The sequence below is a fragment of the Ascaphus truei genome, chromosome 5, assembly GCF_040206685.1.
Source record: "Ascaphus truei isolate aAscTru1 chromosome 5, aAscTru1.hap1, whole genome shotgun sequence".
Taxonomy (NCBI): Eukaryota; Metazoa; Chordata; class Amphibia; order Anura; family Ascaphidae; genus Ascaphus; species Ascaphus truei.
The window spans coordinates 56,276,799-56,348,887 of record NC_134487.1 but is presented as its reverse complement, the minus strand read 5'-3'; the positions used below and the strand labels follow the sequence as shown (position 1 = coordinate 56,348,887).

At 43.3% G+C, this 72,089-nt stretch overlaps 3 protein-coding genes across 3 annotated transcripts in view; all 3 read right to left on the bottom strand.

Moving 5' to 3' along the window:
• LOC142495009 (angiopoietin-related protein 5-like) overlaps positions 1–6,902 on the bottom strand; it is a 10,189-nt gene extending 3,287 nt beyond the window's left edge. Inside the window, exons 1-6 of the mRNA XM_075599846.1 lie at positions 6,753–6,902; positions 6,072–6,156; positions 5,800–5,836; positions 4,333–4,424; positions 4,103–4,223; positions 780–965 (exon numbers count right to left, since the gene is read on the bottom strand). Coding sequence (XP_075455961.1) covers positions 780–965; positions 4,103–4,223; positions 4,333–4,424; positions 5,800–5,836; positions 6,072–6,152 — 517 coding nt within the window. The 5' untranslated portion in view covers positions 6,153–6,156; positions 6,753–6,902. The remainder of the gene's footprint in view (positions 1–779; positions 966–4,102; positions 4,224–4,332; positions 4,425–5,799; positions 5,837–6,071; positions 6,157–6,752) is intronic.
• Positions 6,903–32,770: 25,868 nt separating this feature from the next.
• Positions 32,771–58,363, bottom strand: LOC142494380 (angiopoietin-related protein 5-like). Its single transcript, XM_075598928.1, has 7 exons — positions 58,245–58,363; positions 54,891–54,966; positions 51,232–51,259; positions 50,872–50,963; positions 41,562–41,682; positions 36,461–36,646; positions 32,771–33,239 (listed from the first exon to the last, which is right to left on the bottom strand). The coding sequence occupies exons 2-7, from the start codon at positions 54,954–54,956 to the stop codon at positions 32,944–32,946; spliced, it is 789 nt and encodes a 262-aa protein (XP_075455043.1). The 5' UTR covers positions 54,957–54,966; positions 58,245–58,363; the 3' UTR covers positions 32,771–32,943.
• Positions 58,364–71,668: 13,305 nt separating this feature from the next.
• LOC142495007 (angiopoietin-related protein 5-like) overlaps positions 71,669–72,089 on the bottom strand; it is a 25,359-nt gene continuing 24,938 nt past the window's right edge. Inside the window, exon 7 of the mRNA XM_075599845.1 lies at positions 71,669–72,014. Within this exon, the coding sequence (XP_075455960.1) occupies positions 71,719–72,014 (296 nt within the window). The 3' untranslated portion in view covers positions 71,669–71,718. The remainder of the gene's footprint in view (positions 72,015–72,089) is intronic.

Below are 72,089 nucleotides of genomic sequence, written 5' to 3'. Positions count from 1 at the left end.
ACAGGTTAATAAGAGCTTCAATTAGACTTAGAACTATGCAACTAATTTTGACAGATTAATTATAAATCATTCTTCCTGGTATTGCACAGGTTATTAAGAATTTATATTAGTGTTAGGTATCCTTGAGATGTGGTCTGCCGTGTAGTGGCTCAGGGGCTTACAACACTTTGGCCAAAATGTTAAACTAAAAGACCATTTTATTTAATAGATATCTATACATATATATGTAGGCACTGTACCATGTATACGTTTCACTGGATGTGCACTGAGCTCTGTCTGTGTTTCATGTTCTGTCTCTGGTTTTAAGTCTTCAGGAATAGCAGGGTTAGTACACGTGGGACTGTAGAAATCTGTGGGACAATGCTTTTTAAGTCAATGTGATTTATTAGCTGGTGGATTGATTGCATTTTAAACGGCAATGGTGTTTCTTAATTTGAGCAGTACACTGTGTCTTCCTTCAATGCGCAGGCAAGTTTAACAATGGTTTCTAATTGGTTTGTTTTATTTAGGACTGCATTGCTAAAGAGCAAAATAGAACCCTTTTCTGTCCAAGATTGCGCAGTTTTTGAGTGTTGCATAGCACTGTAATCAATGTCCACAGCACCGTTGTGTGATAAAACAATAGCACAATGAATTTCATCCTCTGAAGCATTTGTCATGTACTGTGTTTGTCTTTCACATATGCCCCCCAGTTAAGACTAAACCACAGTAATTCTACCTATCAATTTCATATATTTTTCTTCTCTAAACCTGCATTAAGAAAAAGTCTTGCGACATACCTGCATTGCCAGAGTACTTTCCAAGTGTGAGTTTGTAAAGGTCGTTTTCATTGCCAATTATGAAAGAGCTGTAGCGTGCAAAGGCTTTTCTGTTATTGAAATCTTCCAGGACCACATGTAGCTGAGATTCTCTGTAATTCTGGTTGGTAAGTGCATGAATGTTGTCCAGACCCAACCAGTGCTCCCCTTGAAAGATATGCAAACAGTTTATTGGGACATAACATGGTCCGGATGCTCTTTTCTACCTACTTTAGTAAAGTCTATGCAGGCGTTACTAAGCTATTATATTTTTTCTTTCTATTGATGGTTGATTTCAGTCAAAGCTGTCTAATGTACATGTGCCGAGTTAAATGAATCGCTATGGAAGTCTAGCCTTGTTGTTGCAATATCTTCTTCAAGATCTCTTTACAGTATATCTCACTGATTGGATGAGACAAAAATCATAACCTATAATCAAGTATGCTATTAAAAAAGTTTAGTTCAAGGCTCTCTGAGGGTTGTAACACTGTAACCACAACATCCATTATAGAATTGTCCATCCTGACAAAGGATCTCATTTATTTCATTAATTCAGTGATTTCCAAACTTATTTTGGTTAAGGAACTTATAATTATATTGTGAAATTCTGAGGGACCCCAACCCTCTATAATAGTGTGTCTGAGATAAGATGCATTGTAAAGAACCCCAACCCTCTATAATAGTGTGTCTGAGATAAGATGCATTGTAAAGAACCCCAACCCTTTATAATAGCGCGTCTGAGATCAGATGCATTGTAAAGAACTCCAACCCTCTATAATAGCATGTCTGAGATCAGATGCATTGTAAGGAACCCCAACCCTATATAATAGCATGTCTGAGATCAGATGCATTGTAAGGAACCCCAACCCTCTCTAATAGCATGTCTGAGATCAGATGCATTGTAAGGAACCCCAACACTCTCTAATAGCGCGTCTGAGATCAGATGCATTGTAAGGTACCCCAACACTCTCTAATAGCGCGTCTGAGATCAGATGCATTGTAAATTCTTCTGTATTTGGTACAATTTTCAAATTACCTGAAAATTGCAGGGAACCCTTTAGGGATGGGTTTGAATAAGTCAGGGAGTGCAGGACACCGGTGTAAACATAAAAAACACAGAACACAAAGAGATAGTGCAACTCTGTGTGGATAATACTAAAACATGCACCTCTCTCAAATGATGATGGGGTGCCTACGTTGAAAAGTCACAGACCTCTCGACTGGTGAGTGGTGAAAGGGAAGCCCAGAAAATGAATGCAAACCTAGAACTGGTAGAGTGCTTGAAACCACAATGAAACATGCACTCAAGCACTCTACTAGTTCTAGGTTTGCATTTTTCTGTGCTTCCTTTTCACCACTCACAAGTCGAGAGGTCTGTGTCTATTCAACGTAGGCACCCCATCATCAGGGCTGCCAACAGAAATTGTGGGGCCCGGGACAAACATTTTAAGAAAGGCCCCCCCCCGTGTAGGCGATATTGCCCGCTGCCCCCCACCCATTTCACACCTCATGAGCCCACTCTCTTTCCCCCCCCTTCCCATGTATTTCTCTCCCTTCCGTCTCACCATCCCGCCTCGCATGTATTTCTCTCCCCTACTTCTCACTCTTACTCCCTCTTTTCCTCACTCACCCCCTCTCTCCTCTCCCTCCGTCAATTACCCCACGCTCACTCATTCCGTCTCCCCCCCCACACAATTCCCCCCACAAGATATATACCAAAAAACTTCCCACCCCCCAATGCACAAAACGTCCCACCCCCAAATAATTTTTTTTTAAATCTCCACCCCCCCAAGTATATACAACCCCCCCCCCCAAATGCATACAAAAAACCCACCTACCCAATACATATAAAAAAATAATACATATAACCCCCAACACACACACATATATATATATATATATATATATATACACAACCACACACATACACACACACACACACACACACACACACACACACACATACACACATTCCCAGTAAGATATATATGTGCAGCGGGGGGGGGGGGGGGGGGCGGGAGCGGCCCGGAGCAGCGGTGGCGGGACGAAGTGCTGCGGGGACGGGACAGCCTGGTACAGCGGGGGGGAGCGGGACGGCCCGGAGCAGCGGTGGCGGGACGAAGTGCTGCGGGGACGGGACAGCCTGGTACAGCGGGGGGGAGCAGCAGTGGCGGGACGAAGTGCTGTGGGGACGGGACAGCCCGGTACAGCGGGGGGGGGGGGGGAGTGGGGGGGCCGGAGCAGCGGTGGTGGGATGATGTGCTGCGGGGGCGGGACAGCCCGGTGCAGCACGGGGGGGGTGCATTACGGCCCAGAGCTGCGGTGGCGGGATGACCCTGCGGGGTGGCCCCGCTGCAAGCACCTGTGTGGCACCACGATGCTGCTCCCGCCCTGCCAAAAGGGAGACCGGTGCCAGGTGCCGCATTTTTTTTTTTAAATTAAATTAACAGCCACGGCCATGCAGGGGGCCCGGGACGCCAGTGCCCTTTGTCCCCCCCTGTTGGCGGCCCTGCCCATCATTATTTGAGAGAGGTGCAGGTTTTAGTATTATCCATACAGAGTTGCACTATCTCTTTGTGTTCTGTGTTTTTTAAGTTTACACCGGTGTCCTGCGCTCCCTGACTTCTTCAAACCAATTCGAATAGAGGATCATCAAGGAAGGTGCAGTGAGGGTTGAGCTGCAATCAATCACCGTCTGTATATTTCTGTATTATTTTTATTATATTAATTTCTGTTTTGTATTACACTTATTATTGTACGTCCCAGACACCAACAGGAGCGCCTGGTGAATCTCTTGTTTATATAACCCTTTAGGGATGCCCAGGGAACTCCTGCTGAAAAAACACTGCCTTAGTTATATACAGCTTTTCAAAAGCAATCTGACTGCTTTAACCCTGCTATATATATTTCAATTTTCAAAATGTTTAGAAGTCTACTCAAAGTTTCATTGGTAAACAACACTACCAATACCAGCTGGTCAGATTCTGTGTAGATAACACTGAAACATGAAGGACAATGGGAAGGAGACAAGAGGATGAAATGATGAACCAGATACAGTACGGAAGTAATTAACTTCACTTCACACACACATGGATAATACATGTATAAATGAAAACATGAGGGACATGGAGGAAACATACCATTTATTAAAACCGTCCTTGGTCACATCCGATGTACCTCAGCTGAATATTGTTTGCTTTAATTGTCTACAATTGGCTTCCCACCATATCTCCATTCTTAATTTAGCACTTTTGTTTGTAGTAAATGAAATCACATTACACATATATTCTGCAGATGCTATTTACCTGTTGTATTTCCAAACCCATTTTGATATTCCTTCCAGGATCTAGCAAAGCTCAGTGAATCCTGACCATTGTGTCTCTGTATAACAGTCCATCCAGCACCCTTGTCCATAACGCAGAATACCTGGAGATGAAAATCATAAGAATACTGGTAATGCAACAGCTTGAACGCGTGTCTCGAAACTCATTGTTCTGCATGCTCATCTGTACATTGAAGCCTAACAATGACCTACCTGAAAAGGTATTTTGGATCCTGCAGGTTTTACCATGTAAGTGCCACTGGTAGATGTGGGATTTTTATCGTGGATGTCAGAACAGTCAGTCCCTTTAATAACAGCAATACAAAATGAGACAAAACAGCTCAAATGAATTCTAAAGTATTTCGTGAGCCTCAAATTTTCTTTTGTAAAAGTGTTTGTATAACACGTTATCCTGATGTGCCTTTTTCCCTCACTTGTTTGTGAGTAAATAGACTCCTACTTGTTTGTATTACTTGTCTGTTAATAAATACCCTAACCCCTCCTCCCCCCCAATGAGATTCCTCACTCTCTGCTTCTCTCATCTCTGAACCCTATTTTGAATCCACTACTTATCGAGGTCTACTGGAGAACCTATGGACAGAGGCAGCACAGAGGAGTGGATTTAAATATCTGGTCATAGAAGAGGACTCTATTTGTACTGTGTACTTTCTGGACTATTTTACCTACCATGTTTTCTACGATTACTATTGTTTTCTTCTTCCTTTCTTCCTTTATTTTTTTTTTTTTTAATGTATATGCACTTACAATGATTGCATTTAGAAGATAATTTATTAAATATTTCTTGATATTTTTTAATATTTGGTGATGCTAACAGGAGAATTGTCTAGATTGAGCGCTAGAGGTTTTTTTTTACACTATAATATTAAAATACCTATTTCTTTTCAAATCACAGTGTTTATGGTAATACAGAAAATGTTATCAATCCTCAAAAATGAAAGTGTTTTATTTAGTCTGTGTCATGTGGAGCTTGCAACTGCTTCCCTACTGTGCATTTCACCTGAATACCTTCATTTCCTCAATGTGACAGAGGCAGCATATGCTTCTGTCTATAAACTGTCTGTCTATAAACATTGATGTGTAATGAACTCTCCTTCATACAATTTTTGCCACTTATGGGATGTTGGCTCTCCCCAACAGCCACAGAAGCCCATGTGGCTATGCAATAACTCAGCCCATACAGGTCCTCCTCAGCATTGCATATATGGGCCTTTGCCCTCTCAAACTTCGAACGTCCCTATTTGTAGCTTTTTCTCTGGACCTCCACATAAATAGTTTGTCTTCCAATTCATTAAACAAAAAGTAAGGTTACAAAGTAATGCCTTCTTCTGGATAGGTAAAGCCACAATAATAAAATTATATGGGACAGATTTACTAAACAGTGCTAAGGCTTAAAGCACCTTAAGTCTTGTTCAACTGAATAGACCCATGGTACCTTAGGGCTTAGCAGGATCTTTACCAGTAAAGAAACACACTAGATGCTCTAAATAAAATATCTAATTGATAAATATAGTGCTGGTCTTAAACCACTGTTTGCTCTAGTTTTGCATCCATGGTGGATTGATAAGTAGCAGTTCCCAGTTTGTGTTATTTGGTAAATAATATATACCGTATTTCGTCATTAAATGATTTCAGTAAATACATTGAAAAACAATTGCCTACCTTTTATGGCTGGTTTAACTACTACCTGTAGAAAGGTCTGTTCATAAGACAAAAAAAAATAGAAATCCATTGTAATAAACAGAAACCTGTCGATGTAGAAAAATACACTTTTCCATTATAATTACTGATTTACATCATGACATTTTTTAAATGTATTAAATATAATATTTATATAATATTCAGGGTGCTCGCTAAACCCACGATCAATAAAACCATGGCAAATTCTTATGTTGGTATTCATTTCTTTGTTATTTAGTAGTTAAATTACATACCTCTTTATCACCTTGTACTGAATAAAAGCATAATATTATTGCAAACCCACCGAGGAGGGTCCTTGAAAAGGGTTGATTCATATTGCTGAGGAAATAAAAAGAGAAGCATTATTACCAAAACTGACATAAAAACAAATAAAATATCCAACAATATAATGCGGATGTTGATGCGTGGCACATTCCTCTCTCAGAGGAGTGTTCTTTTGCTCGTGTGTCTAAAATGACATTGAACACAAATTCATAACTTGCTCAAGAGTGAAACCTGTATGCACAGGTCATTTTACATTTGACACATATGCAGTCTGAATAGAGTATTGATTTAGAAATCTGCATTTACTGTATAATAATAATAATAATAATTTTACCTTTATTTAGTTCTCAGCGCTATACATAGTCGAACGTTAAAGGTACAACTGCATCATCAAGTGGGTCATACACTTCAAAGACCAGCACATTACTATTAGAATACTTCACCATATTAATTCACATTTTAAATATTTCACCACACCGTTATTACAGTATATGTAGAATTAAAAGTATTTTCCACTACACCTATTTGTGTTTGAACTAGGGTATATATTTTCTTGACAGTGAATGAACGACATGTCTGAGAATAAGTGTTTTTTTTTTTTCCCCTCACAAAAAGTCAAATGTATATTTGAATCAAATAAATATACTCACCGTATCTGATATCACCGATGTGGTCCTTCTACGAAGACTTGTCTGTGTCCTTTACAAGAGCTGAACAGAGGGATGGAATCCAGTCTGTAGTGTTTTATAGCCCTGCAGGGACAGGGGTTGAGACATTCTCTATCCAATTGTGTGATGGTACTGCCCAACTTAGTCATTACAGGCAGGATGGCATGAGTCAGGGAAGTCTAAACCAGATGAGAGAGACATGCTAGAAACAGGTGCAGTTACAGGTAATAAATATCACGTCAGCACAATGAGTGAGGGCTAAGCACTGAAAGCTACAAAAAAACTGTCCCCCAGAAATTATATTTTTGATGTCACTTTTCAGAGTTACGGGTTTGAGCATACGTTTGTAAAGCTTGTATTTGAAATGATAACATACATGTTTAGATTGTAGTTAAATGAGTTATATGGCTGAACTATTTCACTTGGCTGCCGGTTGTATATATAGTGCTACGTGGGGTTGCATGGGAAGTAGACAGCTTTAGACCCTCTAGAACCCAATTACTTACCTCAGTCACAATAACTTCCCAGTCTGCTGACATAATAATATATTGGCTATGAGGTATAAAAACGGTGCTCCTATGCAGTATAGGTTGAAGCTGTCACCTGCCTTCCCAAATGAATAGCTGAAACATCTTCTTAGTGAGGGGAATGTGGGATTCGTAAAGCTTCCGATGTCACTGGCACTATAAAAACACCAACTGAGAAGCAGGCAACCTACATAAAATAGCATATACTGTACTTCCCAAATAAGTAATGGGCTGCTAAACAACCCACTGGCATTGTGCTGCTTCTTCGAATCATCTGCTCGACACGTTGTCGGTTGCGCGCGTGCCCCCTGGCGGTTTAGTTTTTTTCCCCAAAGTTATCTGCAGCTGATTTCCTTGGCGGTTTTGCCGCAGGAATCCCTCCATCTTCTGGGGAAAAATTAATAAAAATGGGCATCAATCTGTATTTCCCCCCCAGATTATTATTAATCTAGGGAAGAAATGTCACATAAACGTCGGTGGTAAGAAGACTCTTCTTAAACTCTACTTCATCTTCTGACTGGGAGGATGACATCCGACACTGGGAAAAAAGAAAGGCAGTGGAAAAAAAACCCACATAAGAAAGAAAAAAAAATAAGATTTGGCTCCGTTTGGAGTCAGGATGGGGAAATTAGCAGAAGCAGAAACACATACCTGTCAAAAAAACACTTGTAAGAGCCACACACTGTGCCTTTTCCGGGTACGAAAAAGTTACTGGAAGGGTCCTCCTCAGACAAGGAGGCAGTAGCTGGTTGTTCATTCTCATCTTCAAAAATAGTGAACTGGGACTCAGAGGTAATCTCTAGATCATCAGTCTCAAGGAGAAAGTTAGCATTGCGGGAAAAAATACCTTCTTCAAGCGTTTATAGCTATAGATGGGCGGATGATTCAGATTCTAAAGAATATGATTTTATTACAGCTCTGGTATTCCTGACATACAAGCTACAATCACCCCCAGAAGTAGATCCGGCATGTGGGGAATGTTTCCTTCCGTATGGAAAGTTCTGACCAGCTGCTAAGAACTGAACAATTTAAAATGGCTGACGCAGCTGGCCCTCTTCAATTCATGCTGGATTAGCCAGAGAGAGAGAGGGTATTCAAGGATCCCAGTTTTCCAGGAAGGTCCTCCTAGTGTCAAAATTGTCCCTTCTTAAGGCAATTAGTAGAGCTGCCTAAGTTATAGTACAACATTTTAACTATGTGACCAGTGCTTGTAGATCCATCTGGTTAAATGCAATGGAATGAGCCAAATTAACACCAAAGGTACACAAATTCCCTAATTTGGAAAACTCTAATTTATTTGGTTGTCAATTTTTGGAGGAAGTCAGGGCTAGACATAAAGCAAGAAAGTAATTCTCGGAAACGAATAAGACACCCAGAGAATATAACAGAATGCCCTTTTGGAAGGAGGGTCGGTTCGGCAGGCCATACAGACCTATCCGTGATAACAAACAAGGTCAAACCAAATAGCCCTATTATAAGAATACACAAACAGGAGAAATGCCATCAAATCCTAGAGTCTCTCAATCAGTCCAACGGAGAGGTCAATTTGGTAGGTTCCCTGGCCAGATCACTGGGAGTGAGGTTATCCCAATGGAAAAGGATAACATCAGACAAATGGGTCTTGAGAATAGTAAACACAGGACTCTCACTTCCCCTGACAAGAGTTCCTTTTCAGGTTTCTCCTTCCTTAAGAAACTGCAGCTCAAGATTAGACTCAGCTCTTTTTCAAGCTCTTCAACAGGGCAGGATGGAGAGAGCGGACTCTACGGTTATAGGTTGGATCAGCCATTTATTTACGGTGCTGAAGCCAGATGGTTCAGTCTGTCCAGTGTTAAATGTAAAAAATGCAAACACATTTCTGATACATTCTCGTCTCCTAACGAAACATGTGTGACAGGGATTACCTTTGGCAACCCTAAAAGTTCTCTGCAGACACCTGCACAAGTGGGGGGCAGTCGCACACTCCTCCCGCTGGCCGCAGAGGACTTTCTTCGGATTTGCCACTGCCTGGTGTTCAACGCGTGTTTTATCTGGTCCTGTTGCCACGAATCTACTGATTGGAGCCTGATCTTAAATCACGATAGATTGGACTTTATCTTGGACTCTGTGGACATCTATTATCATTGTGGGCGCTGGTCTGTATTTGTTTTTATTGATTCAGATGGACAACAAGACAGTGGTGTCATACATAAACAGAATGGGAGGAAGTGGCTCCAGAGATCTCTATACCGGGGCTCTAGAAATGTGGTCTTGGACACTAGCCAAAGAAATTCTCTGGTCAGCAAGTATGTCCCAGGAGAAAGAGTTTAAGTGAGTGGCGTTACCGCGCTCAAACGTAAGTAGATCAATGTTATTGTGGGTGCAAACTAGGAAATGTCTTGGCAAACACATATGGTGTGTGTAGTGACGCACATAGACAGAGATCCTATAGATGGTGCACACCAGCAAGTAGTGAGCATGTTTGATGAATTGGTTGTATCAAATAAAACGTAACTTTTAATATAGCTCCGTACAACGAGTACTGTCAAATATGTAAATACTCACAATCGTAGTTAATAATCATTACTTTAATTAGGTCCATGTAAGTGTTTGGTGATGAACATTAAAAGGATAGACCCCGGTCGGATTATGCTGCTTTCTAAGGCAAAATCTTTGCGTTTTGTCACTGAGATTGTGTTTTGATTATTAATTTAAAAACATCACCATCACAAAGACAATTTATGTGACAAAAGACAAAGAAGTTTCACTTAAAATGCGCGTGCTTGGAACTAACACAATTTTTTTTTTAAACGATCATATAAGCTGGGTACTATGTCTGATTGCTTGCCAACGTGACAAGGAATGTATCCTTGCAGCTTTGATAGGTGGCTGGAGCAGAGTGCCAGAACAGTTTTTGATTCATTGTATGGTAGTGCAGTAACAGACTTGCGTGGGGGCAGAGTATTTGACATATAGTGCCGGCACTTAATGAATGGGCTTTGGCAGGCTCCTGTGAGTGGATTAATAAAAAAGGGTGTGTGTGCCGAGCCCGCACATTTAAAGTGAAACTTATTTGTCTTTTGTTACAAGACAAATTGTATTTGTGATGTGATGCTTTTAATTAAAAATCAAAACACAATTTCGTTGACAAAACACAAAGAAGTGTGACTTAGAATGCACATGCACCGTGAATTCCTCACGTGTGTGTGTATGACTGTGTGTGTCTCTGGGGGTGTGTGTGTGTGACTGGGTGTTTGTGTGTGTGTGTGACTGTGTGTGTGTATGACTGTGTGTGTCTCTGGGGGTGTGTGTGTGACTGGGTGTTTGTGTGTGTGTGTGACTCTGTGTGTGTGTGTGTGACTGTGTGTGTGCGTGTGTGTGACTGTGTGTGTGTGTGTGTGTGTCTGTGTGTGTGGGACTCTGTGTGCGTGTGTGTGTGTGTCTGTGTGTGTGGGACTCTGTGTGCGTGTGTGTGACTTTGTGTCTGTTTCAGCACCGGTATCTCGGGGGACATGGCTCTCTTACTCTCACTCTCTCCCTGCCCGGTGCTCCCGGCTCCTCTCCTCCCCGTTGGTCCATTAGCTCTTTGGTGATGCACATGCGCAGAGGCACGCGGCTATGCGAAGAGGCGCGCAGCCATGCGCAGTAGCTGATGGCCATTAGTGCGCATGCGTGCTGGAAGAGTGGGGAGCGCGAGGGTACTTGGAGGTGGACAAGGGCGGTACTGTGTATGCGTGGTGGTGCCTGCAAGCTCCTCTTCTGTGCATGCGCACTAATACCAAACAGAAATAACATACCTGCTTGGTAGTGGGAGGGCCTAATACTAGGTACCTTCCCACTAATTGGGACACGGCTGAATGAAGCAGTATCTGGCACCAGCTACATGAATTTATATCCTGGGCAGCTCAACTAGATCATCTCTGCTACCAGCAGTGAAATGATACATAGGTGCTAACCATTCTGCTTGGTATACATAGACCTCCACCAAGCTGTGCTTCCTGCGTTAAAGAGTATTATCAGTGTAATTATAAAGATTATACATACTGAGATATACAACACTCGTATCAACTTACTCACCAGGCAGCACCTGAACGCCTACACGCCGTTCTCCATTATTTTACTTTTTTCTGTTTTGCGTCGCTAGCCTCAATCCCCAGACATATCATTTTTTTTAACATTTGTTACTAATAAAATGTATTTGAAATAGTTTAGGGTGTTTCTTAGTGCAGCACAAAGGGATTCTTTCTCTCTTAGTCAATACACTTTTGAATTGATACATAGGGCCTCATGCAGTAAGCGGCGCAAAGTCACTTTTCGCCCGTTTTGCGCCAAAAATGCATACCCCGATTCAGTAAGGGCCGAAAACTTGGCGAAAAGCAAAAAAAAAGGCAAGTTTGTTGGCGTTTTTTTTTCCGCCATCGGCGCGGCGAAAAGGCACTTTGCGCCGCAATTAGCCATGTTTTGAAACCTGCTCAATTCTAGTAGTGGCGAGTAGCTTTGCGCCGCTATTCGCCACTCGAGAATATAGATTTTCACGCCAATCCGTCTCGTCCCAAAAAGTTGACAAGTTGCTGGGCTGCGGATGAGCGGTGGAACGGCACTTAGAAAAAATCAGGCCTTTTTCCTGCCTGGGATTGATGCCAGAGGTTTCCGGAGCTGATACCATTAATACCAGCCCCCCGGCATGCATCTGAGGCAGGAAAAATGCATTTAAAGGCAACTTCATTAACTTAGCGGCTAACCGCTAAGGCAATGAAGGGGTTAACCAGCCGTGCCAGGTTTATTACGGGTTGCGGGGGTGGGTGAAGGGGGTATTTGGCCCTTCGTGGTTAATACCGCTATGGTCATGAAGGGGTTAAGCCCTCCCGCTATCCACCCGCAAGCCCTAAACAACCACCGTTGGGGCTAATACCCACTTCGGCCACCCCCGCTACCCACAATAAAAAAAATACACACACAACAGCCCCACACGAAATAAATAAATAAATATATAAATAAATATATATATATTATACCAACAACCCCTATACCCCCCTAACATACACATATATGCACATCAATGAGACTATAGGCCGGCGGGGGCCCTCGAGTGTTACCCTCGGGCCTGCAGTACCAATTCTGTGCCCCCCCAAATGAATGTCAAAACACATACATACTTATAAATAAATAACCCCCCCCCCCCCCCTAACACATACAGTATAGTAATGGGCACAATTACTATTATCCACAAATGGATAATAGTGCATTTGCCATTTAAAATACATAAAGAACAATAAATACATTAAATACATATTGCACTCACCCTTGTCCGGCTGCCACGATGAAGGCCATCCTCATCTTCATCACCGTCCATGCCCCCTCCGATGCTGCAAAACATAAACAAGAATAAAAACAGCCAATGTAATGTAGCCATGTATAAACATGGTATACAGCTTTTTCTCATGCTGGCAATAAAGCCTGGTATGTATGCAGGATTGCCAGCAACAATCATGGAGGTTTGCCCTCACAACCTGGTGAGGTGTCATATGTACACAAGGGGAGTGGTAACATGCTCTGTGTCCACCGTTAGTGACACCAGAGGTGTGTCTGTTTTCTGAGTCTATATAAGACACAGCACTGCCTAAAGTTAGTGTGTTAATCAATGGATCAGTTATGATTCAGTTCTGGAGATCTGCAGCAGTTAAGGCTGTCAGATATAACTAATAGTTATCTACACTGTGATCAGGGACCTGACACAGGTGGTGATCTCCCTGAGGGGAGAGGTGATCCAACTCCATGGAGAGGGAAGGAACTTCTGAGAGGATGTACTTCACCAAAATGAGCGGCTAGACCGACCACTATGAGGGGCAGTCTGCCTGAAAGTGCAATAAAGATGCCCAGTTTCACAAGACCCTTGCTGTGTGTGATTGAAATTCTTACACAGAAGGAGGCACCCAGAAGGAGGTCCCCATCAGACACTTCTCCCTGCAGCCGCAGAGATCCTGATGGGGTGGAGGCGCTGCAACGGATGTGAGTAAGACTCAACGCACACTACCTCAGATGCCTGTTGTGCTGATATCCCCATACCAACTCAGTGGGAGACTCAGGAGACCTGTAAGCCAGCAGGTGCACCACATGACATACATGCATGTAATGGGGCCAGTAGACCACAGGGGCCAATGTGAGATTGGGAGGGGCCCATAGAACCGTTACAGTAATGTCCCCTAACCCCTTAATCACCATAGCGGTTATTAACCGCTACAGTCATTAAGGGGTTAACCCACCCTCACCCACCACTCGGGAGACCTACATATCCTCCCCCACTACCCCCCCACCCCGTGAGGCCTAACCACCCTCACTCACCCAATACTCAGCCGTGAGGCCTACCTACATAACCTTGGGGCCAATACCCCCTTCCCCCACCCACAGTACCCACAATAAAAACAATACACAGCCCCACAATAAAAATCATTATATTTATTAAATACATAACCCACCCCCTGTGCCCCCCCATAAATACATGATTTATTATTTTACATACAGGGTTAATACCCCAGGCCCACGGGAGTCCCTGGTGGGCCTGATGGGTCACCTCACAGACCTACAGTAGCCCAGCACCATGTTTCAAACAGGGTCTGGAGGCCTACGGGTGGTCCCCGCCAGGCGCCGTAGTAAACCAGGTGGTCTCCGCGGGTCACCGTGGGCTACAATGGGGTCCCCACGGGTAGGCCCACGTCTGTCTGGGGGGCCCCGGGTCAGACCCACAGGTGTCCGAGGGGCCTCGGGTGGTTCCCACCGGGGTCTGGGGGCCCACAGGTGGTCCGTACGGGTCCACGGTGCCCCCACAGATGTGGGGCCACCGGTTCTTCCCCGCAGGTGTCCCCCGTGGACCCGGCAGCCATTTACCTGTGAGAAGCCCGAGGAGACCGCAGGTGGTCTCCATAGGTCCCCCGCAGACCTGAGGAAACAACCCTGTATGTAAAAAAAGGTGACCCGCGGAGACCACCTGGTGGACCATGGCGCCTGGCGAGTGGTGGGTGAGGGTGGGTTAACCCCTTCATGACTGTAGCGGTTAATAACCGCTATGGTGATTAAGGGGTTAGGGGACATTCAATTGGCTGTTTTTATTCTTGTTCATGTTTTGCAGCATCGGAGGGGGCATGGACGGTGATGAAGATGAGGATGTCCTTCATCGTTGCAGCCGGACATGGGTGAGTGCTACATGTATTTATTGTATTTATTGTTCTTTATATATTTTAAATGGCACCTCATAACGGGCCCTTATCTCGGGAAGCAGGGAGTCCCCGGACCCGAAACCAATGCGGTTCAGCTCCGGAGACCCCCTGCACATGTACACTATGAATAAAATTGTACAGTATTTAAAAGATTTTTTAATGTGCCGATGTTTGCGCAGAGAGAGCGGCGGATCTCTCTCTCCTGCAGACACATCTCGGCAGGGGACGGCTTCTCGGCAGCTTCTCGCCAGGCAGACTGTCTCGCCACCGGTTACTTGCCATGTTTGGCAATGTTGCTCTCGCTGTGATTCGCCAGGGATTCGGCCCTTCCTACATACAGCGAGGGCAACACGCCAAAAACATGGCGAATTCAAACCCCTGGCGAATGCAATTTTCCGCTGCTTAGTGCATGACCCCCATAGACGGCTATTTAATCTAAAATACAAATATACGTATATATATGCACTATGAATTCTCTTGTTTCAAAATCAGCAAAAACAACACTGACAGGTTTATAATTTGAGTGAAACACAATTGTCTGTGAAAAACAATAAAACATTGTCCTGCCAACGAAACATGTAGATTCAACAATTAGGTGCCGGAAAATAAATAAGCATGTGATAACAGACATTAGCAATTCTGAGAAACACATGGGCCGTGCTGTTTTATCCTGATATTGCTGACGTGCAGAAAATATATTAAATTATGGCTGATAGTGTTAAAGAGAAGATTTACATTTTCTTATGCACAATTTTATATCAGAGGTTCTTATTTTATTGATGTAGTCTAGTGCCCCAGGCTATACCTTTCATTCGCATATAGCAGAGTGGGTGCTCCAATGAATTCGAAATATATACAGTCTTGTATTATTAATTGTAATAATTCAAACTCTGAAATATGACTATAGTATGGAGTGGGTAAAGTCCTGTATCTTGAGTGAATAACCAGTCAGATAATAATAAAGTATCTCCTGAAGCGCACAATCAAGGTGATGATAAATCAACCTGAAGTTAACTCATTGGAGAAAAACTGAATCAATACTGGAGTAAAGGCAAACTCTTTGGATAACCATATGTAGAATAAATCTTACCCACTCCTGAGCCACCACGAGTCTGTGATGGCGTCTCCAGCCGTGATGTAGAAATCCGGTAGCAAAAGAAGAAAAAAGCAGCGCACTGCCAGGGAGCCAGGTGGTTAAAAATGTATATAAATTAATTCAACAAATGAACATCAACCAAGGGAGAAGTGCAACCTCCTACGCGTTTCGGACGTAATGTCCTTTAACAAGGAGTATACCTTTCCTTGGCCCTAACATTATAAGTCCTGATAGAAACAGGCAGTGTTAGGGTTAAACTCCTGCACAGGGGCCTAGCTTGTGAGTTACAGACTGGATAGATACAGTGTTATTATATCCAGGTGCGGGCCTAACGGCATGATGGATTGTCATGCCTGGGAGGGTACTGACTGGGTCCAATGCAATATGGTGTGATGCCTGTTAGTACCTAGACCTGCCAGTTATGGGGCAGGGTTACAACCCCCTCCCTAGGCATAAAAGGGAACACTCTACTAAATTGTGTGGTTCTTTTCTTTTCCCTCTGTAGGAAGAGGGTTCTGATCGCCCTCTATGGAGTGGAAGTGATTCTACCTTGCCCCATCAGATTGTAAGGGGGTAAAGGCTACAGAGGTCTCAAACACTTGGGGTCTCAAACACCTGGGGCAACTAGCCAAGGGAATGGTGAAGGGAATGCTGTATCCTGTGTTCCAATAAACATCCAGTTATACAGTTGGTCTTAGACTAATTACTGGGAGAGAAGGTGCCTGGGGGGAGAACTACTGTCCCTGGCAGGAGCCCTGCAGAATGGAGGCGCTGCACCAAGAGACCTGATGCTGAAAAGCTGCCCTGTTGTTCTACTCCCTTTTACCCCTATTTGCAGAGACTCAGCCCTCCTGGAGCCTACAGGTATACACCACCACACCAATAACATGAGGCACTTATCCAAGAATAGCAGATCTCCCTTAGGGGGGTGGGAGTGGATAAGGGTGTTACATTGATATACTCAGAAAAACATTCTCTGATAGCCCCTGCTGCCTTATCAATCTCCTGTCCTTTTATTGCATCCAAAATAAGGTTTAGGCCTCAAACACCTTAATAATCCTTTAAAATCAGGGGCGTCAGCAACCCATTGTAACAGTGAAGGAATAAAGAAAAACCTTTTAATGGGTGAACAATCAGTGCAAAGGCATATTGCCTTGAAACATAAACCTCGCAATATTACACTTTGATCATGCATTTTATTTATATATTTATTATATTTTTGCAAGAAAACCTTGGGAACGCAATCTTTCAGAAAATTATAATTTCCTTTTTTCTGGTAAGTAGAGATTGGCAGAATCCCCCGGGTCTGTTGTGTGCACATTTGTGCAGCGCGCAGCATATTTTACAATCTCAATTCACAATATTTCTTGCTGGGAGAACCAGCGACTTGCTGGGAATTTTGGGGGGACTTGCAGTCATTTCCTGTGCACCAAGACTTAGGGTAGGTCACTAGTGGCCGCGGCTGCACACGCTACGGTGTTCACGCCATACACCAGAGCCCATCCCTCTATGGGACAGGCCCCAGTCGGTGTGTGCGTGCACGCAAAAGGCACGATGCGCGACCGCCTTAGCCAAAATACAAGATTTTTGACGCGGCAACTGAGCATTGGCCACGTCATGGCGGCGGTTAAGGGCGAACCAGCCACATGACGTAATGGTTGTGCACCCGCCATGTCCCCCCCCCCCTCCGTCGGATATCCTGCTCTCCACTGCAAGCGCAGCTGCAGACCACAGGTCGCGGCGCTGCGAGATGCTACGATGAGCATGCAGCCTTAGATCCATGAAAGGGGGATAAGCTTAACATGCAGCAACTCCCATTCATATGAATAGAGAAGGCATGCTAACGCTTAGCACCCTTTTGTGGATCTAGGCCTAAGAATCTGCGCTACCATCTCTATTTTATTGTGTACAACAAGAAACTGCACAGTTCAGTGTACATAGAACACTACAGGTAGTCCTTGTTATCTAACGTTTCACTTTACAATGAATGACATATCCAACGCTTTACAATGCCTCCCTAAGGCTGTTTTTCGACGCTGAAATCTGTTATTCAACGCCTGAATGTGTTATCCAACGCTCACCACCACTGATTAACAAGGGACTCACTTTACAACGGTTTCACTATCCAACGCTACTTCCAGATCGGATTCCGTTGCATAACCGAGGCCTACCAGTAATACATTGGCAAGAGCAAGTGAACAGCATGCCAGAGGCTTCTTCATCCTGAAACATTGCCCTAGTACAGGGGTCGTCAACCTGCGGCTCTTTCAGCACCTGCATACGGCTCTCCTCCACCCGTGAGGATCCCAGTGTTGGCGGGATGTCTCCTCACGGGAACATGTACAGTAATAACACAACCACACAGCAGTAATAAACACTATTCTTTACTGCCAGGTCCAATCCCGATGTAGATACAGCAATACACAATAACAGTAACAATAACCCCCTTTCCCTGAGGGTCCCAACCGTACCCGGTCCTTTGGGCACTCGCGAACTGAGAGTGTCCCGCAAAAGATTCCTTCCCTAATGTATGTGTGAGGACAGCGCTACCCTCCCCAGTGCATGTTGGTACCTTCCTGGTTACAGCAGTATAACCAGGGAATCCTGATAAGCACAACAGAAAACGCATACGTGATCCCACGTGGCTGGGCCTCCCAACAATTCCCTTCATGCCTTACTTCCGGCTGCAGCAGAGTAGTATCTCCAGTCCTGGAGAATCCTCCTCTGCAGGTCGTCCGTTTTGCTGATTCACGACGACTAACTACGGGGTTAGCCCAGATATAGGGCTGTCCCTACCACACACAATCTAAGGTGGATCAGGGCTTATCTCAGGTCTACGGGGGTTCCTGGCCTAGTCCCAGGAAGCCTTACTGGCTACCCGGACACAACCTTCTCCACCGAGGTCTCCAGCAGAACTGCCACGCCGTCCCCTGTGCCAGAGGATATCCTGTTCCGGGAGGGGATATCCTCTCCCCCCTGTGCTTAGGATCACCAATATGGCGCCCTGCCTCCGTATGTAAGTCGGAAGAGCTGCAACAGCTCCCCCTGGAGGTGCGGCAGACTACCCTGCTACATCAGCTTAACCTATAAACTTCCAAGCCTACTAAATATACTTTATAGCATTCGTCAAGTGGCATCATCAGGCCTGCCCTCATCATTCCTGGGGCCCACAATAGAAGTCTGCACCTGGAGCCCGGATTGTTCAGTGGGAGAGGGTAAGGTGGGTGCTCAGAGCGTGTTGAGCAGGCTGGATGTTGAGTGTGTTGAGCAGGGGATTGGGGGATCCCAGTTGAGGTTGGTCACCCCGCCGGGTAAGCTTGAGCTTGGCAGTCCCAGTAGAGGATGGGGCTTTGAGTTAAGCCGACCGGACCGTCCTTCACCAGCGGGCCTAGGACAGTTGGCCTGGTGCTCTCCCCCCCCCCCCAATGATAGTGACCCTGGACATCATGGAAGGTTATGGCGAAGTTAGAGGTGGAGCTGTACTGTGTAAAGTAATGGATAGCATTCAATCAAATACAGAGATACAAATCATAATGACAAGAAAACAGAAGTATCAAAGTTAATTATTTCTACCGTTACAATTTCTAACTTCAGTTACATTGTAAGCTCTCCGGGGCAGGGACTCCTTTCCCCCAATGTTTACTTTAATGTAATATGCCCTTTTTGTATTTGTCTTCCCTTTATCGTGTCCTGTATGTTATCTCTGTATACTGCAGCTTACTCTGTCTGGAACTATATAAATAAAATACAAAAGAGTACAAAAGGGGCTGCAGATTCAAATTTAGAGGGTTCTCCTTCCTCAGGGAGAGAGAGAGAGATATTCCTCCCGCAGGGGAGTGGGAACAACTACCCCATACTCCACCAGGGAGCATGGGAGTCAGGGATAGACCTTTGGGGTCTCAAGCCCTGTGGGTTGAGTCCAGGGACCAGAAGAAAAGGCATTGTTGATGTGTACGGCTGTACTCAAAAAAGACCAGTTGCTGCTTTTATACTCTTCCTGCCTGTGACAGCAGTTTATCAGGGGGAGTGCAAGATGTTTTTCCTGCAGGGACTGCACCCATCACTTATGGGGCCTGCTGGCAATGGAGGCGCTCGGGGTTGCCACCTCTCCGGGTTTCACCCGGAGACTTCGTGTTTGGCATCCCTTTCTCCGGGCTACGGGTTTGTCCCTGAAATCTCCGGGTGGGCGGGTGGTCTGGACGGCAGTGAGCAGTGGTGCGCTGACGTCAATGACAGGAGCCGGGCGGCAGAGGATTGGATGGCTGTGGTGGAGGGTGCTGCGTGCGCACACACACACGAGCGCTCCCAAGTACCCCCAATTCGGAAGTCAAGTCCTCCTTGACTTTCTTTGTCTCCACTGCAGCCAGCTATAGGTCACTCACCGGTTCCTGTCCTGCCCTGCATTGCGATGCCACGCTGCTCAGTGCTCACTGAATCACACTGTCACTCCGTCCTCTCTGGCTCCTCCTCCTCCTGCTCGGGCTGCTGCTTCAAGTGCCTGTTCCCCTGCTTCAAGTCTGTTTATTTATTACTAAGGTGCACTGGGATGTATATAAATATATATTTATATATATTTATATTGTGTGTGTGTGTGTATATATGTGTGTGTGTGTGTGTGTGTGTGTGTGTATATATATATATACATATATATATATGTGTGTGTATATATATGTGTGTGTGTGTGTGTGTGTGTGTGTGTGTGTGTGTGTGTGTGTGTGTGTGTGTGTGTGTGTGTGTGTGTGTGTGTGTGTGTATATATATATATGTGTGTGTGTGTGTGTGTGTGTGTATATATGTGTGTGTGTGTGTGTGTGTGTGTGTGTGTGTGTGTGTGTGTGTGTGTGTGTGTGTGTGTGTGTGTGTGTGTGTGTGTGTGTGTATACACACACACACACACACAATGTATATGTGTGTGTATGCAACTTGTGGCAATGTATTATTGCTGCTGCTGCTGCTGCTGCTACCGCCACCGCCACTAGTGATTCAAGATGCTTTCCACAAACTTGAAGTTTTGTGAGATTGTCATCAGCGTTGGTTATAAATAATAGAAATGACATAAGCTAATATACAATTCCATATACCATTAACGCAGCAACCGTACCTGCAACAGCAATGTCTTCGGCATCTCCCCCTACAACTACTGTCAATAAGGCTGCGCGGTGTAAAATGGCGCTGCCTTGCCATGCCAACGGGAACGTCACGTGACGTAACAGCATTACGTGATTCCCGTTGCCATGACAATGAGATGCCACATGTCATGACGTGATGCGGTGCCACGTTGTCATGGCAACTTGACGCCGCGTGACGTTGCGTGGCGTGCCGTTGTCATGGCAACAGTGTCATTTAAAAAAAAAAAAAAAATCTCCGGGTTGGCCGTCAGTCGAAGGTGGCAACCCTGGAGGCGCTGCACCCAGAACGAGATGAGAGCTCTATATCCAAAAGCCTGTCCTGTTTTCCCAGCTACCATCGGCGGACACTCAGCAATCCTGTAAGCCTCACAGGTACAGCACAACGAGAGTACAGGTAACAGTGAAATCTCCCAGAGGGTGGGGGAACCCCTGTTACACTTATATGAAGGATTCAGATTAAACTTCTCATTCATGATACATGATAGTACCCAGTCACCACCTAAAATGTGCGTCCTGACAATTATATGTTTGGAGACAGGCGCGGCTTTGTCTTCAACATAATGACACATAGAAATGATATTCTAATGTTTATTTTTTCATTTTTGCACCACAATGTCAATAAACATTTTAACAAACAAATTACATGCGGTTATATATCCTTTCATCAGATACATAACTTCCCTGCCTATAACAATATAATCTCGTTGTATTGCATGCAATCTTTGCACAGGTAATGTATGTGTATGTCTCTTTACACAATGTACAACATCTATTGATGTTCCTTGGGAGGCTAAATTGGTCTCCAAAATTCTTACTCCTACTATAGTGAATAACTGGGATTCATTAAAACGTAACAAAACAAATAAATGAATACTTTGTTGTCATGATAATGTCATGAGATATTGGGTATTTTTAAAGGGTTAATGAGCTACACTTTTAATAAGAATACCAAATGCTGAGTCTGAAACAGGTCAGAACTGTTTCTTTGAACTGCTCTGAATTTCAAAGGGATTTACTTGAGGAGGGGTGTCCATGTGGATGGCCCACTCAAGGTGTCAATTGAATTAATCAAGGTCTACAGACAGGGTTGGGGGAGAACAGCTTCAAGGTATGTTGTAGAAGGGGTGGGCTCATGAAGGTGTCCTAAGAGAGAATTGTACTTATGTCTGGACCAGGTTGTAAAACAGCAGATCTGACCAGGGGCATGCTTGGAAAGCAGGGCAGACATCTTCTGAACCAGTGCCTCTCTGGGAAAATCCATAGCATGTGGTAATGTACTGTATAGGATTTTCTGTTTTACCCCTTTGATTTTAAGAAGCTGTTCTGCCTTATATTGTAATTGTATGTCTATTTTGTAATAACTTTTCTGTAATTCAAGCACTGTATTTTTATATATATTAAAACATTTAATAAGTAATGCTTTGGGCTCTGAATGAACTTTGAACACACTGGAGAGAATAACTTGCTAAATTCGGGCACATGTTACTACAACTGATTTTGTGCTAGAGTGCATAGTTTTTCCTATAATAAACAGGGACCTGAGGCCCTGGCGGATATTTTAGTCTAAGATCTTTTATCATATCTACATAACCTCAGGTGGTGGCAGTGGACGGTTATGATGTGCAATTGAGTGGGGGTTAAGACTAACTCGCTGGTTCCTTGCAGAGGAGAAAGGGGGTTGCTAGAGAAGCCTTTGTGTATTAACCCTGGTTGCATATCTAAAGTCACGTGCTCACTGGTGTGCTGTTCGTGGCGGTGGTATATTGGGACGGCTTGAGGAGAGATACAACCCATTTGAGGGACCCCTGAGTTGGTGAAGAGTGGGTGCGCTTGCGAGCGTCGGTATTAACCCTTGTCCCGTATGCAGGTCGCGTGCTAGCCGGGGGGTCGTACGTGACATTTGTGTTAATTACCCCCTGCCTTGTTCCTGTCCGGTTCCTCCATCCTTTTTTGGTCCTGAGTCCTCCCCTTGCCTGTGCCTGCATCTTCCCTGGAACCGGACCTGTCTTCCCCTGCATCCCAGGCCTCAGATCCCAGGCCAAAGTCGGTGTACTACTCCCTACCTCTGCCCAGCGGGCCCGTATCCTGTTCTGCATTCAGCAGCGATACAATCACTTGCCAGATACCATTTGGTAAAAAAAAGCCTGATCGTTTGGTAAAAAAAACCGGTGCAGTGTTTTTTTTGTTTGTTTTTTTTACTTTGTTACCGTTCATGGAATGCTCTTGCAAAACAGCTCATTATACAAACTAGCAAGAGAGAAGATCCGACGCCACTGCCCGTGACAAACATCCAAGATCGTGGTGTAGCCTTGTGTGTGTTATGTGCCAATAAAGTTTTGTGAAACTACCCGGAAGTAGCTTGGATGTTTGTCACGCGTAGTGGCGCCGGATCTTCTCTCTTCTTGCTATTCATCTCTACAGAAGGCTGCACGCGGGATTTCAAAGAGCAGAGGAGAGCAGGACCCAGACCGGAGTATCTGTTTAGGTAAGGGTTTTCCCCTCCAACTCTGGTCACAGCAGAGGTCACCAATTGCACCCTCACTCCCTATCCCTTAGTGACTCCATTGACACCCACAAGTGCTGAGACCAATCACCGAAGCGCAAGACAGTTTTGTTTTGTTCATTATACACACAATATTACGCAGCCATTTTCAAAAGCGTATGTTGGCTCTTGGCTCAGAGGAGGAGGGTTTTGTTGGGGAAAAGTGGGTATTATAGGGGAAAGTGGGTATTATAGTGGCAAATGGGGGAGGGGGGAGAAGTTGAAGGGAAAGTTGTGGATCACTCACTAACACAAATAGACACTAGACAAACACATGGTACACTATCACATAACAATATTTTATTTATAAAATGTTTTACCAGGAAGTAATACATGGAGTTACCTCTCGTTTTCAAGTATGTCCTGGGCTCAGAGTTAGATAGGAGAAAGGAAGAGGCACACAAATTGTAGTGGAATCAAATGATTTCAAATGTATTAATGCATCAGAGCTAACAATGGTAACGTTTCAGGACAAGCAGTCCCTTCCTCAGACCAAACACCTGTTTTGGTCTGAGGAAGGGACTGCTTGTCCTGAAACGTTACTATTGTTAGCTCTGATGCATTAATACATTTGAAATCATTTGATTCCACTACAACGTGTGTGCCTCTTCCTTCCTCCTATCTTGCTATTACTTTGGATCCAGCTTTGGGACGCCAGGATCAACGGAAGGTGAGCGCCAAATGTAAACTCCTTGAAAAACTTTTTCTTTAAAGCAGTGGTGTGCCACCTATAATCTCCTTTGTATTGCTGGGCTCAGAGTTATGATGACAAATACATGGTTACAAATACATAGTTACATTAAGTGAGCAGGGTTGTACATTATTTACAAGAGATTGCATGCACAGTAAGAGATAATATACTTTATAGACGTATGTAACAATTACAGACCAGATTAAAATGAATAATAATAAAAAATGATGCAGCAATACTTGGTATTTGTATTTGGAGGGTGGAAGGAGGTTGTTGTTTTTGTATGTATTTAGGGGTTGGGAAGGGTCTTTTTATATTTGGGGGGGGTGGGGATTTTTGGTATGCATTTTGTGGGGGATTGTGTTGGGGGGGCTGGGAGGAAAAGGAATGAGTATGAGGAGTGGGATTGAGTGAGATTGGTTTAATTGAGGGAGGAGAGTGAGAGGAGAGATGGGGTATAAGAGGGTATAAGAGGGGGGAGCGAGTGAGGAAGAGAGGGGGTACAAGTGAAATGGAGGGGACAGAAATACATGGGAAGAGGAGGGGGAATAGAAGAGGGGCTCGCGAGGTGTGAAATGGGTGGGCTTGAAGACCGCCAACATGGGGGTGGGTCCCAGTCGTAACTGTAGTTCTGGTGCCGGGAAACCAGTCTGTGGCCCTGGGAAGAAGACAGATGATGTCCCTATTGAAAAGATGGCCAGATGGCTTCTATTCGTGAACAAAGATTTTTGGATAATGAAAATGTGCATCACCAGCAACAGATTGATTTAAAAAAAAAAACAAATGGCATAGGACATGAGGAAGATGAAAATTCTAATGCAAACCCAGACAACTGCACAGCAATCCATAGCATTGAGTCTTTAAAAAAGAAATGATAGACTTCTAGCACAGGGACAAACAGGGAGGAGTAGAGCAGGTCTAAGTAGGGAACCAGACACTCAATATTTGTCATCCCGAACTGGGTCTGTCAAAATGAAATGACTAAAAGATATATAACCCGGTGCTTTTAACTTAAATGAAAAAATGTGCAGTGCTAACTCAATAAAAACCAACAACCTCTATGTTCTAGTGAATGATATAGAAAACGTAGGGGAGTGCTATTCACACTAAATAAGAACACAATTAAAGTGCTAGTGCAGTATTAGAATAAAGTGCAATAAACAAATGCAATATGTATCCACAATGTGATAGAATAAGTGCAATTAATGAGCAATGTGCAAATTCTTGCAATCTTGTATTGTATCACACAAACATAGTGACTAATCGCTCACCTAATAGTACAAATGGTTAAAAAAACTTGGTGCACAGGGAGAATAAATCAACTAACACTTGAACAAGTGACCACCAGGGGTCACTATAAGCCCTATAAATTGCACTCATAAATTACCGTATCCATATCAGACACTGTTATAAGTGGATAATACGTAATGAGTAGGACCAAAGGAAGGGTCCACTAACCCTATGACAACAGACTCAAAAGCATAATTAAAACCAAAAATAACAACATTTTATTAAAACTATTTGTGACAAAACAACATACATAATAGACATATAGACACAGGATATAAAATCCTCGATGGGAGAGACGGTTGAAATTGGGGATGAGCTGGTATATATCTATCCGTTGCTCATATAGGAACTAATGTCCTATTGGATATAAGGTATACAGGATATAATAACAGTGAGTTGTACAAGAACAAATACTGTTAGTGGGACTAGATACTAAGGAATAGTACTGGATGAGGTCATAGTATCTACCTAACACAGCGCAACAAAAGACAGATATATATATATATCCCCAAACGATGAAAATCAAAAATAAAGATATATCATACACTTGTACTAGCTATATGGATAATTACCACAAATGGTAAAGCAGTGTGAATTGACACAAGGTCGTGGAGGAGATTGTATTCCTCAATATACCGGCATTGTGTCATAAAAGTGTATACAGGAGATTGCAGATAAATAAATGTTATATTCTGCGCCTCATTCCATGTAATGGTATAGTCACGGAGGAGGAGGAGGGAATAATCAGCTGTGTCCGTCGCTGTGTTACCTTATCTTCGTATCCCCATTACCAAACCGTCTCTCCTGGTGTACGTCATGCGTCACAAAAACAAGATTGTGCAAATAAATAGCCAAAAAGTGCAATAAGTGATAATGAATATAAATGAATGCTGCTCAAAACCCTTAGAAGGATGGCCCACAGGAATCCCTCTTGCTGGAACTTGTGGAAAGGAAAGGGGAGCGCAACTTGCTCAATGATGAACATGTGGAATAAGAAAATGATACAATAGTGCAACACAGTCTCTGTAGGAAACACTTCAAACTTAGTCGATCTCTATAAATTCAGAACTCACATTCTTTCATAAGTATACGAGCATGTAACCCAAACTAATGTGAGTAGTGTGGAAATTCGCGCAGGTTCTCTTTCTCTTTATCTCTCAGGGCTCCTGGGGATACTTTGATTCTCTCAGATTGCCAAGGTATCAGCCATATATATTTACCCTGAGTTAGCAGTTTCTTCCTGCACAAGGAGTCATAGTGGAGTTAAAGGGACTGTGATCAAAATGGAGACTCCCTCACCCGGGAATACTAAAAGTGAGTCACACCTAAAATGGCGTCTCCCGCCAAGTCTGGATGGCGCACGTGCTGCCTGCAAACGGGTAGCACGAAAGTTGATAACCAAAATCTGTCTGGGTCTGGAGCGAAAACCAGAGCCCCGCCCCTGCGCTGTGAGTGGCTCAGCGCAGAGTCAGAATCACTCCTTGAAAGAAGGTGCTCCTCCTCTGGAGTCCACCAGGGGGAGCAAGCACAGTGAGTCTCAATCAGTAACTGCTGTCTCTACTGAGGAAAGTACAGGATGCAGCGAACCACATCCGCAGTTGTATGGTGTTTGGTCAGCAGAAGGACTGTATGCAACATTTCTTTTGTGCCCGTGCTTACAGAAAGACCTTAATCTCTCGGGTGGTATGGACTTTGATCCATATCAGCGACCAAGAGGGGTTCAGGTAGTGAAAGTGGAAGGAAAAAGGTACGTCAGATGCCTATGCCCCAAGTGTGATATTCCAGATGGCGAATTGAGCTGGGGACTCAAGTGTGCCTGCTGCGGAGCACAGTTTCTGAAGCCAGTGCTGCTGTGTGCTACGGAACCCACAGAGAAAGATGCGGCTAACCAACCTACCTCAACTACGGAGATTCCGGAGGGCTCGTGCGCCATAACCGCGGCTCCAGAGCCGGTTCCAGATTCGGTTCCAATGCCGGAACCACAGATGACGGAACCACAGATGACAGAACCAAAGAAGGGTGAGTTGACTGCCCCAGGGGTGTCGGGTGTGAGTTCCCAGGTGACCACGGAGCATGGTGGCTCCTTAAGCATGGTTACCAGGGCGATTGGCTCGCCTCGTCATCGCGTCCTGGTGGAGGTGTCCCCCCTAGAAGATCTCTGCAGACCAGAGAGCAGAGTTGACCCCATCAAGGTGTCCAGTGAAGTGGAAGCGGTACCTGACAGCGTTCCGGATGACATGACAACCGGCAGCAACCACCGGAGCAGTGAGGCACCAACCATTCACTCCCTGCAAGATGTGATGGAGATATCCGTTGAAGAGGCCCTGCTCGGCGCTTACTTCTACACAAAGGATCACCAAGCTCGTCTGTCTCAAGGCCCAGATCTCATAATGTATCCAGGAAATGTCACTTCAGAAGTGACTGATGGCGCAAACCAGGACTGTGCTGTGACAGCTAGGGTAATCATTGCCTCCTTCATGCGCAACATGGAGCGCTCTATTCATCATGTGGTGGACCCATGGAAAGGTCAAGACCTCCTGGCATACCGCATCCATGCCGCAGATGGCCGGGTAAAGGTCTGGCCAAGAGACCCGGTGCTGTTCCTTCCACCAGGGGGAAGAACTAATATAGAAACAGAGACTGTAGCACCCGACCATAAGATTGTAGAGACTACCTAGGCAGAGGCTCACAAAAGTCAAAGTGAGGTACCCCCACACAATAAGTTAGGGGCACCCCACAATGGGTCTCAGCAAACAGCTAACACTCAGCTGGCCTCAGGTATTACTGTGTGTGTGATATGCATTGTACCAGTGATGTTAAAGTCAACATGCTAAGTTGTACAATTTATGCACTACATTTTTATTGTGTAATTTTCTGCAATGTGACGCTGTCCTCCAAGCGGGGACGTTGGTATTTTCGCCAGGGGGAGAGGGTAGCCAGCCAGGGTCCCCTGGGTCCCCCTGACTCCCGGTGGCAGCTGCGGCATTATGCACCATGTTTAATGTGTCCATGCATGCACGGAGGGTTGCACGTGCGCAGAAGGTGTTCGGCGGCCATGTTGAGGTTGGCGCGGGAGTTCGCGCCTGTGCAGTGCAATGCGCAGAGGTTGGTAAGTGTAGAGGTAGCCATTACAAGTGTGCAGGAGCAGATAGTGCTAGCGACGGCCATTACAGCTGCGCACATGCGCAGTGAAGATCGCGCACGCGGCCCCCATAGCAAGGAGCTCTCCAAGGGACTACAACTCACAGCAGCCCCAGGGGCTGGAGCACCGGTGACTCATTACAGCCAATAGGGCTGAGATTGTTGAGGAGATTGCTGTGTGTGTGAGGAATTGAAGCTGGGAGTGAGACGGGGGAGGTTGTGTGTGCAGGGATCAGGGACCCAGTGCACTAGGCCCGTAATTCCCTAGGCCCAGCTAGGCCCCAGTCATTGAAAGGTTGGAGCTGTTACAGGAACATGCCCTAGATAGGGAACGGATCCCCTTAGCAGTCAGGTGTATTCTAATATAGTCAGGGACACAGCTGTGTGCACGTGGCCTGACAAGTTTGGTCTGGGAACAGACCTCTTCAGGAAAGAGACTATCTTCATGGTGGGAGCGTCCGGCGGGACACCATCCCACGCGGAGGCGGATTCATCGCGGGATCAGCGGATCCTTTGTGAAGTTTCATCATACCGGGTGTGGACACACCCGGCAGGTACAGTCACCAAGTGCACCACCATTACCGGTATCAAACAGGCACTGATCACGCCTAAGGGGTGGGTTGCAGAACACTTGGGACTCTGGGAATAAGGTGTGGGGTATAAAGCCCTGCGAGGTGTGTGGATAGTTGTATTTTTAGTGGGTAGAGTGATAAGATATTACCATAGTCATTACATTAGAGCGTTAAGAGATATATTATATTCAGTAAAGCCCTTTTCTATTTTACCAAGCTGAGTGATTCATTGTAAGAGTGTCCTGTGAGGGGCTGCTCCCACTCTGCTGGGATCTCTCACAGGTGGAGGCGCTGCACCATATAGTAATAAGAGTAATTCACCCCAGGTTCCCAGCGGCGGAGGCTTAGGCTCCTGCGAGCCAAACAGGTAAAAGGGCAGCACCGGTAGCTAAGTACAGTCACCACCCCCCTGATCTCACTTAGGGGTGGGGGAAACAGGGCTACATACACTTGGATTTATTTAATACTAAATGTAATGTAGCAAATTGAAATAAGAAACCCTAATGGAAAATATATATAACCTTGAATCCCAACAATATATTACATTGAAACAAGTATGGACCCAGAGAATAATAATAGGATATCATACTTCAATAATACTCTTATATCCTACTATAGAATCCTATATGTAGATCATAGATCCACCTGCCTAATATGTATAGGTATTGGAATATTATCCAATAAGCCTAAATAACCAAGTGTTATGTAAAGAAAACACATTCAATCACAAGAACTGCCAGGTGAATGTTAATGCAGAAATGGACCTAGGTCCCAGTCAAAATTTAAATTATTAGGCACTCTAGTATTTAATGTAAATATCCAATATAATTCTCGTTTATCTAATAGTTCCATCCTATTTCCTCCTCTAATAGGTTTGGGCACATGTTCAATTCCCATGTAGGTGAAGCTATCAACGCTTCCAAATTTGCCGTTCGTAAATTGTTTTGCAACTGGATGAGTAATGTCACCTACTCTGATGAGCCTAAGATGTTCCCTCATCCGAGCTTTGAGTGCTCATGTTGTACGACCTACATACTGCTTACCACGTCCACAGCACAAAAGGTAGACTGTGAATGTGGTATTACAGCTGATGAATGAAACAATGGGGAACCTCTGTCCTGTGCTGAACTAAGTAAACGTAGAACCAGAATCCATATGTGTGCATGAAACACATTTCAAGCATTTGAAACTACCTTTGGGTAAATTGCTGTCTTGCAAATAATTTGTAGATGAAAAAAGACTTCTAGAGACATGATTAGCTATAGTTTTAGCTTTTCTAAACACAAAGCGGGGACCTTCCGCATGAACCTGTCTTAGTAGTGGATCTGTTGACAAAATCCCCCAATGTTTTATTACAATATTTTTAATAGCATTTGCTTGCACTTTATGTTGAATAATGAACATGGGATTTTTTTTGCGTCCCATCTGTTATTAGGACTTTTTCTTTGTTTATCCAACAAATCCTCCCTACTCATATCAGTCACTTCATCAAGCGATCTCTTTAAATCTGATGCTAAATAGCCTCTTTCTTCAAACCTTGTAAGAAGTTCCTGCGATTGTTTTAGAAAATCCTCTTTATTGGAACAAATCAGCTTTAACCTGATAAGTTGTCCCTTTGGGATTCTTCTTAACAGGGACTTGGGGTGACAGCTGTCTGCCCTTAAAAAAGAGTTACGTGAGTTAATTTTCCTGTACACAACCAAACTAATCACCATATTCATATCAATAAATTAAAGTAAATCTAAATAATGTATATGGTGAAAATCATAAGTGTAAGGGAATTGTAAATTTAAGTCATTGTGATTCAAGTAATCTATAAATAATAAAAGTGAATCTATATCCCCTTCCCAAATAAAGATAAGGTAATCTATATAGCGCCTATAAAAAAAGTGATAAATTGTTGGTAGGGGTTTCCATCTCCAAACACGTGGACCGACTCCCACCAACCCAAAAATAAGTTGGCATAAGAGGGAGAAAAGCTGGTACCCACAGCGGTTCCACATGTTTGGGGATAGAAAGCCCCATCAAACAAAAAATAATTGTGAGTTAATAAAAAGTGAATATAATCTAAAATAAAAGTGCTTTGTGTTAGTGAAAGAGTGGAGTGTTCCAAATAAAACCTGACCGCTGCCATCCCATGATGATGTGCTATAATGGTATAAAGAGAGGTCACATCTAGTGTGACCCAGATGAGCCTCTTTGCCAGGTAACAGATGTCAATTGTTCCAAGAGATCACTACTGTCTCTAATATATGAAGGCATAGACCTGACAAAACATTGCAGGTAATGGTCCACATATCGAGAGACACCATCTCTCAAAGATCCAATACTAGAGACTATTGGCCTCCCAGGAAGGGAGACCAAAGTCTTATGGATCTTTGGGAGATGGTGAAAGACCGGTATGATAGGATGAGGTTCAAAAAGAAATTCCCACTCCTTCTGATCAAGGACCCCTAAGAGGGATCCTTCATCCAGGAGGGACCTTAGTTGTTTTAGAAATGGTAATGTTGGTAAGGTCTCTCTCACTGCCTCCCCACCCTCAGGTCTCTCTCACTGCCTCCCCACCCTCAGGTCTCTCTCACTGCCTCCCCACCCTCAGGTCTCTCTCACTGCCTCCCCACCCTCAGGTCTCTCACTTCCCAACCAGGGCTCTCACTGCCCCCCTAGGTCTCTCTCACTGTCCCCCTCAGGTCTCTCTCACTGCCACCCACCCTCATGTCTCTCACTGCCCCCCATACTCCCTCAGGTTTCTCTCACTGCCCCCCCCCCTCAGGTCTCTACTACCCACCCCTCAGGTCTCTCTCACTGCCCATCCCACTCAGGTCTCTCTCACTGCCCTCCCTCAGTTCTCTCTCACTACCCCCCCCCCCCACCCCCAGTCTGCTTCTTACTGCCCCCCCACCACTCAGGTCTTTCTTTCTGCCCCCCACCCTCAGGTCTTTCTCACTGCCCCCCAACCTCAGGTCTTGCACAGACCCCCACCCTCCCTCAGGTCTCTCTCACTGCCCCCCCTTAGGTCTCTCACTACCCGCCCTCAGGTCTCTCTCACTGCCGCCCACCCTCGTGTCTCTCACTGCCCCCCACACTCCTTCAGGTCTCTCTCACTGCCCCCCCCCCTCTGGTCTCTAACTGCCCCCACCCGCCCCTCAGGTCTCTCTCACTGCCCCCCCCCTCGTGTCTCTCACTGCCCCCCACACTCCTTCAGGTCTCTCTCAATGCCCCCCCTCTGGTCTCTAACTGCCCCCACCCGCCCCTCAGGTCTCTCTCACTGCCCCACCACCCTCAGGTCTCTCACTGCCCTCCCTCAGTTCTCTCTCACTGCCCCCCATCAGGTCTCTCGCACTGCCCCCCCCCCCTCAGGTCTCTGTGAGTGTCTGCACTTTTTATGTATTTTGACTATCCAATTCAGTTTCAGGGGCACCCAAGCTACCGGATTTTAAATGTGCGTGTCGCAGATATATATATTTTCATTTTGTAGGCTTTATAATTTTCATTTTGTAGGCTTTATAAGCCACAGGAGGAAACAAAAAGACCACAAGGAATTGACAGAGGAACTCTGACCCAGTATCAGGGTTAATATCCCCTCTTTCACTTTTTAATAGAAGCTCACTCTATAACCCTTTAATAATTTGGGGAAAAGAGCACTTGCCTTACTTAAAATGTAACGGTGTTCTACAACACCACAGTCAGTAGACTTTACATCAGGCAACATGCAATGGGTGACAATATATTGAGAATTGGAGCGGGTAAATGATATGGAATGACTGGCCTACATGATATAAAAAGTAAGGCTTGCACACAAAATCACATGCAGACCCATTTAATTAATACAGGGTTTTCAAGGAAATAACCGAATAAAGCACAGAAAACAATGTTATAAATGATTTAGCATTAAGTCACAAACTGTGTAAATAGAGAAATGTAAAATACTTTGACATTTCACTTGAACTTAAATCAATCTTCAGCTCTAGAAAATTTTTTAAACTTCCCTACTAATGGTGTCTCAAATACATCTTACTAAACTTCAGTGACTGGATACTTCTCCATGTTTCCCAAGAAATTGAAGAAGCCCACCACATATTTGCTCCCTGTGGGTGCCATTGACCATTCAGATTAGCTATCCCACAGCGGTTAAACCACCATCCAGCGCTAAATTCATCCTCGCTGCAGCTGTAGTATATGATGTCTCCCATCCGACATGGAGAACAGTTGTCATTGTCCTTGTCCTTTGTGCTGAAAAAGCTGCCATCCTCGTTGGTGTCGCTGTCTCTTCCTCTAAACGCATCTCCTGAAATAAATCAAGTAATGTGCAGGTTGTATCTGAAGAGTTTGAAACATCTTGGACCACTGCTGTGTTCATAGAATGTTAAAGCAGCAATTTCCTGTACAAGTCTATATACGAGTATTACCCTGGTCCCCTTACCAGTGCGGGTCCCCGGCTATGGGATGCTTCCCCGTGCTCTCCCTGGCGTAAGGGCAGGTGCCGCGCGATTAGTTAGGGCGGTGCTGCGAGATAGCCAGCAGAAGGAAACGCAGGGAGGCTCCGGCGGTTCTCCACTGGTTGGCGCCGCCATCTGGGCGGGTGCCGCCATGTTGGAGTTGACCGCGCGTGCGCGAACGCTTGCGCAAATGCGGACGGTTGCGGAGGCCATCTTAGAGGTGGCAGAGCAAGCGCAGGAGAAGGCAGAGAGGCAGGAAGGCCCTCTAGAGGTTGCGCATGCACAGGGAAGTGGCACGGCGGCCATTAGGATAGCGCAGGCTCAGACAGGAAAAGGTAGGCGGCCATTACAGAGGAGGCCATGCGATCTCCATAGGCAGGAGCCTTCTGGGGAACTACACTTCCCAGGAAGCATAGCAGCAGGCAGTCAGGTGCTTGAGCTTAGCCAATAGGGCTGAGGGATTCTCCTGTAAAGGGGAGGATCTAGTTAGGGATATTAGCAACCTGGCAGGAAGGAAGTCAGTCAGGATGGGGAAGCAGACAGGGGAGGAGGTAGGTGTGCAGGGTCAGGGACCCATGCACTAGGCCAGAGACCCTCCCCAGGCCCAAGATAGCCCTGAGTCACCAGTGAGCTGCTGCAGATAGGTACAAACCCAGATAGGGAGGATGTCACTTTAGCTGAGCAGGATAGCTAGTTGCAACAGTGTTGTGTGCAGTGCATCCAGAGTAGTGGGCTTTGACTTTGTCAGTGAAAGGCCCCTCATAGGAAGAAGGGGGGGGGTTGCTTTCTAAGTTATACAGTGTGTGTAATATCACCAGTGCCAGTTGCACATGGTGAGCTGCCAGAGTCTGGGATCAGACAGAATCTACAGCAAGAGATCTTCTGCATGCAGGGACTAGGCTAGAGGTATATCCCCAGGGCCCAGTTAGTCCCCTGAGACACTGTAGAGAAATAACTGTATGTTATAGGGACTGCTTTAAGACAGGGACTCCTTCACCATACTCAGAGAGAAAGAGAAATGCTGCATGACAGTGCCTGACTGTCAGTACAGCGTGTAGCAGGAAGAGTGCCTGACCTCATAGCAGAGACTGTGGTAAAGGATCATTCCGGCTGGAGATCCCTCCCTGGATGAGTCAGAGGGTGTAATCATTTCTGCAAGGAGCAGCGCACCGCGGCGTGGGACCAAGTTGCGGAGTTGCTGACTACCCCAGGCTCCCCGTGGCGGAAGCTCAGCCCTCCTGGTTGCCAAACAGGTACAGCACCACACTGATACTGTAAGTAGTCAAATACACCTGCCCACCCCAATCTCACTTAGGGTGGGGGTAAGAGGGCTACACGAGTTTAACTCCTACAATGTTAATAAATTGCCCCTTCAGCATGTACTGCTCACTACAAAAAAAAACCCCATTATTTTCTCAATTTATACAGTAGTTTCTGTAGTGGAATCTGGGGAGTTCTCCATTGTAACCTCCCGGGCTCTTCATATTTCCCATGCTTATACCCCTTGAACCGAGTAACAGATTTTCTAAAATAAAAAAAGCATTGGACAATTCAAGAAGAAATCTATAAAATTTGTAAAAAAAAATAAAAAAAAATAACAACATATAAAAAGACAGAAAGCCTCAATGCTACATCCAACATGACAAATCATGTCGTTAAATACTTATCTGCTTTTCCCACTAGCACTCCTTTTTGATATACAAATAAAGACATACATACATAAATATATAGCGTATGGGGTGGTGGATTCGGGATTTGAGTTTACGGGGAGGAGTATTGTGTGTGTTTGTAAAAGTAAATACAATGCAAACGAAATGGCGCTCGGTAGGGAGTGCTGCTTTAAGACATATTGATAATAACACTACATGGATCTGAGTACAGGCTTATTGACTGAGCTGAAATGACGTGTGCTTAGCCTAGGCTCATAATAAACAAGTGAATTATTGTAATCGGCTCAGTGTATTTTGGGACAACAAAACCCTATTAATACATTATTTTCAAAATCCATAGTAGTTGGAGGCTTCGGAATAGTGTTAGGGAAAGAGCATACTGTACCCTGGGTGAGGATACTGAGAGACTTTAAGCTCTTAGATCAGGGGAGCCCAAACGTCTTGCGCTGCGCCCTCCCTGCCAGCTCTCCTCCTGGGTTGCACCTCCCTGCCTGCTCTCCTCCTGGGTTGCACCTCCCTGCCTGCTCTCCTCCTGGGTTGCACCCCCCCCTGCCTGCTCTCCTGGGTTGCACCCCCCCCCCTGCCTGCTCTCCTGGGTTGCACCCCCCCCTGCCTGCTCTCCTGGGTTGCACCCCACCCTTATCTATAATGTGGCATCAAATTACGCTGTGGGTTCACGTGACCCACGGCATCATTTGACGTCACGTCCCCATGGCAACGGGCGTCATTTGACGCCGCGTTGCCATGGAGAGGCGTGACTGAAGCCGGGTAAGTACGTTTACAGGGGCTTTGCATACTCAGAGCGGGGTCTCTGTAACCGCCGTGACCCCCACCCCCAAAAGTCTTGCGCCCCCCACTTTGCGCACCCCTGTCTTGGACGAAAAACAGAGCCTTCTCTGTTTCTTTGAACAAACTGAATGTGGTATTTTTGGATAGGGGCATTCTTGAACACACATAGTAGTCTGGAGCATGTATGATGCCCCTTTTCATGGCATCTTAGGATCAGGGTGCAATTATATGTATGAACTCTGACTGACTGCCATTTATCTTATGCTCACATCAGTACTCTAAATTGACCATTCAATTCAAACATCTATATGTATCTTGTTAAAAACAACATTCTGCTCAGATGTAAACAAGACATGGATCATTGAGTTTAATTTGTATGCAGATTTATACTGGATGCTCATATGTTTTTTTTGTTTTTTTTTAATGATGAAAACATTATTTAAATGTTATCAATAGGCTTCAGTTTCAAAATGCACATTTCAATTTTTTTTTTAGTAGAACAAGGACAAAGTTAAAAGTTATTAAACTGAGTGCATCTCCATAGCTAAGGAGGTTAAAATAATTTACATACAAGGCTAAGTAAAGTACAAGTTCTGCTGCTCAGCACTTACCTGCGTTGCCAAAATAGTTTCCCAAAGAGAGCTGATAGAAATTTGTCTCATGATCAACTCTGAAGGAGCTGTAATGTGCAACGGCTTCAGCTCCATCAAAGTCCCCAAGGCTGATGCGCAGTTCAGGGATCCTGTAGATATGGTCAGTCAGCGCATTAATGTTATCGAGCCCCAGCCAGTGTTCACCTTCAACAGCAAGTATAAAGTCAATCTATTAGCCAGATTGAACCTCTGAAGCAGCAATAGGATGGACTCACAGAAATACATTCTGCTGCTGGACAACTGGCAGCAAATTATCTTGTAAAGTGTTGTAGGAAGCTCGAACAGTGTAAAGATATTGCACAATAAGAAAGGTTGCCATAGATATTTGCTATAATTAGTTAGTATTAGTTTGGTATAACTTGGCCCCCGATCACTCGGATAATTGCATTCAGGGCGGGTTTTTACTTTGTTGAGGTTAATGTAAAACCCTGGACTGACTGAAGTCTTCCTCAGAGCTATCCAAAAAGGTTATGTACACAAATTACCGGTAGTAAAACCGGGTTACTGGGTGCTCTCGGAAAAAGACTAGTGCGCCTTTTCATCAGCACAGGGTATAAGGCAAAGGATCTCCAGGCATTCAATTAAAAACGTATTTATAAAGACATGGTAGGTGACCAACGTTTGGGCCCATGTGTTATTCCTAGGGGTTAGTAAAAAAATGACTACACAAACATCTATATATACCCGCCCTATTAGTTAAACACTAAGAAATAGCGTTCTCTGCTGGGATAAACATAATGGATAATTCTGATATACGCAAGGGGAAATTGGAAGTGATGAAGCAAAACTACGGACGTTACATGGAAAGCATGATGCCATTCTTAATGCTCATGCGTCATGATTTATAAACCCAGACGTGTTTACCACTGTTGCCATAGAAACTGTGATGCAATTCTCTGTATTTGTTGTTAACATTTAAAATCATGTTTAAACAGCCAGAGGCGGTGCAAATAAAATAAAAGGTGCAGAATAACAAAGAAAAAAAAAGAATGACGCTATAGACACCACTACAGATGAGAAAAGGAAAAATAAAGTATGTAAGGTGCAAGGGAACAAAGGGAGGGACCCTGAGCCTTCCCAGTACTAATACAGGAAAAGGTAGGTGTTCCCAGCACTCAATAAAAGTAGTAAATGATATTTCAACACAGTGTTGTATCAAAGAAATGAATTGTATTGAAAATGAAACAATTTAAGAATATCTATACATAGACAGATACGGCATGAATACACATATCTAGGAAAAATTATATACCAATACATGTAAGCCTAACCGGCGCATGGGGGAGGGAGGTGAATGGGACAAAGGGGAAACAACATAAGGGAGGGGGGAAACAAAGGGTAAACAAAAGCCAAAAAAGGGGAATTCTAGGGAGTTAATGTCGTGGGAAAAAGGGGGGCAACGTTTCGGGGTTCAATGCCCCTTCCTCAGGCCCGTTCCCACGGCACCTCAAAGAGGGACACGTGGTACTTCCCTTTGACCCAAACCACAAAGGTCTCCCTCTGTAAAAATAGGGAAACTGCAATGGAATGATCTTAATAGATTCTATCAAACAAACATAGTAATCACTGTAACAGGGAACACCCCATTCAAACCAGATAGCATGAATAGCTGCCAGCTGCTGAAGAAAAACTGACAACTCTGCTCCTGTAACGAATGGCTTTTGTGTTTTTCCAGTATATGAGGCAAAGCTTACTTATGGTATTACACTGACTATACCCATTAACTGTTTACGTAACGATAACTATCTATGCAGAAGGTATAGTGCTAAGTAAATCAGGGGCGCTGTTTATTGTTGTTGGGGTACTGGGGTAAGGGAAGTACCTCTTTGTCCCTTTGTGGGCGAGAGGGAACGGGCCTGAAGAAGGGGTCTGTCCCCGAAACATTGCCCCCCTGTTTATCCCTATTTATTGCCCCTTGTCTTTTTTCGCCCCACTTGCTCTCCACTCCTTATCCCTGGGTTTTTGTCCTTTTGCTACCTATTTTTTCATTGTGTATTTTGTATTATTGTGTCTGTGTCACATTGCTACGTGTATTTAACGTGTGCAGATATTAAACACTTTTTTGATTTGGCATTTACCTACTCCAGAGATTTGTTCCATTAGTCAGTGAGTTCTGGATCTATTATTACTGTTTTGTATCCTGGAGTCTTCCGATTGAAGAAGATGAATTTATGAACTGAATAAATAGTTTAAAAAAAAACGTTTTTCATCTAATAAATACAGTTTAACAGAAAATGTTTTTAATTACGTACTTTATTGTAGTTATTTTTTAATTCTTGTTGCCATATTTGTTTTGTAGGTTTGGCGGGCTAATGAGCATCAGCACTGTGTTCGTGTAGGAAACACATCCAGCGATACTGTCAGGTAATGTACTGTACTGTAATTCATGCATCTACGGTATTTACTTCTCTAAATAACATTCTCACAATTATCTAACATTTGAACATATAAAAGAGACAGCAAGAAGAAGTCAGTTAAAGAAGATTGTATTATTTTAAAAGTCAGATTTTCGTTGTTGTATAATTCCTGTTTTGCAGGTTTAACGGGATGATGAGCATGTGTATGCGTTCAATAAAATTCTTACATACTGTACAGTTCAAATGCACAGAAATTCAATGACACGGATTTGCGTTTCAACTAGGTTCCATACTAACTCGCATGCGCAGAAATTCAATGACACGCTTTTGAGTTTCAACTAGATTCCATAGAAACACGGATGCACATACAAGTTTATCGGTAGTACACGTACCACACAATGTAATTCATGCCTCTATTTCTTCTCGATTATTAATATGACATTCTCATTTTACAGAAGAAAGTGTCCAAGAGCAAGCCTGAAGAAGATGCTATTTGAAGAAGATCATACATGTTGGAAAAGATTTAAGAAAAATGTTATTATTGTATTTTCACAAAGTCTATGTGCATTATCTCTGAACTGTCATTTACTGTAATCTAATTAAAAGATGTTCATATTTTGATGGCACGAGATGCGAGATCGCAGCGATGTGGAAGCAATCTGAAATACCAGTAATCCCCAAAATCAGGAACAGAATTTGGCATGTTTGCCAGATGGAACAGTTGACTAGTTGGTTCAACGACACTGGCTCAAATTTCCTAAAAGTCTGCGTGCCGTGGTTAGCCCAGACAGATATCCCGGGGGTAGAAGCTGCCACAATTTTGTGTTGATAGCAATAAATGCGTTCTCCTTCAACAAAGCAGGATTCATGACCACATAGCAATGGGACAGGTAGGCCATAAAATGAAGGTCGGCAGCTATCCAGAGAGACAGAACTGATCAATAGGAATTGGAGGCTTAAGAAGTTCCACATATGGCGACAAGGCCAAACTGCCTCCCCACCCCCCTCCCGTTTTTTCCCTATGTTTTGCTTCTGTCCTGTGGGTCCCGTCTGTCTTGTCAGGTATGTCGCTCTGATTGGCTGCTGAGTATGTTCTCACACTTCTGATAGGGTGTCAGGAATCGGCGTTCTCCACGCTCCCCACACAGAGCACTCTCTTCTCACAGGGAGCCCCTGGACACACAACTCAACCCTACCTTACCGGTCTCCGCGGCTCCCCGCCCCTGCCGCCATAGCGGGATTACTCCCCTTGGCGATTCCTCTGCTCAGCACCGGGCGCGCCCACGGCCTCCCACACGCACACCTGCACCCTCCTCTGGCATGGTCCACGAGCGTACACGCGTTACGGAGCGCGCTCATTCTGCACAACCTTCTTCCTTTCCCCCGGACCTCAGGCTCCGCCCCCGCAGGGGCATACTCAGGTTACCAACAAGACTCACCTGGCTTGTTATGCCTGCACCAATCTGCAGTGTCTCCCTGTAGCTCTTCCTGTCCCGCCTCTGTTCCTGATTGGATCCCCCTGCTTTATCTAGCTCCTCTCTGCTCTCAGTCTTTGCTCGACATAGTCTCTGTATGGAAGTACTCCTGGATTCTCTTAGTGTTTTCACAGGTTCTGACGCGGCTCGTACGACTACCACCCCTGGCTCTCGATCTCGGCACTCCTTGGACAACGCACACTCTGGTTACCCCTTGAACACAGCTTGGACTACAACCTACCTCCACTCTCCACTCCCTGACCTCGGCAAGGCATTCTTCACTCTATCTCTTCATCTGGTACCGGCAAGTATTGTCTACATTTCTACACCTGGCCTGGCAACACTTTATACCACACTCCGGACACGCTCCCTTTGCTGCGGGTGCGTGTATTACCACTTCCCCCTTCATCTCAGGGGACAGGTCTGGTCTGCGGGCAGCACCGGCGTAACATAGGGAAGGGGGCGGGTAGTAGTTTGTGAATGGCTCTCAAGAGGTTTTATAAACCCCTATGCAAATCAGATTTTTTAGTTCTCCAGTGAGTTCTCCAAGATTCTAAGCAAGTTTTGTCTAAATAAGTTACTCCATACCTCTGGAGAGAGGGGAGGAGTGGCGTCTGGAACTGCAGGCTGATTTCAGTTCTAAGACATGGCAGGCTAATTCTCAGTCAGGGGAAAATCCTTAGGTAGATTTCCCTGCACCTAGGAGAGGAGTTTGCACCCCAGTTCCCAAGTAAGTGTGTTTTTTGCCTGTATTTTGTGTAACATTGTGTGTCTGCCTTTTCCTGTGACTAAATTTACAATTTATTTCATTATCTTGTTTTGCTCATTGTATAATCTGGATAAAGACACATTGTGTGCTCATTTGCATGTAATTTCCTAGAATCCCTTGCTGCAGTGGGAGCACTGTATGCGAGGTGATAATGGTGAAAGGCAGGTTGCAGACCTGTCTAAGACATGTGAATGTGCTCACAAGTGATATTCTGTATTGGCTATATGCCAACGGTGAAGGTTTTCTGTTGCCTTTTTCACCCACCATAACTTAAAATATGTATATATGTTTGTTTTACATTTCTGCCTAATGAGATGTCATGTAGGTCAAGACATCAGAAATATGTTGTTATTATTCCTCCCCAGATGTGGCTGCTTATAAAGCTGTTTGAGATATAGTTGTAGCACCAGGTGTACTAAAGCTATATATGATGGAGTACTCAATATAAAGGTTCTTACTTGTGATATTTCCAAACCCCAGTTTGTATTCATTCCATGTTCTATCGAAGGACAGTCCATCTTGTCCATTATGTTTTTGTATGAGGGTCCAGCCACCATCATCGTCCATTTCACAGAATACCTGCTGGTAAAAAGGGCATATATCTCTCAACTTTATACAACAAAAGACAGGGGTGCCCAATGCTACACCCAATTGGCAAAACATATAAAGTAATAAGTATAAAGTTTAAATACTTCAATAATAATAATAATATTTACTTGGTTATTTAGTTAAATCTTTTGGCCAAAGTGTCATAAAGCTGCATACCAACGTCAAGGTATAACCAAAATTAATGCTGGTCCTACACTAAACTACATTTTAGGAGTGGTTAGTGGTTTAATTTCTTGATTTGTTTTGTTGTTTAGGTGTTTCTTTAATTGTATTCTAGTGTTTTGGTATAACATAATTTTTATTATTTTGCGGTTTTGGTGTTAAAATAATTGTATTGGTGTGTAGTTGAGGCTTTTTAGTTCTTTTATCCTTGGGGTGTTTAGGTGCTTGTGTATTTCTTTAATTGTTGTGTATTGTTGTGCTTGATTAATTTTTTTATAGGTTAGCCATTGACTACAATAGTGGCTTATCATGCCATATTATATGGGTATGATGTACCACTGTGCCAATCAATGGGTAGAGGGTGGGGTACTTGTGCTGGGGTGTGTAGTTAGGCCTCCCGGGTGGGTAACGGGAGAGGGTAGGTTAATCCCTTAATTAATATAGTGGTTATTAATTGCTATGGTGATTAAGGGGCTAGGGGCCATTAGATTGTATTTTTTTCTTTACTTTTGCTGCCAACAAAGGATATGGACCTGGAGTATGCTGATGAGGACACCCTTCATGATGGCAGGAGTAAGTAGAAGTTTTATTTACTTTATTTATGCTGGCTGGCTAATGTTTGAATTTAGAATGGGCAAATGAGCTATTATCCATATCAGGATAATAGTAATTTTGCCCGTTACTGTACTGTATGTGTTGGAGGGGGGGGAGGGGGCGGGTTGTTGGGGGTAGAGGTGGTGGGTAGTAGGGTTTTTTAGTTTTTGAATGTTTATTGTGGGTAGCGAGGAACAATGAAGTTGGCATTTGGCCCTTGGTGGGTGTTTATACCTACTGGGTGGGTAGCGGGAGGGGTTACCCCCTTCATTACCGTAGCGGTATTCATTAAGGGTTTAACTCCACCCGCAACCCCCGCAAGGCCTAAACACCCACCAAGGGCCAAATACCACCTTTACTCACACCCGCTACCCACAATAAACATGGCACTGGTAGTTAACCCCTTCATTGCCTTCACGGTTAGCTGCTAAGGTAATGAAGTTGCCTGTAAATGCATTTTTCATGCATCTGATTCATGCAAGGGGCATCCGGTGCTGGTATTCATGTGTATCAACTCCGGAGTCCCCCGGCATTAATCCGATGCAGGAAAATGCATTTTTTTTCTAAGTCCCTCTCTCGCCGCCTTCTCAGAAGCTTCTCACCAGCTTCACGCCAACTTTTTCTGGCGAGAGGAATATGGGAGGAAATTGCCATTCTAGGGCCTCTATAACCTAATTAAGGCTGCTAGAATTGCACGAGTTTCAAAACCTGCCGATAAGTGGCTTATCGCGGCTCACTTGGCAATATGTTTTGGACGAGAGCAAAAATGGCGAAAAAAATGCATTCACCGCCAACTTATCAAGGCTTTCTGAATTGCTGTAGGCATTTTTGCCCGATAACAGCTCAAAATGGTCGATAAGTGGGTTATGAAGGCTACTTGAATAGGCCCCTTGATCTTTTATATTAAAAAAATCTATGATGTCATAAATAATATAACCCTAATATTAATATTAGTCTCTAGTTCATATACTGGATATATAAAATATAACAGACATAAACAATTTATTCAATTAGTACAAATACATTTAAAATATATAAGGAATGTAAAAAAAACTATATAAAATCAAATATGTTAAGAAAATAATTACATGTGCAGTTAGGCAAAATACCACTAGATGATGATAGAGAGCACAGATACCATAAATCATATATTGAGCATTAGATAGTGCTATTCTAAATAAAATGAATGTATATATAGATATAAATATATTAAGAAATATTACCTACCATAATAGAAAATGTAAATATATTAATAAGTTAATAAGAAATAAAACATAAATTGGTTGATAAAGGAGTTGACATCTATATCAATATTTAGTCCTTTTGGTCGGAGAGTGTTTAAATTATAAATCCAAAGGGACTCTCTGCGGGAAAGGTCTATAATTCTATTACCCCCTCTCCAATTGGGGGATACTGACTAAACCGATATAGGACAGACCTGTAGGGTCGGATTTGTGGCATTTTTTATAATGTAACAATACATTATGGGTTTCAAGTCCCATAATGATGTTCCGAATGTATTCTAAAATCCGGACTCTTAAAGGTTGTGTAGTTCAACCTACATATTGCAATCTACAAGGACATATCAATAAATAGACCACATAATTCATTTTGCAATTTATGAATTGTTTGATTTTAAATTGTCCCTTAGTATTATTAAAAAGAATCTGAAATTATAAATCCAAAAGGACTCAGGAAAGGTGTATAATTCTATGATTAATGGCATCTGTGCTCTTTATCACCATCTTGTGGTAGTTTGCCTAACTACACATGGGATTTTATTCTCAACATATTTGCTTTTATATAGTTTTTTACATTCCTTTTATATTTTTAATAAATTGTTTATGTCTGTTATGTTTTATAGATCCAGTATATGAACTAGAGTTTAATATTAATATTAGAGCTATATTATTTATGACGTCATTGATTTTTTTAAATATAAAAGATCAAGAGTTTGCTACTATCCCATAATCCCTGAGGAAGCTCTTTGTAGAGTGAAACGCGTTTGATTGTTGCACATTGCGTTATTCCACGGCATAACCCAGTGCGTACAGCTACTCTCTGCCTCTGCTACTTAGACGCAGAAATCATCCGGGTGAAAAATCCTCATACGGTCTACATTGGAATGAACTATTACAGCCACAGCCATTTCAGCCAGAACTGATCTCGGGACTTACTTATGACAGCACCTGGAACTGGAAGGGGCATACTGTGAGATCCTTCTTAGGTTACCATAACTTAAGGCTCTTTTATACTGTTTATTTGTGAGTTTGAATTTTTTCACTATCAATATAAACATGAGTTTTTGACTATATTACGCTATTGTGTTTTTTCTTTTCTCCCCTTTTTTCATCTTGAAGTCATCAATTTATAGCCTCAGGGTGAATATACAACGGTGTGCTGCTGGTAAGTATATAGTTACTCATTCATAGTCAAACCAGATTAATCTTGCATTAGTCAGATCATTACATAGAACGGCTATAAATTGATGTGGTCCTTTGAACCACGCCTCGAGGAGTAAAAACACTATGGATAGCACCAGCTGATACTAACATTTACACTTACTGATGACGTATCAGTGTATATTTGCCTACCATTACAACCTATTTGGTTGTTCATCAACCGATACGCATGATGTTAGTTCCTACTATATGCTTAGTGGATTTACATTTCTCTCGACTTTAAGTATTCTACTTTTCTGAGGGTAACTACTATTATCTATTAGTCTCTTGTCAAAGTCTGAGCATCATTTGGTGCACTCAGTACATCGGGCTCATAATATTTATTATTCAAGCTTAATGTTTTAGAAAATATATGCATCGTCATAACTACCCAAGTGTGGGCATATACAGACTCAACAAGCTCCACTAGAGGACAGGGACCCCACATTGTATTAGGGGGTTTTCTAACAGGGACTTACTAGTTTCCTCTCCGCTATAGCATACTTACTTTGGAAGTTTTAATAGATAGTGATTTTCTTTCGGGACAGGTCTATATACCTGATTCCCCTAATTATATCATTTTTAATTATCCATTAAAAGGGATTTATTTGCACATTATCATTACACATCTTCACACAGTGAGTGCATTCAGTAGGGCACCTTTCTATACATTAATCGCCTTGCTATAAGCCCTACATTGCATCTGGAGTGTGCTCTAATCTACTCTTTTCTTGTAGGCTGATGCGGATATTTCTCCCTTTTTCTTCCCCATTCCCTTTATTTACGTATTCTAGACTATAAAAGCAACAAATCATTAATCAGGTCAGAGTTCTTTGATGTATTTGATATACAATGTAACACTTCTCCCTATACACTCAGAACATTAGCTGGATGGTTACATGGTAGGGACTGTAAATGGCAGAACTAAGATATTCCTCCCTACACTTATTGAAAGGACCCAGATGCTAGACATCAGGAGCAACATTTCTACACCAGATGCAAACCTTGAATGAGAAACAAAGTTCCGTTCTTATGTGCCTACTCTTGTTACCAGCGTTACACCTGAGAACCAGTTTGGTTCACATCGCTTCTACCACTTTTGAAAATGGACAATGCTTGTAAGAGCTGTAGCATGTCTTCTCCACATCATGTGCTGTTTCTATCAGACACCTGATGATGGATTGAAGAGTTGCAGCTGTTGACATCTCTGCCCAAATCTCTGAACTCTGTCAGACCAAAAACATAATAATCCTCGGCTGCATTCAGCATGCAACATATGCAGATGAGATAAGCTGCATCAACAAGAAGGAAAATATTTCTAAGGGTAGCCCCCTTGAGGAATTCGCCTAAACAAGCTGGACAAGTGTGAGCAAATTAATTTCATCATTCCTGATCAGTATCACATTGCTTCTCTGCTAGTGTGCCACTACCATGAACAGGTCAAACACCAGAGTCAACACTTCTAGAGGGAGCTACCAGAATGGCAGGGTTATGGATCACTGGTGCAAAGAGATGCCATACCGGTATAATCCACAGGTGCATTTCATACCGTAAACTATGAGGCAGAAACCAGAAACAAAAGATGGTAGATCTACCAGCTGATCGACTTAGGACAGCCCCCCCCCCCCCCATCATCTATGTGGAACTCAACATTTTCGAACTGTGGGTAGTCACTTCACGTCGGATAAGGGGAGGGTACACAAACAAAAAATGTTGGGTTGTGTTGTTCACCTGTATGAATATGTGTGCTATACACATTGAAGTAATTGAATCTATGGACACAAAGATTCATAAATGCCCTTCGAAGATTCTTCTCTATTAGAGGACCTGCTAAATAACTGTGCTTCAACTCTGTTGGAGCTAGTGTAGAGATAGGGATCAATGCATGCAATGTTGATAGCACCAGTGTTGAGAAGTACCTACAGTATTTGACCAAAGGTGTACATTGGTGTTCAACTCTGCTCATGTTTCTCATAAAGGAGGAGCCTGGGAATGTCTGATTACAGTTGTTCACTACATCCTGAACGCTATACTACTATATGTTGGCCCCGCTCATCTCTCCTATGAAGTCTGACAGCTCTCATGGCTGAAGTTTCCTAGTTACATAATTACATAGTGGATGAGGTTAAAAAAAGACATATGTCCATCAAGTACAAACTATGCTAAATATGGACAACAGATACATACAGTATATTGATTCAGCGGAAGACAAATTCAAAATCCCAGTGAAATATCATCCAATGATATCTAATAAGGGGAAAAATAAATTCCTTCCTGACTCCAAGAATTGGCAATCAGATTACGCCCTGGATCAACATCCTTCCCATGTTTACTTATTTGGTATATCCCTGTATACCTTTCCTTTCTAAAAAGATGTCCAACCTTTTTTTGAACATATCTATTGTATCTGCCATCACAGTCTCCATGGGTAATGAATTCCACATTGTAGCTGTCCTTACTGTAAAGAACCCTTTCCTTTGTTGCTGGTGAAATCTCCTTTCCTCCAACCTTAAGGGATGACCCTGTGTCCTCTGTACTGCCACTGGGATGAATAGTTCTTTTGAAAGCTCCTTGTACTTAGACGCCTCTTTTCTAATGTAAATAAATCTAATTTAGCCTCTCCTCGTCAGATTATCCGGTTGTAGTATCACCATGCAAACCACCCTACATGTTTCGAGGCGTGGCCTCTTCGTCTCGAAACATGTAGGGTGGTTTGCATGGTGATACTACGACCGGAGCTGTTGAGTTTCTGCAGAGCTGAAGACTGTGAGGGAGAAGGCAGGGAACGGGTTAACGTGGTTGGCCCGGGCTGGAGTGAGATCATCCCTGCAACCGCCAGGGTTGCTGCGACGCCGTACGGAGGAGGTTACATGGTGACGCACTAGGGAGGTGTCACGAGAGACAGCAGGAACCTCCCATTACCGGAAAGGCGGAAGCAAGCAGCGGACACGCTGCAGCAACAGGCGGAGTATCCCCCCGTGAGGACAACTCTGCATATCTCCAGCGCGGATCTGTGAACTACGGCTAATTGCTTATTTTATTCGGATGTTTGTGAGTGTATTACCACTATTTGTTTGTTTGTCTCATTAATCTAGTAAAAACGTTATTGCACCAAGAAGTGTGCGCTTTCTGTTCTTCTCATCCTATCTAGTTCCATAATGTATTTTCTAAGGAGTGGTGCCAAAATTGTACTCCATATTCAAAGTGTGGTCATACTAATGCTTTATAAAGGGGCATAATTATGTTTACTTCTCTTTCATCCATTGCCCATTTAATGCAAGATAAGATCTTGTTTGCTTTTGCAGCTACTGCATGACTTTGGGTACTATAGCTAAACCTGCTGTCTACAAGCACACCTAAATCCTTCTCCATCAAGGATTCCTAATTTATCCCCATTTAATTTGTAAGTTGCCTGTTTATTCTTGTTTCCCAAATGCATAACCTTACATTTATCTGTCTTAAACCTCATCTGCCATTTACCTGCCCAAGTTTCCAGTATATCCAAGTCCTTCTGGAGAGAAATTACATCCTGCTGTGATTCTACTACCTTAAACAATTTTGTGTCATCAGCAAAGATGGAGACTTTGCTCTCTATGCCAAACTCAAGGTCATTAATAAACAAGTTAAAAAGCAAGGGTCCCAGTACTGATCCCTGAGGTACTCCACTCACAACCTCAGCCCAACCTGAAAAAGTTCCATTTATGACAACTCTCTGTTGTCTATCCTTCAACCAGTTTTCAATCCAGGTGCATATATGTTATTGAGTCCAATTTGCTTTATTTTGTACACCAACCTCATGTGGAACCGTATCAAAAGTCTTTTCAAAATCTAAGTAGACCACATCAACTGCATTACCCTGGTCTAAAATCCTACTTACTTCCTCAAAGAAACTAATAAGGATAGTTTTGCATGACCTATCCTTCATAAATCCATGCTGACTATTACTAATGATTTGGTTTTCCTTTAGGTATTCCTAAATATTATTCTGTATTAAACCTTCAAGTAGCTTGTCCACTATTGATGTCAGGCTTACAGGTCTGTAAATCCCCAGTTGTGATCTTGCTCCCTTTTAAATATAGGCACCACATCTGCTTTACGCCAATCTTGTGGTACTGTGCCTGTGGAAATGGAGTCCTTGAATATTAAATGTAATGGATTAGCTATTATGGAACTTAACTCCGTAAGAACTATTGGATGTATGCCATCGGGGCCAGGTGCATTATTTACTTTCATTTTATCAAGCTGAACTTCTTCCTCAATTAACCAATTGTTCATTAATATAGTGGTTGTGGCTTCCTCCTGCGGCACTTGTATTGCAATTGATTCTTCACTGCTAAACACAGAGGCAAATAATTTGTTTAATACTTCTGATTTTTCCTTATCTCCAATAATCTGTTATAAATTCAGTTATTGTTAATGCAAGACATTTGGTTCCTGTGTCTACCGACCCAAAGTCTCCAATCATATTTACTCCTAATATGCTTCTCACCAAGAAGATTGGAGTACCTCCCGGTGAGTTTGACACTAAATATGTCTTCAAATGACAGTGGAGACAGGTGCAAAGCCTTGCAAACACATTCTGGGACCACTGGAGGCGTGAATACTTCGCAACACATCAAAGTCCGCACAAATGCCAATCTAATAGACCAGATTATCAAGTGGGTGATCTTGTCTTACTGAAAGACAAGCAAGTTGAGTGTAATGAGTAGTCAATGGGACTTACAGTTAAAACCATTTTCAGCAGAGATAGGAAAGTCCATAAAGTCAAAACATCAATACAGGGCTCAGAGAAGACCTTCAGAACTATCAGACCTAAAATAGTGATACTGTAAAGATACCAGGCGGAGAGTGTACTGTATTCAGAATTAATTGTCTGTCAGTAGAACATCTATTTGTTGATTTTAGTTAGCTTAAAATCCATTATTATGCCTGCTCCTAGCAGAAATCCATGTAATATTATTTCTGCTACTTAGGTCTAGAGCTCAGCAGTCTTGCGAGTTGTGATCCCAGGGGTCAGGAGCTACCTGGGTGTCCTCTGTTACTGGAGCTGCAGCATGGGAGTTTGTTTTGCATCTGATCCTATGTGTTCACGTTTGGCCTAGGAAAGCATTGTCTTTTCAGCCTACGTTGATTATTGAATAAGAACAAACAATAGGGGAGCACACACTGAGCAATAGAAAATAGACAAAACAATGTTTGCACACATTCAATGGAGACAGAAATCTTTGGGAGAATGTCAGTCTCCATTGAATGTGTGCAAACATTGTCTATTTTCTATGGCTCATTGTGTGTGCCCCTTATTGTTTGTTCTTTTGCATGTTTTGAGGATCCGGGATTGATCCTGGTGGGGTTGAGCCTCAGGAAGACACTCATTCTCTGGGGGCACCCTGCGTACCCCCACGAAGGTAGTATCTTCCTGGTATTATATTTGTTTCTACAGTTCTACACAACAAGAGTTAGCTCCCAGGTATTTCTTCTTTTTTGATTATTGAATGTCAGGGTTGCATCTTGCGCTGTTCATGTCTGCTCTAATAAATGTTTTGGAATTTAGAACACCCTTCCTTTATGCAAGAAGTTGAAGAGGAGTTGACCTGTCTGTATAGTCTAACAGTGAAAGAAAAAAAGATTGATGTGAATAGCGCTAAAATAATAAGTGAGTGGACCCTAACTAGGGAAATAAAAACCTTATAAGGGTACTGGGCTGCCTGGTGGAATCTGATAGCACAATCAGGATGGAACAATAGAACAAAAAGGGGTACCGGCGTCTAGAATGTCCAAATGGAATATAGTCCTGGAAATTCCAGACAGAAGGATGAATGTCCAAGGAGATGAACTGGCAATTCCTCAGTCTTTTAGGTGATCAGATGTATCTTAATCAATCTGATGAAGCTACATAGTCTAACAGTGCTATGTGGGATGAGGACAGAATACTTGTAGTTCCTTTAAAAAAAGGTCACTATACCTGAAAAGACCTGCTGGATCCCAGTGGTTTTATCATGTATATTCCACTAGTAAATGTATTATTTCTTGTCCAGATATGTGAACAGTCGTATCCTGCAGACACAAACAGAAATACTACCTTAATATATTGTTAAATACAGAATTTCAATGCATTGCAATGTGTTGCATATATAATATTTACAATCATGATTTACAAGTCTATTGTGTAGAGATGTGTCCTATAAAGAGATGTCTCACACACTATATTATGCAAACAAAATGCATAGATCTTTTTGGAAACGGAAAAATGTACCAAAAGTTTTTACTGCCGCATCCTGATAAAGAGTAAAAAAGTGTTTTTAATAAGTAAAACTTAGTTTACCTTGAGAGATTGATTCGTCATCAGTACTCTGCCATGAAAAAACACAGTATTATTTCATTTTGACATGAACATGTCTGCTTGACCTACGGTACATAATTAATAATGCAGTTCAGTGAGCACACTCAGTCAATATTATACAATGAAAACTTCTCCCTTCCCACTAGATAGTGCCAAGCCATGTTCATGATCCTGCCAAGTTGTCACCAATACCTGTATTTATGTGTCAAAACAATGCAGAAACAAAATCTTCATAACCCAATTAGTACAGTACACTGTGCTCTTTTTACAATGGGACAATAATACTTTACCTCAGAGCATTTAATGCTGCTCACTCCCACCTCTTGAAACATACCAGTAAATAAAACTTACACACAATAAAAGTTCTGGAGGTTCAACGGCCACAATATTTATTTATATACCAATAACAGAAACAGTACTGCCAAATCCCTGCTCAAGTACTCCACCAACCAGTAAAGCCAATGGTGCTCAACCATCCCCCGCAAAACCCCCATGCCAGGTGTCGCACAGTCTCAGCTGCTCAGATCACTCATCATGAGCTTTGAAAATGAGCCCCAGGTACCCCATCCTCAATGAACCCTGCCAACCCGCCAATATAATGCTACCACAGGCATTACAGTACCCGAGCCATGTCTGCCAAGGTTACCCTACACTTACCCCCCAACCAGCCACCACCAACCTTTTTTTAAATTAGCCCCTGAGCCTCCAGAACCACCAGGACCTTTTCTACCCCATCCTGAATAGTGACATTAAATAAATCCAGACAAACGCACCCTGTCCAGCCGAAACAACCATTGTTAACCGACTTAGAATTTGGGTGAAAATCACCCTGCTGCCTGACTGCAGAACAAACTTCCGCCGGCCGTATTGATTTTCTTCCTACTCGACAGCACGAGCCAGCTGAGCCCCACTTCAAATCTTCCTATGAGTGATGTTCACCAAATAACATGCAAACTGACAAACCTAACCTGAATCTGTACCAAGTCCACCATAATGACTTAACTGTTACTATGTCATTACCCCCAATGTGAAGCCATAAAACCTGAGGAGGCTTCTTATCCCTGGCAAACACCACCAATTATGGCAACAACTGGGTCCAATTTAAACCCCTCTTATCCCACCAAAACAAAATTGCTGCATGATCCCCCATCAGCCCCACATTTCTCCCATATTTGCAAACCATGACCTGCTATTAGGCTCAGTGAACATTTGAGTCGTGGACTCGATCCACACATCTGTGGCAGCAACACTTAAAGCATAACAAGGAAACAAAACATAAGGCAAACGCGTAACTACCTAAACTATTGAAAAACGAATATAACTGAGAGAACGGTTTCGACTCCCAGCTCCAAATCCAACAAATCATGTTGACGCCCAAACCCAACCAGGCTGCCCCTATGCAGAAGGAAATGACTAGTAGGCTGCAACGCCTATTGACCCTGCCCCATCGGTAAAAAGCTAAAGCTCCTTGTTGGATGTTGGCGGGCAACTCCTGAGGGTCCTGCTATTATAGTACCACAAAAAAGTATGCTAAACCCCCAGGCCTTTCCTAATGCCGGACATTAACCAAACAAAATGGTGTGGACACTTCACCCCAGCCATAGCAGCCATCAGGCGTATAGAAAATATCCTCCCATCATCATCACTCTGGCCGCAAGGACCAGGTGGCCGAACAGAGACTGGAACTGATGAAGCAAAGCTTCTTTAAGAGACAAGAAAACCTCCAGAGCCCCCAGCAGTTTCCTAAGCGTATCCCTGGGTGCCTGTACTCCATCCTCGTGGTATCAAATTCAATCCCAAAAAAAAAGCAATTTTTTTTTATCCTCCAGCAGAAACCAAAATTTGAGCGTCATTGCTAAAAATTCCTCTAACCATCTTGCATATATCTCAGACTCACCTGGATCAACAAAAAGAAAGTTATCCAGAAAATGTAGAACCCCGACTGCCTGCACTCTTTTCCATACCACCCACTCGAAGAAGGTGCTAACTGTTTAAAAATAAAAACACGATAAAGCGCACCCCATGGGTAAGCAAATATCAATAAGCTAAAAATCATCTAACTTACACCCAACCAGATGTAAACAGCGAGGATACTTCGGGAGTAACTAAAAAGTGAACTGCATGTTGGCCCTCACCAGCACCATACACCAGACCGTACCATCCCACTAAAGCCGCTGCTTGATCAAAGGCAGCGCAGGACACTGGGCAAAGCCACCTGTCAATACCATCATTCACCAATAATCTTTCAGAGTAGGACAAATTCTGGATAAGACAAAAATCCCCCTTCTCTTTTTTGGTAACAATGCCCAAAGGCGGCACGCTAAGATCAGGCAAAGGGGTTGATGAAAACAGATCTTCCATCCTCCCTACCAGAACCTCTTCAAACATCTTCTCCGTAGCAATCTCACCATGCTCCTGGATCGATTTTTTTTAATTTCTAGCTTCTAAATAGAGTGGCGTTCTCTCAAAAAGAATCCAAAAAACCTTCCCGAAAGCCAACTCATAACAGGCTGGCTGCCTCATTATTGGGGAACGGCTTTAACCAACCCACCATCTTTTTTCATGATCACTCACATAGTTGCCCTTTGCCAAAGCTTACTGAACTGCCCTGCCCCTCCCCCCTCAACCTTGCCCTTACGGAAGCATGTAACTGCTGTATGGGCACCGCCACACACTGAGCACTCATGCCAGAATCTGCACCCACTAACTCCGTTGGTAAATGCAACACAAAAGGGCTGGTGATGCACGTTTAAGCATCACGAAAAGAAACATCATAAACCTTACCGGCTCAGCCAGGCCACCCTGAACCCCCAGGCAGTGACCCAATTCCAGGGAGATCACCTCTGGCTACCAACACTAGCCCAGGTACCTTCCTTTCTGAGGCCACCAACATCTGCTGCGGAACATTTAGAGGGGATTCCTCTCCCCCCGCCAGACAACCTGACAGGGCCAACTCCCCCCCCCCCCCTCCCTGAGTTGGCACAAAACATCTTAGCTCAACCACAACCTGGGGGCTACTATGGGCCTCTCTCCCTCTTTCTTCCCCCTGGGGCCCAATTGCTAAAGGGGGTGTTGACTCCATGTGGGAGAAAGGCTTTCCAAGGGGCCTACTCTTACCCCAGCTTGCCTGGCCGCTGGCCTGCAACACCTCCCACTGCTACCTCTCTGGACTACAACCCTCAGGGGGCCACATGCATCATTCTGACCTCCTTGCCATGTGGTCCACTGATGGACACTGCTGGAGCCCCACTGAAGCCAACCAAAGCCTCCACCGCCCTGCTCCCACTGCAGCCAACTGTCCTCATGGGCACACGCCTCAGACTGCAGCTGGCAAAGGAGCTCATGCACATCAGCCATTACTGCACATCTTCTCAGGAGAGGCGCATGATGCCTGCTCTTACCACTACCCACAGACTGTATAACCTCCCTCCCCCAAAGTCAATGCCCCAGCGGCATGTTAAGACCCTCTGCAAGCCTAAGGAAACGGAGGTAAAGGGTATGGAGGTAGCCTACCCCCTTGCGGTAATGCTGCCCTTTTACATAAGGCTCGGGGAATCTTTTCACAATCACTCTGTCTTCATTATTCAGTGTCAGTCTGTGTTTTCAGGCTTTTTGTGTTATTTGAAGGTATATACACATACCTGAGTTTTACCATTATGAAAAAGACTTATTAGCAGAACCCATCTGAATACTTTTGCGTGGAACATGTTGATTTTCCTAGCAATACAAAAAAAGTCATTATAGATTTTCGCCATTTATTAAATCAACTTCAAGCAGTATTTTCATTAATAAAGAGTTATAACAATAACATTTCAGTACAATATAATGTACTAAGAAACCATATGCATGGAAATTCCTTCAACTCAGTCTGTGTATACAAATCAATGATTTACATTTACTCTGCAGGCTATCTGTAATCTATGGGGGGATAACATTTAGATATGTCAAAGGTAGGGTGATCAGACGTCCCGGGTTTTATGGAACTGTCCCAGTATCCCGACGATCTTTCAGATGTCCCTGTTTTGCCGAGAAGGAAAGAAGCAGGGTCTGTGCAGTTGTGGTAAGTGTGCTGATACGTGTGTAAGTCTGTGTTTTGCATGGATTGTGTGTGTGTTGCATGGACTGTGTGTGGTTGTGTGTTGCATGGATTGTGTGTGGCTGTGTGTGTGTGTGTGTGTGTGTGTGTGTGTGTGTGTGTGTGTGTGTGCGCATGTATGTGTATATATGCTGCATGCATGGAAAGGGGAAAAGGAGAGAGAGGGGGGACAGAGATAGGGGGGAAAGGAGGAGAGAATGGAGGGATGAGCATAGAGAGAGAATGGAGGGATGGGGAGAGAGAGAATGGGTTGATGGGGATAGAGAGAGAACAGAGGTTTCAGGAGAGAGAACATGTAAGTATGGGGCAAGAGCAAGAATGGTGGAGAGATGAGAGAGAATGGGGGAAAGGAGGAGAGAGAGAATGGTTGGAGAGAGCAGAGAGAGAATGGGGGAAAGGAGGAGAGAGAGAATGGTGGGAAGGGAGGAGTGAGAGAATGGTTGGAGAGAGCAGAGAAAGAATGGGTGGAGAGAGAATGGAGGAATGGGGGAGAGATAGAATGAAGGGGTGGGGAGAGAGAACAGAGGGATGGGGGAGAGAATAGGGTTGGTGAGGGGGAGAGAATAGTGTGTGTGTGAGAGAAAGGTGGACAGAGAGGGGTCGACAGACAAAAAAGGGAGGAGCATAGTTGGTGATGTCATTTGTTTTATAAATAATGTTTTAATTAGGTTTTTACTTTTATTAAATCTGGTCACCCTAGTCAAAGGCTCACTCTTTGCAGAATGGATTTCTTAATCCATAAACGGTCTGTAGCTGCAGTGCTTTTTACATTTATTAAGGTACAGTAATGTAAAATTAAGAAACATAGAAAGGAAGAACAGGGGTGGCTTTATAGTAAATAAAACTTAGAAAATAAGATCTTCTTTAACTTACCAGGATTATTTTTTAAAGGAGAAAGAAAATAATAAGGCTGAAGCACACAGAGCAAAATGATTATGGCATCGGCTTTATATATTGCTAATCTCTTCAGTACTGAATGAGGATTTGTAAAAATAATTGTAGTGTCATTCAAATCACTGTACAAACTGTACAAACACTGTACTACATTCAACATGTTACATTCAATCGTCCCAAGTGGGACTAATACACTGAATATTGAGGATTAAAGGAAAATATAACACTAGTATTTGTATTTCACGCTGGTCTTAAGGAAATGTCACAGTCTGGGTTACTCTATTTTACAGTTACCTACTGTCTGTCCGTGTAAATTTATACAATGCCGTAACAATTTAAATAACTATTTCCAATGGAAAAAAAAAAACAAGTATTTAACAGAGAGGAAAATACAGACAGAAGGAGGGTAACACCAAAGAGCAAATCCATACCTGTCAGCCACCACAACACAGTCCGAGGCTGTACATATGCCAACCCTTCAGCATTCTCCCAATAAATAGTCCCACACTTAGAGGTGGAGACTAAGCTTAGCCAAACAGATAGTAGGATATCATCATTTTGCAACACACCTTACCGTACGACAATATGAAGTGTTATTCTTTGTTACATTTTGTACACCACCAGCTTTCCCCTAATTTTGCAGCTCTGAAATTATATATGGAGCGAGAAATAAATAGGTTATTTTCTAAAATTCCCAGGCTGCAATACTGGGGTAAAACTATTGCACAGCAATTGCACTAGATTAATCAAAACTCCAATTGCTGTCGGTGGGATTCCTTTGATAAATATGCTGCTTTTGCCCCAGTTTTGCAGCCTTAGTAAAGCGTGTCACGGGAGACCAGGACTAACACACCAGGGATCAACTCGCCAGACAGAACTACAGAGATAATAAAAGTGGATTTATTGGAAAATAGCATCCACAACTGCCACATACTTAAATACACACACCCCTAGCTGAGGTAACTGGGGAACACCCTATAGGCCTAGGTGCAGGGAACGCAGTGAGGAGATTCTCCATTCAATGTTACAGCGCTGTGTCTAGCAGGTTCTGCTACCAGAGACCCCAACAGGCATTCACACGCGCCCAGAACTCTGGGACCTATAACTGGCTCTGGCTGGAACTAAAACTCTGGAACTGCACTCATGCCTGAGACTAACTAACTGTGGCCTCCATCCTCACCTTTTATATCCCATGGCACCTCATAGATATGTAGCCATGCTGTAAAATGGTCTGCAATTCCACTCCTGCTGGCAGTAAGCCTGGTAAGTCACAGGGTTGCCAGCAGTAATCATGGAGGTTTGCCCTCACACCCTGGTGAGGTGTCATATACATGGAGGGGAGTGGCTGCATACTCTGAGTCCATTGTTAGTGACATCAGAGCTGTGACAGTTCCTGCAGTATATAAGGCACAGCACTGCCCAAAGTTAGTTGTTGAACAGAGGAACAAGTCTGGGTTGAGACTTAAGAGTGGGACCACTAGTGCAGTAACTAGTGGCCCAGTTTAAGGTTAACCAGCCACAAGGCCTACACTGTGTCCAGGGACCTGGCACAGGGGTGATCTCCCTACGGGGAGAGGGGATCCCACTCCATTGAGAGGGCGTACCTTTCAAAGGGACAGCAAACCAAAATGTGCGGCTAAGAAGCTGGCTGTGAGGGGCAGCTGGCCCATAAAGATGTCAATAAATATGCTCTTGATAAAAGATACCCTCATGTGTGAGTCTGGAGTTACTCTACAGAGGATGGCACCACAGAGAAGTTCCTCATCAGAACCATCTCCCTGCGGACGCAGATATCCTGATGAGGTGGAGGCGCTGCACGTGATATAGGTAGGACTCGCACACACTACCTCAGCTGCCTGTCTGGGTTGACAATCCCCGAACACCATCAGGCGGGAGACTCAGGAGTCCTGTTGCCAACAGGTGCACCACCAGACACGACCATGTAATGGGGGCTGTTGGATAGAGCCCCAGAGTAAGTCACGATTCCAGCTACTGCTAGCCTCACCTGCATCTGGTCAAACGAAGGGTTGTCTCAGCCGGTAAACATCATCTGCTGAACTGTGAAGCTGTCCGGTGCTGCTGAAGAAAAAAGCTGCTGCTGTTGCTGTAATCGGTGGCGTGCTCCTGCTCGCAATAGGTATGAAAGGTTAAGTGAAAAAAACGGCGGTCACTGCTCCTCTGAAAAAACTCCAACCAGGCGCATAAAAACTAAAATACTTTAATTACATCAAAAAGAAAAAGAACATCCACATAACTGTGAAACTCTGACGCGTTTCGTTCTATAGATAGAACTTTATCAAAGAGTAACACCCTCTCCGTCATCTACTCCCTAAGTAGGCAATACTGTGTGTCTATTGGCTGAAACTAATCACGTGAGTATGCTCTAGCCAATGAAATGGGAACCAATCAGTTTTGAATGATACCAGTACGCATAGGGAGGAAGTAGTAAGCGCTCCAAAGGAACACAAAGTAACACATTATGAACCGATTAAAGATACACAATAGTAAAAGTTTTATACATAAAAGAAACAAACAAAAAAAGGGTTTAAAAACAAAGAATATGTGGAATATAGAAAGCATTGGCACTAATAACCTGGTAACCTATAAACTAAATAATAATATATATACATAAATTTTATAGTAATGGTGATAATAGGGCTAAATTAACCCTTTAAGTGCCATAGGTGAAAAAGCTAATGGTGCCAATCTGTGTGTATATGAATAACCACAATCTATACGATTATTCACGAAGGAAGCTGGCAAATGGACAAGACATAACAAATAACTTATATGAAAATAATGTATATGCATACAAATACATACATAAGCAAAGATCATGGGACCATCAAACATTAAGAATATCACATATTGTCTCAGAATAGTCATATAGACATATAATGAAAGAATAGTCATATAGATATATAATGAAAGATCCACATCCTGAACACTCCTCATGGTAAGGAGAGCTAAGCAGTCAAGAAATGTTTTAGCTCCCAGTCTAAATTAATACCTGATGGATGAAGTGTGTTCAGGGTGTGGATCCAAAACATCTGTTGTTTATTCAGTTTGTTAACCCTATCTCCACCTCTCGGATGGCACGGTATATGCTCAATTGCAGAATATGAAAAATGTGCTATACCTCCCTTTGGGCACAGACTAAAATGTCTGGATACAGGGTGAACTTTATCACATTTTTTAATGAGTCTCACGTGTTCTGCTATCCTTGTCTTCAATGGTCTAGTTGTTCGACCCACATATTTTTTGTCACAACCACATGACAGCTTGTATATCACAAAGCTACTGTTACAGTTTAAAAAGCTAGTGATTTTATACTTCTTTTTATTAGAATTGTACGTGATAATTTTCGTAGGATGAGCATAGCAACACATAGAACAATGGCCACATGAGAAAAATGCTTGGGGTATGCCTCGGATCTGTGGGTAATTGGAAAGGTAGTCAAAGAGGCTAGGTGATAAGTGTGACGCTAAACGTTCAAAAAAAGCGGCACACCTGTTTGATGAAATTAAGGAAATCACATGCGAGGAACCATCAGACTTAACCCATTACTTTGTAAAACTTGAAAGATTGTTTGTACAGAATATAAGACTATGGTGGGATGTTACATCGTTAGAAAATTATATTAGAAGCAATAGGATTCCTAGAGGGCTACGGATCAAGAAAACTCCCACATTTGGATTTACAAACAAACATTTTGAGTTAGATTGGGTTAAGGTCTTGGACCATTGTTCAATACAATTAATGGAACTAATAGTCCAACATAAATTAACTGAAAAAGCAATCATCATGTCTGAAATCAATATTCTAAGGGCCAAATTACAACCCTTTGCCAAAATGGAACAATTTGTCAAAAATGACAAGACTCTGTTAACCAACATAGAAACTATAGAGGATGTTATTAGTGATAAAAAGCACAATAAATTTGAGAGAGATAAGACTGATTACATCAAAGGTCAAGTTTATTGTTGGCAAAGGCCACAGACGAGTAGGGAGGGATTTGGTTCAAGCACACCAAAGGGATCCTCTAAGAAACGCCCATACAGTACAAAACACCTGGTAAATCCATCCTAAAAAGCAGACATACAGAGACATCAAGCTTTGACTCAGATAATTCAGACTTTGAATCAAGATCCCATTCTGTTTCCTTTGAGGGCCCGTCAGATCACATAACAGATAACCAGGGAAGAACTAGGAGTGATAGTAGATCTTCTATCTCATTGGTGAATATTAGACCATCAAATTCAACCAATTAGCCATCCGCTTCATCTTTTCCATCTGGGTCAAAAAACTACGGAGGACCAGACAATCCAAGAGGAAACGGGGGAGGCAGAGGGAGAACAAAGAGGAATAAATACACTTAAATACAACGGATAATAATTTGATTAATCTATCAGGGGTAGAACTTTCATATGAACATCTTACATTGTTGAATAAAGGCTTAGGTTTTGCTCAAGTCCAGGATTTTCATCTTTTCCAAACGGTGATTGACCTCCAAAAATGTACTCGGAAATTATCATTGAAAAAGTTTTTCTCTTCCAGAGGTCGTTTTGATAATTTGAGGAATAACATTTCTGATGCTGGAATTGACCATATCCTGGACTCTGGTTCGAATATGCATACTAATCTTGATGTTTTTCCTGATACCGATGTATTTACTAACAACTTTACTTTTCAGGAACAATGTACTGTATCCGATTTAAATATGTTATTGGAACAACAAGGAGAACCTATTAATACATTCCCCCAGCCACTTTTTGGCAGTCAGGTATCAGGATTTAAGAGAAAATCTATATTCTGCCCAAATTACAATAGGGGCCCGTACATTACAACTTTTGAAAGATTGGTAGAACATGACTTAAAACTACTAACCCAGTAACCCACTAACATGTGTGTTCTAATAACCTTACTTATGTTGAAACTGTACAACTTGACTGTTTGAAGAAAAATCATGACATAGTCATACGAAAGGCGGATAAAGGAGGTGCTTTAGTGTACTCTCTACCGACCAGTATAAACGTGAGGCACTTAGGCAACTGAGTAACGTAACTTATTATCAACCACTTAAAAGTGACCCTACACCTAAATTTCTTGAAGAATTGGCTGAAGTTATTCAATTAGGAAAACTTTTGTGTGATATTGACAATAAAGAATGTGATTTTTTGAGCTGTCCACATCCCGTGATACCGGTATTCCACCATCTCCCGAAGATCCATAAATCGCTGGTCGATCCACCTGGACGCCCTATAGTTGCGAGCATTGGATCTTTGGGAGATGGGTTATCGCAGTATGTGGACAGCTTTTTACAACCTTTGGTCTTCCGTCTGCCCTCATTTATTAAGGACACGTCGGAACTTATTGTCGCTCTACAGGATGTGGTCTGGAAAAAGGAGTACAGGTGGGTCACATTAGATGTGGTCTCCCTGTACTCCATTATACAACACGAGCACGGTCTTTCAGCAATACGTCACTTTTTGGATTTATCAGATATTTCTGTCACTCATGGTGCTTTTCTTTTGGAATCTATCACTTTTCTATTAACACATAATTATTTTATGTTTGATTCACGTTTTTATTTACAATTATTAGGCACTGCAATGGGCACAAGTTTCGCACCATCATATGCCAATTTATTTATGGGTTTTTGGGAAGCACAATTTATATATCACATTAATAATTTATTTCGCACAAATATTATTTTCTTTAAGAGATATATTGACGATCTCATAATGATCTGGGAGTGAGATGAACTTTCACTGCTTTCTTTTGTTAATACGCTTAATCACAATAATTTAAATATTAATTTCACTTTTGAACATAATATACATCATATAAACTACCTAGACCTACTCCTTTATATAGATAACGACATGACCATACAGACCGATATTTTCAGGAAGTCTAATTCTAGAAATACTTTGCTCAGGGCCAACAGTAGCCATCCACGTTCTCTTATAAAAAGCATACCACAGGCCCAATTCATCAGGCTTAAAAGACTTTGTTCAAATAATGATACATTTCTTCAACAGTCAATTGAAATGTCAGCCAGATTTAAAGCCAGAGGCTATGCAGAGGAGACTATAAATACTGCCTTTAAATATGCTGATTCACTTGATAGGACAAAACTTCTAGATAAGAATAAAACTAGGAGACAACCAACTAAGTTTAATACTCTAACTCCTACTAATGATAGATGTCCTATCTTTGTGACAACATATAGCAAACAATCAAAGTCCATCCGGGATATAGTCAACAAACATTGGCCAACATTATCTTTGGATAAAGATATTACAGAAATCACACAATGTAGACCAACATTTACTTACCGTAAAGCTAAAACGTTAGCATCACACTTATCACCTAGCCTCTTTGACTCCCGTTCCAATTACCCACAGATCCGAGGCATACCCCAAGGATTTTTCTCATGTGGCCATTGTTCTATGTGTTGCTATGCTCATCCTACGAAAATTATCACGTACAATTCTAATAAAAAGAAGTATAAGATCACTAGCTTTTTAAACTGTAACAGTAGCTTTGTGATATACAAGCTGTCATGTGGTTGTGACAAAAAATATGTGGGTCGAATAACTAGACCATTGAAGACAAGGATAGCAGAACACGTGAGACTCATTAAAAAATGTGATAAAGTTCACCCAGTATCCAGACATTTTAGTCTGTGCCCAAAGGGAGGTATAGCACATTTTTCATATTCTGCAATTGAGCATATACCGTGCCATCCGAGAGGTGGAGATAGGGATAACAAACTGAATAAACAAGAGATGTTTTGGATCCACACCCTGAACACACTTCATCCATCAGGTATTAATTTAGACTGGGAGCTAAAACATTTCTTGACTGCTTAGCTCTCCTTACCATGAGGAGTGTTCAGGATGTGGATCTTTCATTATATGTCTATATGACTATTCTTTCATTATATGTCTATATGACTATTCTGAGACAATATGTGATATTCTTAATGTTTGATGGTCCCATGCTCTTTGCTTATGTATGTATTTGTATGCATATACATTATTTTCATATAAGTTATTTGTTATGTCTTGTCCATTTGCCAGCTTCCTTCGTGAATAATCGTATAGATCAGTGGTTCCCAAACTTTTTCGGTTCAAGGCTCCCCAAGGCGATCAGAATTTTTTCAAGGCTCCCCAAGGCGATCAGGATTTTTACGCGGCGCCCAAAGTAAAAACAAAGTTGTATATACATACCTAACAGATGCAGTGCACAGTTGGTGTCTCTCTCAGATACTCTGTCTCTCTCACACACACTCTGTCTCTCTCACACACACTGTTTCTCTCTCACTCATTCAGACACACTCAGACTCTCTCTCTCAGACCTCACACACTCTCTCAGACCTCACACACACTCTCAGACCTCACACACACTCTCAGACCTCACACACACTCTCAGACCTCACACACACTCTCAGACCTCACACACACTCTCAGACCTCACACACACTCTCAGACCTCACACACACTCTCAGACCTCACACACACTCTCAGATCTCACACACACTCTCAGACCTCACACACACTCTCAGACCTCACACACACTCTCAGACCTCACACACACTCTCAGACCTCACACACACTCTCAGACCTCACACACACTCTCAGACCTCACACACACTCTCAGACCTCACACACACTCTCAGACCTCACACACACTCTCAGACCTCACACACACTCTCAGACCTCACACACACTCTCAGACCTCACACACACACTCTCAGACCTCACACACACTCTCAGACCTCACACACACTCTCAGACCTCACACACACTCTCAGACCTCACACACACTCTCAGACCTCACACACACACTCTCAGACCTCACACACACTCTAAGACCTCACACACACACTTTCAGACCTCACACACTCTCAGACCTCACACACTCTCAGACCTCACACACACTCTCAGACCTCAAACACACACTCTCAGACCTCACACACACTCTCAGACCTCACACACACACTCTCAGACCTCACACACACTCTCAGACCTCACACACACACACTCTCAGACCTCACACACACACTCTCAGACCTCACATACACACTCTCAGACCTCACACACACACTCTCAGGACACACACACTCTCTCAGGACACACACCCTCTCTCAGGACACACACTCTCTCAGGACACACTCTCTCACAGACACACACTCTCACAGACACACACTCTCACACTCTCTCAGACACACACTGATACACACACACACTGATACACACACACAGTGGAGAGCAGAGGCAGCGATGGATGTGAGTGACTGGGGGGGGGGAGGGAGGAAAGGCAGGAGATCCGTGCAGACGGCTCCCTACACACACACACACACAGATACACACACACACAGATACATATATACATACACACACACACACACATATATATACACACACATACAGATATATATAAACAGATACACACACAGATATACACACACACACAGATATATATATATACACACACATAGATATATACACACACACACACACACACAGAGATATATATACACACACACACACAGATATATACACACACACAGAGATATATACACACACACACAGATATATACACACACACACAGAGATATATATGTGCCGGTGATGCGTGGGGCCGTTGCTGCGTGGGGCCGATGCTGCGTGGGGTGGGGGGGAAATGGCTGAACGGCCCGGTCCCTGCACGGGGGAAGTCAGTGCTGCGGGGGCCTGTGCCACGTGGGGGGAGGGCCGGTGTGCTGCGGGGAGGGAGGGGGGGTGTGAGGCTGCAGTGCTGCTGGGAGACATCTGTCTCCCGGTGCTGCTCCTCCAGCGTGCGTGCCGGGCCTCCCTCTCTCTTACTTCCGGCGCTGCCAGGGAGACCCGGCGCCGGCTTCAGAGGTTTTTTTTTTTTTTTAAATGAGCGAGCAGCCCTTGTTTCCCGCTGCTGGCGGCCCTGATCGCGGCGCCCTGGTGCGCCGCGGCGCACACTTTGGGAAACACTGGTATAGATTGTGGTTATTCATATACATACAGATTGGCACCATTCGCTTTTTCGTGCTATGGCACTTAAAGGGTTAATTTAGCCCTATTATCACCATTACTATAACATTTATGTATATATATTATTATTTAGTTTATAGGTTACCAGGTTATTAGTGCCAATGCTTTCTATATTCCACATATTCTTTGTTTTTAAACCCTTTTTTTGTTTGTTTCTTTTATGTATAAAACTGTTAATATTGTGTATCTTTAATCGGTTCATATTGTGTTACTTTGTGTTCCTTTGGAGCGCTTACTACTCCCTCCCTATGCGTACTGGTATCATTCAAGCCTGATTGGTTCCCATTTCATTACTAGAGCATACTCACGTGATTATTTTCAGCCAATAGACACACGGTATTGCCTACTTAGGGAGTAGATGACGGAGAGGGTGTTACTCTTTGATAAAGTTCTATCTATAGAACGAAACGCGTCAGAGTTTCACAGTTATGTGGATGTTCATTTTCTTTTTGATGTAATTAAAGTATTTTAGTTTTTATGCGCCTGGTTGGAGTTTTTTCAGAGGAGCAGTGACCGCCGTTTTTTTCACTTACCCTAGTACACTGTTAAATGTAAAGGAATATTGTAATCACTGTAAACTGGTATTTTGTGGTCTTGTTGAAATGTAATATGTTTTGTTATTGAAAACAATAAAAAATTTCAACGATAAAAAAAAAAGTAATAAGTGTAGGCCTCAAAGATTATCATGGCCCCTCCTCAGGGGAAGTGTAAATTCAATGACGATTTAAAGAAAGAGTTCGGTTTTATTAAGAAAATAAAACTTGAAAATGGGGAACGACATTTTTCTATTGCCCAATGGCGGCCGGTCTGATATTGACGATCACATCAAATCCAACAAGCATCAGAGAGCTCTGACTGCAGCTGGCTGGGGCCAAACAGTTACGTCTTTTTTTTAAAGAGATAGGAAATGGGAAAAGATGATTATATTTTAGCGGCAATATAAGCTAGACATGCGTTTCACACAGTCATGCCACTCACAGCTTCAGGTCTAAAGACTGCACGTCTCAACTTGCAAAAGCCATGTATGACAAAAAAAATCAGCTGGGCCTGCATGAAAACGGGAGCCACGGTGGTAAACATTGTGTCTTCGATTGTAGAAGACGAAGCTAAAGCTGATTTGTGTGAGTGCAATTTGATATCACTATCCACAGATACCTCCAATCAAAGGGATGTGCAATTGGTTCCTGTCATTGTTAAATATTTTTAGCCGTTCGAAGGAACTAAAATAATGCTGCTTGAATTTAAAGAACTTCCAGGAGAGGCCGCCAAATTAATTACCAATCAATTACAAGAAGTTTCTGATTAAAATAACGCAACGAGGTTTGCATCAGTACTAAATAACATTCCATTGACTATTCACTTAAGTATGATACACAATTATTGATCATTTAGAGCAGGGGTATTCAACCTGTGGCCCATGGGCCACTTGACGACATTTGGAAAGGTCCGTCTGAGAAAGGAGCAAAAAAATAAATCGATTCAGGAAAGGAACAATACGAAATCATTCAAATTAAAAATCATGACAAAGGAAATGTATGAATATAAACAGACATTTAGAAAATAAACCATTTGAATAATTCTTGAACAATGAAAAACATTAAATAAATCAAGTCAATTTAAATAATTACATTTAAGTTATTCCCAACGTTTGTTTTGTGAGCAGAGGTTTTGGGCTATGAACTTTGATAAAAAAAAATAAGTACAGATCTGTTTTGATAGCCGCTCATGTGGGTGCAGTGTACTCATGTTATTAACCTCAAAAATCAATCCTAATATTGAGAAACTATTAACTGAAATTCAAATTAAGAAATCACATTGAGAAATTCTACATTGAGATTCTTTTTTTTTTTTGTTAATTGGAATTTCAATTTTCTTCTTCAAGATTTTTTTTTTAAATTTGTAATGTTTTTATTATAACAGAAACACTCTTGAAAGGGTAGAGCCCCTTCAAATTTCCCTGTGCTGCAGAGATTCACTCCAGGTATATAAAGTCCATTTAAATCAGCAACATGATGATAGACCATAAAGGGTTAACACATATGATGAAAAGCACATGAGTCTACTGACTCTCCCCTAGTATGGGAGCAGCCTGGCAGCATACAGAGGGTTGACCCAGTAGGTTAAAAAACCTGCGAAGGACCCCTCAAAGGTATAAATAGTGCACTCAAAGTGGCTGTTCCCCTGGGGTGCTTTAGAATAAGAGATAAACTTACTCAGTTCTTTGCTTGGTCTATTCCAGTTGGCGTGCTCCAGGCTTGTGAGCAGTAGAGTAGTAGGATATCCTCTCCATAGGAAAGTAATCAGCGGGCACTGCTTGGACAAAAATGGCAAGAAGGCTGGACTGTGCAAAAAATGTAAAATCCTTTATTGATTCCCGGCAAACATGGATAAAAAAGGGGAGAAGGAGTCCCTCCTCAGCACTCTGACGCGTTTCGTCCGCACAGGGACTTTGTCAAATCCCAAACTAACATGTCCTCACCTACTGTGTATCGAGTAGGAACACCGTTACTCCTTTGAAGTGAATGCTGCACAAGCGCGGGGTCTGGCGGCTGCTCGCTATGCGAGACTGGAAGCTGCCACGTCAATGCTGACCCTGCGCGTGCACGTGTGTAGAGCCGATGCAAGCGTTTCGCGTATGAAACGCTTTCTCAAGGCTGTGAGGAGAAGGGGAGGTCCCATGGATGCAGTACGATATTTACGTGCTGTTGAGTGTTAATATTGGTTGGATAACTCACTCCAGTAGCCGCCTCTTGTGGTGTTCCTGTGGTATGTACCTAGAACACCCGTGATGAGGTCAAATGTAGTAACATGAGTGGCTGCTGAATATATACTAAAAAGTAAGCACTTACTGTGCAGCAGTGTATTTGAACTAATTTTTACACTGCTGCACCGGACTGTGATATATATAAACAAGATTCACACAGTTCAAAACTCCTACTCGATACACAGTAGGTGATCACATGTTAGTTTGGGATTTGGTCTGTACATTGCACGGTTGAGTCCATTCATTAATATGGACATAGGCAAGCATATGGCCACACCGTAGCATTGTATTGCTGGTACACTATTTATTGTACACCTTTAGGGACCTACTTAGTAGCTCTAGCACAGTACCTGGTGGTCGAGCCCATTTATTAATATGGGCATAGGCATACCCAAAGCCACACCACCTTCTAGGTACCTTTATGCTACTTACCCACTGCTATACCTGACTGCTGTCAGTATTAATACAAATCCTACTTGCAGTGGCACGTGACAACATTGTCACTCTACCAGCGTACCAACACAATAGGACAGTGTACTCATAGGTAGTCTAATACAATTAGTGACTACTTATGTACACAGAAATCCCTATCCCTTAATTCTGCCCTATCCCTGCTGTGTTAAGATACACCCTATTAGGGTCAGCTGCGTACCAGCTCCCTTGGGAATATTGATTCAATCCCACTCAATTGTTCCTATCATATATAATCCGGAGTGCCTTAAGTACTCGACTTTGGATTTAATGTGTGTTTCCAATCTATGGACTTTTAACCCCATTATTTTATACTGATGATCATTAAAAGTTTATTTTAATATACTCATTAAACATTCAATTAGGGCACTGAGTGCTATAACTGGGTTCTTGTTCTCTATACTTACTTATCTATTCACAACCCAGAGCACCTTACCCTTAACCATTACTTACACATTATTTAGCTGCAGCAGGGTATCTCTAATTTATTATAGTTTTCCTGTGATATTGCCATCAGTGCTTCGCCATTTTCCATTATCCTTTACCTTTTGCCTGACCCAGAAGCATGCCAACGAGACATATAATTACCCTCATGGACTCCAGGTGCATAAATGGGCGTTTCATCCCTACTACTAGCAGCCAGAGATGGGTGAGTCCGCCCAAAACAGTTTCCTGTATTTTGTCGTATTTTCCCCCCAAAATCCGTTTTGTGGTGTTAAATCCGCAAACAGATTTGGTCGCTTTTAATCCACACGGATTCATCAAAAACCCCGATTGGATACAATGCGTGGACGGATTTGTAGAATCGAATCCGCGGATTCAGCAATCCGTTGGCACCAATGGATTGCTGAACCCATGTATTGGATTCTACAAATCAGTCAATGGATTCTGATACACATTCCTCTGTCGAACGCCAGAGAGGCTACAGTCCGGCACCTTTTTTAGGGCAATGACAGACCACGAGAAGCAAAAGAGGATCAGACGGAGAAGAGGGCAAACCAGAAACCCCCATTCACCGATCACAGACCAAGAACTGAGTATGGAATCTCTGCTGATCAATCTGTCCCACCATACATTGAGCAATAGAGCGATGTCAGTCCTTTCAAGAGGACTTTCTTTTATCCCCACAGTTAACTTTGATAGATTTAACATGGAAGAAAACCTTTTTAAGTTTGAAAGAAGTCTAAGTTTGAAATCTTTATTTTCTTCCAGACCGGCGGAAGTGGTACAGCAGGTGTCCACTACAGTTCCTCCTGATACAGAAAACACTGCTCAGGGATGTAAGTTGAAGTTCACCTTTATTCCACCTTTTAAGAATCAGTCAGTAAGCACATACAGTATATGCGTTTAGTCAAAGCAGATCTGGCTAAATATGCTAGATATAGGACTAGAGGTTCTTATAACATGAGTATTAATGAGAAAGCTGCACTTAAATCATTGACCAGTAATAAAAACATTATCAGTAAGCGAACTGGTAAGGGGGGTGCTTTGGTGGTACAGGACTACGTGGACTATGGAGAGGAAGCTGTTCATCAGATTTCAGATACCAGCTGTTACCAGCATGATTATGCTCGTGAGATTAACGATATACTAACGATGGACCTTAATAATAGCTAGATAACTGAAAACGAGGCTGAGTTTTTATACATAGAGTACCCTAAATGCCCTGCATACTATACACTACCCAAAATACATAAGAGTACGTTTAAACCTCCCAGCGGACCGATTATAGCTGCCACCTACTCTCCGAACCAACCACCGGTGGTGGTTGTGGATAAGATTCTACAGCCCATAGTCTTGACCAACCCCCCTCTTATCTCCGAGACACCTCAGATTTTCTGGCCAAATGTAACTCTATCCCTGAACATAATGATAATCTCATTATAACTGTTGCCAGTATATTTAGGATGTACATTGATTACCAGGTGAGGGCTAAACAACTATTTAAAAAAATGCCCAAATATCTACATAATGAGGGGAATACTATAGGACCATATTTGATCATCTGTCATCAAGGGGGTTGGACAGATGACCCAATATGGCCATGCTGGTGAATCTGCTGGATCTTCAGTCAACTACGTCATTTGTCCAAATCCCTTGATGACATAAATGACCAAATATGGTCCTATAATATTCGACCTCATGATGTAGATACCCATATTCAGGCATCTACGTCATCATGGGGTTTTAAATGTCCATAGCCCTTGCACGCAGAGAGTGCTTCTTACCTCAGGAGTTCGGGGCTGCTGTGGTACTCTGTGCAGCTGCTTCACACTGTTTGGCTGCGTCCATAGAAGGACAAGCAGCACTGAGGCGTGCGGACGCTCCACGCTGAGCCCCTGCATCCTCAATGAGGATGTCTTGAGAGGGGGCTCACACGAGCGTCCGCAGGCGTGCCCAGGCTTTGGAGTTTTCAGCCGAGCGCCAAGCTGTTTTTTAGCGCGCTGTCGGCTGAAAACATCCAATCAGCCTTAAGCAGCGTCAACGCCACGGCGCCGTGACGTCGGTGCCGTGACATTGACGTCAGTGCGTCGCGGGCGATTGGCCCAGCGACGTCACTGCCCCGCCTCCAACCACCTCCCCCCGGCTCCCTTCGTGCACGCTGGCTCGCCTGCAAGTCCGTGCAATCGCGCTGACTGAAGCAGGCGAGCCTCAGCATTAGCGCGCCTCCGCTCTCCCCACACCTCTATGGCCCGGGCCTAAGACTTGTCTGCAGTGGTCCCATTCATAAGCATGGACCTTTCCCCCTCCCGCCCCCCAGCCTTAATTCTCCCTGGCCACAATCGATCCTTGCAGGTACTGTCCCCAGCACCGCAGACTTTTACTTGTTCGTCCATGGCGCTGGGGACAGTAAGTCTTACTACATCTGTAATTAGGTAATGTCAAGTTAGTAGGACAGATTTAACAAAGCTCTGAGTATCTACATCAATGATGTCTACTAGTGTCACTGAGAGGGACTTAGCAGCCATATTACATTTAGGTTTTGAGATAATTTTTTAAATCCCAGTGTATCAAAAGAATACCGGTACAAAGAATCTGTAAAACTATTTTAAAGAAGGCCATAGAAACCCAATGAATCTTTAGATAATGTATTCAAATCAACATTAAGACACAAACTGAGGAAAGAGAATTTTTTTTTAATTTCATGTGAAATAAAGCAATCTTCACTAACGGTGTCTCAAATACATCTTACTAAACTTCAGTGACTTGAAGTTTTGCCATGTTTCCCAAGACACTGCAGAAGCCCAGCCCGTATTGTCTCCCTGTGGGTGCCATTGACCATTCAGATTAGCCATCCCACAGCGGTTAAACCACCATCCAGAGCGAAATTGATCCCGGCTGCAGCTGTTGTACCGGACGTCACCCATCCGACATGGAGAACAGTTGTCTTTGTCCTTGTCCTTTGTGCTGAAAAAGCTGCCATGTGTGTTGGTGTCACTGTCTCTTCCTCTAAAAGCATCTCCTGCAATAAGAAGTGTACATGTACAGTATCTTGTTAGACTATCTCACAGGTACTAAACATGATCTGGAGAATTTC

Excerpts from the sequence above, each read along its gene's own strand:
- LOC142494380 (XM_075598928.1), bottom strand. The coding sequence starts at position 54,956 with ATGTTCCACGCAAAAGTATTCAGATGGGTTCTGCTAATAAGTCTTTTT. Across the intron at positions 50,964-51,231 it reads TGACGAATCAATCTCTCAAG|GATACGACTGTTCACATATC; the intron begins GTAAACTAAGTT and ends TTGTGTCTGCAG. Across the intron at positions 41,683-50,871 it reads GATCCAGCAGGTCTTTTCAG|GTATTCTGTGAAATGGACGA; the intron begins GTATAGTGACCT and ends TTTTACCAGCAG.